This window comes from Vigna unguiculata, chromosome 7 (assembly GCF_037176805.1).
Source record: "Vigna unguiculata cultivar grain cowpea cultivar isolate G323 ecotype 2 chromosome 7, ASM3717680v1, whole genome shotgun sequence".
Classification (NCBI taxonomy): Eukaryota; Viridiplantae; Streptophyta; class Magnoliopsida; order Fabales; family Fabaceae; genus Vigna; species Vigna unguiculata.
The window spans coordinates 15,446,187-15,514,219 of record NC_140798.1 but is presented as its reverse complement, the minus strand read 5'-3'; the positions used below and the strand labels follow the sequence as shown (position 1 = coordinate 15,514,219).

At 38.5% G+C, this 68,033-nt stretch overlaps 3 protein-coding genes and 1 pseudogene across 3 annotated transcripts; 2 read left to right on the top strand and 2 right to left on the bottom strand.

Moving 5' to 3' along the window:
- Positions 1-9,616: 9,616 nt before the first annotated feature.
- Positions 9,617-10,057, bottom strand: LOC146884661 (uncharacterized). The gene has a single exon (XM_085675963.1). It carries the CDS (start codon positions 10,055-10,057, stop codon positions 9,617-9,619), a length of 441 nt encoding a protein of 146 aa, XP_085532089.1.
- A 6,321-nt stretch (positions 10,058-16,378) lies between these two features.
- Positions 16,379-24,825, top strand: ABCI19 (P-loop containing nucleoside triphosphate hydrolases superfamily protein). The gene is made up of 6 exons (XM_028078543.2): positions 16,379-16,764; positions 16,933-17,093; positions 23,184-23,235; positions 23,760-23,896; positions 23,974-24,060; positions 24,347-24,825. The coding sequence occupies exons 1-6, from the start codon at positions 16,572-16,574 to the stop codon at positions 24,608-24,610; spliced, it is 894 nt and encodes a 297-aa protein (XP_027934344.2). The 5' UTR covers positions 16,379-16,571; the 3' UTR covers positions 24,611-24,825.
- Positions 17,410-18,665, top strand: LOC146884660 (uncharacterized; annotated as a pseudogene).
- A 17,239-nt stretch (positions 24,826-42,064) lies between the features above and the next one.
- On the bottom strand, positions 42,065-43,075 carry LOC146884659 (uncharacterized). The gene has a single exon (XM_085675962.1). The coding sequence runs from the start codon at positions 43,073-43,075 to the stop codon at positions 42,065-42,067; it is 1,011 nt and encodes a 336-aa protein (XP_085532088.1).
- Positions 43,076-68,033: the final 24,958 nt, after the last annotated feature.

Genomic DNA, 68,033 nt, shown 5'->3' with positions numbered 1-68,033 from the left:
TTTTGTCCCTTAACTTTCAGTCAGAATTGGAATTAGTCTCTTATCGAACTTTGACCTAATTTAGCTCCCCAATTTTATAAATGCATGAATTTAGTTTTTTTAACCAAACTTTTTTAAGTTTATTTGACGTTTCAACCGCGTTTCAAGATACCATTTGAATTGTTTATACCATTTGACACATTTATTTTTCAATGTTAGCTGAGAAACGCGTTTCAAACATTAAATAAAATTAACAAAATTTGGTTAAAATAACTAAATCTACGTATTTCAAAAGATGACAGACAAAATTGATCCAAAGTTTCAAATCAGAATTAATTCCAATTTTCATTGAAAGTTAATGAACCAAAACATATTTAACTTTAATTTGAATGTTTAATTTATTTGTTTGCTAAATTATGTAACATGACGCTGTAATTTTCAATTACTATCTTTATAACAATGATTGTTAAAATATGTGAAAAGTTTGATTGAACTATAATAAAATAATGACTTGAGTCAATTCACTCTATTATTATTGTAACTGTCGCAACCGGGGTCATGATGAGACGACGAAAAAATTTATTTTAAAATAACAGAAGAGTTGCCACCATAATTTATTAAGAAAAAATATAGAAAAACCTTAAAAAGAAATAGTCTTCGAAACCAAGTTTGGGTTCGGGAGTCGATTACGTATCGGGAAGGTATTAGCACCCCACAACGTCTGTCCAAAGATGGTTCCCTTTAATTAAGTGTGCAAAATTAATGTAATTCTTAAAATATTATTTTTTCCCAAAAAAAAAATCAAACAAACAAACAAATACAAATTGGTAAAGAAAATATTGTTGAAAGTTTTAGTTGGGTCTGACAAGGATTGACCTTGCTTCTACGTATCTCCATTTGCAATGGAGAATCAATGTTACGTAGTTCTTAAAAAAACTATTTTGAAAAGATATTTAAAATATTTTAATTTTTTGGGAAGTGAACCTGACAAGGACTTGGCCTCGCTCCTACGTATTTCCATTCATAATAGAAAATCAGGGATCACGTAGTTCTAAATAAAAGACTATGAAAAAAGATGGAAAGGTTTGTAAGCATGCAGGGTTTGTAAATTTGCATATTTCTAGAGAAATTTTGTATGTTGTAAAAAAGCAATTATCAAGTAAGTATAAGACCCAACATGATAATTAAAAAAGTATAAAAAATATTATCAAACGAGTCTGGGACCCGACATGATAATCAAAGTTATGATGAAAATAATGATTATCAAGCGAGTATGAGACTCACCATGATAATTAAAGTTATGGAGAAGAATGATTATCAAACGAGTCTAAGACTCGACATGATAATTAAAGTTAGAAAAAAAATTATAAAAAGAAATGATTATCAAGCGAGTCCAAGACTTGACATGATAATTAAAACTATGAAAAAAAAAGTTATAAAAAGGAATAATTATCATGTTGAGTTAAAGTTATAAAAAACAATGATTATCAAGCAGGTCCGAGACTCGACATGATAATTAATATTATGAAAAATCTTGATTATCAAGCAAGTCCAAGACTTGACATGATAATTAATGTTATGAAAATAAATATAAAAAAAGAAAGATTATCAAGCAAATCTGGGACTCGACATGGTAATTAAAGTGAATGAAAAGAAGAAGAAAAAAGATTATCAAACAAGTTTGGGATTCAACATGATAATTAAAGTTATAAAAATCTTAACCATCAAATAAGACATAATAATTAAAATCATAAAATCTTGACCATGAAAACAGGTACGAGATTCAACATAATAAGCATTAGAATGATTATGAATGAAAGAGGAAAGAGAGAAAGAAAAAAATGAAAGAAAGAAAGAAAACATAGCACACGTACCTACCTACGTTTTTCAACTATTAATTAATATTATACCTATAAACACTTTCAGGACTCCTTAAGTGAAGATAAAGATTATCTAGCGAGCTTACACCTTTCTCATGCATTCATCAAGTTTTATATAAAAGGATGAGATGTCTTGTCATGCATTAATTATATTCATGTGCACTTTTGCCATTATATTCAAATAAAACATGCAATTACGTTGTGAATCAGATATATATTAGGAGTGCATGTCACATTCCGCAAATGCATCCATAACAATGTGAATGAAGAGTCAAGCCATGGCATAGAAAGACTAAGTCGTTATTTCCTTCAAATAAAAAACAGAAAAAAAAAAACCTATGCAGTGTAACAACACACCAAAATAAAGCAACCTATCTGTGGATCTTTCTACTAGTACGCAAGCGTTGAATTCTGTATATACAGAGAGTTAAAAGCATCCCAGAGATTATTAACATTAAACACAAAACACCGATATATGTATATACATACCAAGAAATAGGAACAATGATGATTGAAGCCCCTATTTCTTATTTATCGTCGTATGGATGAGATAAAGCAACGAGGTGGAAAGCAGTACTCAAACAAACTCAGAATAGAAACGCATATACATATGCCAGTGTTAGAATCTTACCTTCAATGATTAGAGATAGAAAAACAGTAGTTTTCTGTAACATTCTAGCCGGAAATTACTTATTAAAATAAATCAACATAAATTTAAATAAAATAACATCATTTATTCTCAACAATTTCTTAAAACGCGAAAAAAATTAAAACTTCAAACATCGCTTAAGTAGTAATTAAAACCGCAATGTTCAGTTATTACAAAACCAAATCATCCAAAATATAAATGTTACAAAAGAAAATCCATAATGAAATTTTTGTAAATTGTCTCATAGTGATCACCACTCTGTCTTTACACATTTGCATGCTCACCTGCATCAACATCTGCTCCCATGTAACGAGTTACATGATCATCGCCACACACACATAGATAGGATGAGCTCATTTAAATAAACCAAACAAATATCATAATAATATTACAATACATCATCTCCATATCATAACCCGGGTTAGTATTTTTTTTTTCTTTTTCTTTAGTTCTCCATTTCCAACACTTGCATTAGACGTCTATCATTTCTATACCCTTTAGGTGAGATCAATGATCGATCTTTGCTGCACGAGTATCTACTCGCCCCTTCGACTACAGGCCACCACCTGATAGTCCATACGTGGGAATAACTTTGCCACAGCATCTCACTGTGACACCAAGTGGAGGTCCCCAAAACAAACATAAGTTCGTAGTTGTTCCCAGACTACCAAAACTCTATCAGATGCACTGAAGAGGACAATCACCTGAAATCTCGTCGTACGAGCCACAACTCGCACACTCCACTAGACTTCCTAAACAACCAAGCTACAACCTAGAGTGGTCACGTGTTACCCCAATACGAGATGCACTCGTAACTGGGCCTCCAGTCAAGCCTCGCATCATGACCATCACCTAAAGTTGTGTAAAAACCTTTTCTCGTGCACCATCACTACACCAAAACCGCCTGACGCGCATCTCACGCCGCTAGGCGGAATCTGGTTCCAGACTGCCTGGCGGGCATCTCACATCGCCAGGCTCCAAGCGCCATCCAGGAATTCTACTGCACCGTCACCGCCTGGCGGACCTCAAGCCTGCCGCTAAGCACCACACACCATCAGGACTTCTGTTGCACCTTTTCTGCTTGGCGGAACCCACACTACCGCCAGGCGCCACACCAGTAGCAAAATTGCTACATGTTTTTGGCATATTAAATAGGTCCTAAGGGACCTCAAATCACATGTTTCCCAAAATCACATCACATTTACAATTATCCATTCATACTACGATGATTCAATCACAATGCACACATTTTAATCAAGTCAATAAGACAATTATTCTCATTTATACACACCATGTTTTCTTTCATGTACTGAATTGACCCCTATCTTATTCCACTCAATATAATCCAAATCTTATATCCATACTAATCAACAATTAGGTATATCATGCCATCAAGATTGTCAATAATGTATATATACTTTTGAACTACACAAGTATGGATGCTTATAATCTCAATCACTTCAAGACATCACTCTCCATAATCCATTCGTGAATATAAATCTGATAAGCACTTTTACACACTTTGCACCTATCATTTTCTCAGTTCTTAGCATACAATTTAATTAACTCTAATGCCCCTTCTACTTCACACTCCACATTACAATTCAACCCGCTAACCCTATCATGCATACTGATCACAATATATCATATACCACGACGCATTTAATTCACCCAATCAACCACTCCCATCATACGAACACACACAAAACAACTTTTCTGCTGGTCTGATGGGGCGCCTGACGGCAGCCTTAGCGTCGCCAGGCGGTGCGTGAAAAACTGGTTTCTACCCAGGTCTGTTTGCACCAATCGTGGCTTCCACACACCCTACTTATACTACCAATTCCAATTCGCATATTTAATCTAAAATATGAGTGGTTACATCACACGAGTCTATGTCAGTTTATTTCCATACCATTATCATACAAGCAATCCAATAAATCAAACCCAGCACAATATTTCATTATCTTAAGACCCCATAGACCCTAACCCCATATGGAATCCCAATTCATACCAATTTCACACATCATTCAATTCGCAGGCAGTTTTTCTTCTTTCAACGCAGCTATGCACACGTAAAAAATTAATTCCAACAACACAATTATCACAAAACTCACCACGAACCAGAAACAAGCCAAAACAAGTGGCGTCGCCTGGCGGGCCACGCATAGCCGCCAAGCGGTTCATGGAAAACCCAGAAAAATAGGCTTAAACACATGTGTTGCCTGGCGGATCATGAACTGCCGCCAGGCGATTTCTGGAAAAATCCAGAAACACGAAGAAAAACGAGAATGAACAGGTTCTACACTTCCATTATGATTTAGAACATATATTCATACGATAGCAGAATGAAAACAAACACTAAGAACTCCCCTAACCTGGATTCATTGCTTTTCACCTTTGGCTAGCTAGGGTTTCTATGCCCTTTCACATTCATGCCAAAAGTAACATTAGCAAAAAGAACTTAATTTGAATCTATCAAGGTTTGAATCCAAGACCATCCAATTGTCCAATTCAATGCATAACCACTCAACCATATCATGTTTCATGATGACTAATAAAATTTTATGATTATATTACCGTTCCACATTACCAAGCATATTATCAAAAATAATAATAATCATATTACACAAAATTGGCATACATAAGACTTGAACCCAAGTCTAATTGAATAATAAAATATTCTCAACCAATTGAACTAGTACTTTTTCACATCATGAAAGTTAGCATTTAATGCCAAAAAGATTTTCCCTGCAATCATTTATTTAAATTCTTATTTATTTAATTATTTAAAATTAGTGAGTCTTATATCTTCTTCTTTCGTTCTTTCTCAAATGTCGGTCCTCTCTCTCCGATTTTCCTAGAGCTGTATGCTTAGTGGCTTTCACCTAATTAGAAAGTGTATTTTTTTTAATTGGTGTGTGTGTTCTTTTAATCGTGGGTGAGAGAAACGGTTGGTGGAGATATACGTGGAGGGAGAGAGAGAGAGAGAAAAAAAAAAGATACGTTTCATGCTCTGGGTGAGATAAGAGTGGAAAAGAGACCCATATTTTCGGAGAGATGATATTGGAGGAGAAGATAATTATTATTTTCAAAAATACATTCTTTGAATTTTGTTTTAGTGATACCTATTAATGATAAAAAAAACATATTTTATTATTTGAAATATTTGATTAAAATATATATTATTTTATAGTTTCTAGTTAAGTTTGGTTATCTTTTACAAATTAAAGTTTATTTTATTAAACTGTTTTGATTTTTTTAAAAACGACTTTTCTATTTTCAAAAACGCTTTTTTTATTTTTATTCTTAATCTCAAAACTTATTTTCAATATAAAAGTATTTATTTATTTGTATTTTTTTTAATGTTTTCTATTCGTTTACTTTTTGTTTTTTTTTTAAGAAAAACCTTTAGTTAGTTTATTATATATTTAAATTAGTTTTCTAGGAAATAAGAAAATTATAATTATGATTATTAAAAGATAATTTTATTTACATTTTATTCTATTCATCTTATCTGGGTGCCAATAAGATACTGGACTTTTAATGCAGAGGCCAGTCGGATGCTGGAATTTAGCAGAAAATAAACATGTTGGTGCTAGTCGGATGCTGGGCTTTCAAAGGGGTGTCAGTCGGATGTTGGACTTTAATGCAAATGCTAGTCAGATGCTGGACTTTAGCTGAAAATAAACATGTTGGTGTCAGTCGGATGTTGGGCTTTCATAATGGGTGTTAGTCGGATGCTGGACTTTAATGCACATGCTAGTCGGATGTTGGACTTTAGTAAAAAATAAACATGTTGGTGCTAGTCGGATGCTGGACTTTCATAGTAGGTGTCAGTCGGATACTGGACTTTAGCAGAAAATAAATATGTTGGTGCTAGTTGGATCTTGGACTTTAATGCAAATGCTAGTCAGATGCTGGACTTTAGCAGAAAATAAAAATATTGGTGCTAGTCAGATGTTGGACTTTAGCAGAAAATAAATATGTTGCTTCTAGTAGGATGTTGGGCTTTTAATGTAGGTGCCAGTCAGATGTTGGGCTTTTAATGTAGGTGTCAGTAGGATGTTTGGCTTTTAAATGCAAGTGACAGTTAGATGCTGGACTTTAAAAGTTGGTGCCAGTCGGATGCTGGACTATAAAAGCTGGTGCAAGTCGGATGCTGGACTTTAAATACGAATGTCAATCGGATGATGAACTTTTAAAGCTGATGCCAGTTAGATGCTAGACTTTTAAAGTTGATGTCAATCGGATGCTACACTTTTAAAGTTGATGCTAGTCGGATGCTAATGAAGGATTGACCCCAACCAAGGATGAAGACACGGGCTTAAGAAGACTAAGCATGTTTAGAAAGGAAGTTCACTAATCCTTCATCCCTTTCATTTGTGTTTGTTATTTTTTATTCCCTAAGTTGACTTAATTGAATCAACTTTAGTTGACTTGTTGACCTTTGACTAGGTTTGACTTTTTGACTATAGTTGACTTGACTTAAGCCAACATGCTAATCTATGTTTATTTGCTTTGTAGGTTAATTAGGAGTAAGAAAGCAATGCTAGGTGGCGCATGGTGATTAGGGAGCATAAATGATGTGGAGGAGAGAGTAAAGCAAATGCATAAAACATAAAGTAAAAGGCATAAAACAAGTGTACATATGTACCTTTGATCTCCTTTGTTTTTAGCACACTTTAGCCACTTTTTGGAGACATATGAGACACATTCTTTGTCTCTTTTTGTACTAGAACGAAATTAGTCTTGCACACACCATCGTTAGCTCTTTTGTCTCTCCTTTTTGTAACCTTATTTGACCTAGTTTCTAGAAGCTAGGGTTATGTTTTTGTAGAGACATCTTTAGGTATCTTTTATTTGCTTAGAGGCCCCTAAACTCTTCTATATAAGGGGTGCTCATAGACATGTAAAAGGGTTGAACATTTTGAAGTAAAAACAATCTTGTGTCTCAACCATTTGTGAGAGTTTCCTCCCTAGGGAGTGAATACTTTTAAGCATTATCTTGCATAGCAAGTGGCGGCACACATCCACTCATCTTCAAGGTTGTCATGGCTTCTAGTCTAGCCTTGTAGTGGCGTGCTTCTCACATTTTTACCATTTCTTTCCTTTCCATTTTATGTTTTCTTCTTCCTTTAATTGTTCTTGGTTTTCTATGGTTTATGTGTTTTCCATTTTCTTTTCGTTTTGAATCAATCCATCATCTTCTTCTTTTGAGCTTTGTGAAAGAAACATTCACATCTAGATAGCTTGCAATCTTAATGTCTAGTGGGGATTTCACTTAGCTTTCTTAATCAACTCACACCATATTCAATAATCTTAAAAAGGAACAACATAATCCTTCATCAGATGCTAGACTTTAAATGCAGGTAAAACTGTATAAACCAACACAAGCTAGGCTTTAACTGATAGTGAAAGTATGAATGACAATAGAAGTTGAGTTTTAGCGAAAAGGTCAAAAAACTAAAGTTAATAAAGAAATAAACATGAATGACAATGTATATATATATATATATATATATATATATATATATATATATATATATATATAAGACATGTTATGCATGAATGCATGAAATGAAAGGAGAAAATTAAGATTCCCCTTTTCAAAAAAATAAAATAAAAAATAAAAATCTCAAATGATAATTTAATTGATGATATGTTAAGGAAAGCAATTACCCTAACATGCAATCCTTTTAGTTGTATCTTACTTTTACGACACCCTGTAGGACTCGATTCAACAAAAAGCTTGCAGAACTCAATCACTCTTTGAATGAAGCCTGGGGTTTTTTATTTTAAAAATGAAAATGAAATCCAAGGATCAAAGGTATGGTAAAAAAACAGGAAAAGAAGCATAAGCAGATTCTAGCAAATCTTGAAAATAAGTAATGCTCATATCTTTTCATAGACAAGCCCTTTAAGCATAATATCTCCTAACCACAACGGAATTGACAAGGAAAGGTTTCTCCATCTTGGCAAGAATCATGGCTCCTCCAAAAAAAGATTTCTTTACCACAAATGGCCCTTCATAATTTGGAGTCCACTTTCCTCTATGATCTTTTAAAACGGGCAAGATTTTCTTCAATTCCAAGTCGCCTTCGTGAAACTCTCGAGGAAAAACTCTTTTCTCAAAGGCCTTTTTCATTCTTCTTTGCTATAGTTGACCCTGACACATGGCATTTAGTCTTATCCCCTCGATGAGGTTTAACTGATTGAATCGAGCTTGAAGCCAATCTGCTTCTTCTAATTGTGTTTCCATCAACACTCTAAGGGAAGGGATTTCTATTTCAAAAGGAAGAACCGTCTCCATCCCATATACCAATGAGAATGGAGTTGCCCAAGTTGATGTTCGGACTGAAGTACGATATTCGTGCAAAGCAAAGGGGAGCATCTCATGCCAATCTTTGTAGGTTACCACCATCTTCTGTTTGATTTTCTTGATATTCTTATTTGCAGCCTCAACTGCTCCATTCATCTTTGGGCGGTAAGGTGAAGAATTATGATGTCGAATCTTGAAATCATCGCACAATTCTTTCATCAACTTATTGTTCAAATTGGTAGCATTATCAGTAATAATCTTGCTAGGAAGCCCATACCTACAAATCAACTCCTTCTTTATGAACTTTATAACCACATTCCTGGTTACATTGGCATAAGACGCTGCTTCAACCCATTTAGTGAAATAATCGACAACCACTAAAATAAAACGATGCCCATTTGAAGCCTTTGGCTCGATAGCCCCAATAACATCCATTCCCCACATTGAGAAAGGCCATGACGCTGTTAATACATTTAGTGATACTAGTGGTGCATTAATATTATCTGCATATGATTGGCACTTATGACACTTCCGAACATGGACACAATAGTCATTTTCCATTGTTAACCAAAAGTAGCCAGCCCTCAAGATCTTTCTAGCCATGTCATGTCCGCTCATATGAGTCCCAAAGGAACCTTCATGAATCTCTTTTAGTATTTGCGCTGCTTCCTTTGCATCAACACACCTCAAGAGTACCGTGTTGTGATTTCTTTTGTAAAGAACTTCCCCATTCAATAAGAAATTTGAGGCTAGCCTCCTCAACGTTCTTTTATCATTTTCAAAGGCAGCCTATGGATATTTATGATCTTTGAGATAATGTTTGATATCAAAATACCAAGGTTTGCCATCTAATTCTTCTTCAATGAAGTGGCAATATGCGGGTTGTTCATGGCTCTCAAACTTTATTAATGGCAAACTTTCTTCTTGATTTAACTCAAACATAGACGACAAAGTAGCCAGAGCATCGACCAACTGATTATCTTCTCTTGGAATATGATGAAATACAATACTGTTAAAATATTTGGCCAAGCCTTTAAGGTATGCTCGATAAAGAATCAACTTTTGATCTCTAGTTTCCCATTCTCCCCTTAATTGGTGGATTACTAATGCTAAGTCCCCGTATACTTCTAACACCTTGGCTTTGGATTCAATCGCTACTCGAACCCCCATAGCACAAACTTCATACTCTGCAACATTATTGGTGCAGCTAAAACACAACCTTGTTATCATCGTGATGAGTCATTATTTTCTTTCATTCCACTAGCCTTTGTGTACCCATTAGACAGTTGATTAGTGCTTAATTGTTCATCTTTAGAGTGTTTTTCATCTGTTGGGCTTTATTGGGCCACTGTTCCGAATTTGGACTAATTTCACATTATTTGGCCTAATTTTTCTTTTTAATTATTTTAGGTATTTGGGTGAAGCAATTTTGGAGCTTGGACGTCAATATTCAGTTGAAGAGAGTCGCCACATCATTTCCACGTCAGCAAAGTCAATGGGTCAACATTTGAGGCCCAGAGTGGTATTTTTGTAATTCTGCAGCTCATAATGGCAGTTTCATAATTCTGAGTGGCAGGGGTGATATGACCACGAAATTAGGTCTGCATGGGGGAGACCAGCTGCTCCTTCTTCTTCCACACTCTCTCAAACCTCCATTTTTGTTGTTATTAAGCTTTGGAAGGTGACCCATGGTGGCACAAGCGAATTTTTCACGTTTTCCATTGGTTTTTCACGTTTTATGAGCCTTGGAGCACATTGAAGTTGTATTAACGTTTTCTACCGTTTGGGTAACATTTATATTGAAGTATTCTCATTTTTTGTTGTTGTTTTCGTTGTTGCCCTTTTCTTTCCTTGCTCATTTTCGATTCCTGCACCAATTTAGGTTTTCTGCATCAATTTGCACTCATTTGGATGGTTGAATCAAAATTTATGTTTAAGCCTTATTCGGATTCCATGAGGAACTAAATTTGCGTGTTAATTCTTTACAGAGAATGGATTGAAACCTTGAGATTAGTGTTTTGTTCAGTGGAGTTATGTTAATCTCACAATTTTGAATTTGCGTTGGGTTTAAATGAAGAAACCGTTCTGTTTTTGCTTAATTTGCAGAGTGGAATCATTATGTGTTCATGCTTAGTGAACTGTAACAGATTCATGGTTGTGTGCTTTGCTTAATTGCACTTGAGTTCAAGTTTATTTGCGCTTAGTAATTAATTCGGGTCTCATTAGAGTTAATATAACAATTTTGAGTTGTAATCCGTGATTGGTGGATGTTCATTTGAAGCAAAGAATCAATGCTGTTTTTACATTGATTTTACACATTTGCATTGAAGTTTTCAATTGTGCGTTGCATCCGTAAATCTGCAAAACCCCCCCCTTTGTGTTATTGTTGTGTTCATCTGGAAATTTCGCTTTGAATGAAAATATTGGTCGTTGGGAGACGACTTGGTTCATTTTCATATACTGCATTTAATATGTTTTAATTTGGTGGGGTACGGTCTCTATCAGATCGGTATGTATTGCTTTTCTGGAGATATGAGTATTGCCCCAATTCCGTGTCCTAGTGAATTAGAAGCACCATAAAAAAACATCACCCATGCATTGCTATCCGAGTCACCTCCATCTCCACTAAGAAAAGCAAGAATATCTTCGTCAGGAAATTTAGGTCGCATGGGTTGGTAATCTGGAATGGGATGACAAGCCAAATGTTTTGATAAAGCACGACCTTTAATAGCTTTTTGGATTATATATACGATGTCGTATTCCGATAATAACATTTGCCACCGAGCTATTCTGCAGCTAAGAGCTGGTTTTTCAAAAATATACTTGATCGGGTCCATCTTGGAAACTAACCACGTGGTATGGCTTAACATATATTGCCTTAGCCGATAGGTGGTCCATGCTAACACATAACAAGTTCGCTCTAGTATAGTGTATCTTTGTTCGCAACTTGTGAATTTTTTGCTCAAGTAATAAATAACATGCTCTTTTTTTCTTACTTCGTCGTTTTGATACAAAACGCAGCCCATTGACTCTTGTAATATGGTCAAATATAATATGAGGGGCCTCCAAGCATGGGTGGGAGCAACACTAGAGGCTCTTGTAGATATTGTTTGGTCTTGTCAAACGCTGCTTGACAATCCTCATTCCATTTCATCTCCTGATTCTTGAGCAACAGCTTGAATAGTGGCTCACAGGTCGCGGTTAGTTGGGAGATAAACCTAGAAATGTAGTTTAATCTACCTAAGAAACCTCGAACCTCTTTTTCTGTTTGAGGGATCGACATTTCTAAAATTGCTCGTACCTTGTTTGGATCAACTTCTATTCCTTTTTGGCTGACAATAAATCCCAACAATTTCTCAGACTTTACACCAAAGGTGCACTTAGCAGGATTTAGCCTTAGCTTAAACTTTCTTAACCTCTCAAACAAATTTTGCAAATTAACAACATGTTCTTCTTCTGTCTTAGATTTGGCGATCATATCATCTACATAAACTTCAATCTCTTTATGCATCATACCGTGGAACAAAGTCACCATGGCTCTTTGATAAGTTGCCCTGCATTCTTTAAACCAAATGACATCACCTTGTAGCAGAATGTTCCCCACAGGGTAATGAAAGTGGTTTTCTCCATGTCTTCAGGCGCCATCTTAATTTGATTATATCCTGAAAAGTTGTCCATAAAAGATAAAAGTGCAAATTTAGCTGTATTGTCAACCAGAGTATCAATATGTGGTAGGGAAAATTATCTTTAGGGCTAGCCCGATTTAGATCTCAATAATCCACAGACATTCGAACTTTCCCATCTTTCTTTGGAACTGGAACAACATTAGCCACCCATTGATAATCAAAGTTATGATGAAAATAATGATTATCAAGCGAGTCCGAGACTCGACATGATAATTAAAGTTATGGAGAATAATGATTATCAAACGAGTCCGAGACTCGACATGATAATTAAAGCTATAAAAAAAATTATAAAAAAGAATGATTATCAAGCGAGTCCAAGACTCGACATGATAGTTAAAACAATGAAAAAAAATTATAAAAAGGAATAATTATCATGTTGAGTTAAAGTTATAAAAAACAATGATTATCAAGCGAGTCCGACAATCGACATGATAATTAATAATATGAAAATAAATATAAAAAAAAGAAAGATTATCAAGCGAGTCCGAGACTCGACATGATAATTAAAATGAATGAAAAGAAAAAAAAAAAATATCAAGTAAGTCCGAAACTCGATATAGTAATTAAAGTTATAAAAATCTTAAACATCAAATAAGACATGATAATTAAAATCATAAAATCTTGACCATGAAAACAAGTACGAGATTCAACGTAATAAGCATTAGAATGATTATGAATGAAAGAGAAAAGAGAGAAAGAAAAGAAAGAAAGAAAGGAAACATAGCACACGTACCTACGTTTTTCAACTATTAATTAATATTATACCTATAATCACTTTTAGGACACCTTAAGTGACGATAAAGATTATCTAGCGGGTCTTACGCCTTTCTCATGCATTCATCAAGTTTTATATAAAAGGATGAGATGTCTTGTCATGCATTAATTATAGTCATGTGCACTTTTACCATTGTGTTCAAATAAAACATGCAATTACGTTGTGAATCAGATATATATTAGGAGTGCATGTCACATTCCGCAAATGCATCCATAGCAATGTGAAAGAAGAGTCAAGCCATGGCATAGAAAGAATATGTAGTTATTTCCTTCAAATAAAAAACAGAAAAAAGACCTATGTAGAGAATGTAACACACCAAAATAAAGCAGCCTATTTGTGTATCCTTCTATTGGTACGCAAGCGTTGAATTTCGTATATACAGAGAGTTAAAAGCATCCCAGAGATTATTAACATTAAACATAAAACACCAATATATGTATATACATACTGAGAAACAGGAACAATGATGATTGAAGCCCCTATTTCTTATTTATCGTCGTATGGATGAGATAAAGCAACGAGGCGGAAAGCAGTACCCAAACAAACTCAAAACAGAAACACAGATACATATGCCAGTGTTGGAATCTTATCTTCAACGATAAGAAGAAGATACGTTGCATGCTGTCGGTAAGATAAGAGTGAAAAAGAGACCCATATTTTTAGAGAGAGAATATTGGAGAAGATAATTATTATTTTGGTAAACAATTCCATTTTCAAACGAGCGTAAACTTATTTTCAAAAATACATTCTTTTAATTTTGTTTTAGTGATACATAATAATGATAGAAAAAACATATTTTATTATTTCAAATATTTGATTAGAATATATATTATTTTATAATTTCTAGTACTGTTAAGTTTGGTTATCTTTTACAAATTCAAGTTTATTTTATTAAATTGTTTTGATTTTTTTAAGAACGACTTTTCTATTTTCAAGAAAACTTTTTTGTTATTCTTATTCTTAATTTCAAAACTTATTTTCAATGTAAAAGTATTTACTTAATTATATTTTTTTAATCTTTTCTATTGGTTTACTTTTTGTTTTTTAAAATAATTTTAGTTAGTTTATTATATATTTAAATTAGTTTTTTAAAAAATAAAAAAATTATAATTATAATTATTAAAAGTTAATTTTGTTTATATTTTATTCTATTCATCTTATCCGGATGAAATTGGATTTAACCATAATTAATATATAAAATAAATTAAAAAAATAAAACACTTTTAAATGAGTCAACCGCTAAAACATCATTTCATAATAAATCAAGACAAATTATAAAATTTTTACTAAAAAAAATGAGTTAACAAACATATCTTTCTCCCAATGACCAAACTGAATAATTTCAACAAAGGTATTAAAAGTACACATAATTTGTTTTACTTTTAAATAATCACACCTGTAATTTGTTAACCTTTGTTCAAATGAGATGCATGTACAGGGGACCTGAGTATTGAAACACGCGCTCCACAAAGCTTCGACTCCATTATTAATCAAAACACGGATTTTCACTACAAACCACTCACAGATGTTTTACCTCTCAACACAATTCAACAATCCAATAATTGGGGAAATCCACACACCAATAGGGCAACAATGCCAGAACTCAAAACTCACCGCATTGCAAACCCATCCGTTCTCCAAAATTTAAAAACAAACAATAAAAGCCCTAGAGGGCAACCCTATATTCAGTGTGGAAAGAAAATCGGTGATGAAAAAAAAAAAAAACACAGAGGACCCAACATAAGGACACACAGGATGATTTGATAAATACTACTCCACAACCTAGGGTTACAGAAGAAACATCTACTATTGATGGCACGAGTGTGAAGAGAGGAACACGAAAAGGGAACCAACTAATCCTAGTGCGAGGCAATGATTGACTATAGGAGTAAAACGTCTACGTTTGAGAGATAACAACCGGAAACCTTATCGCAGAATGCAAATAAAGAGAAAAAGAAAACAGAGAAGTTGGTTTGGTTTAGGTTGGGAGTTGGAGAATGAATGAGAAAAAGTGAAAGAGAATGGGAGAAAGAGAGAGAGTGTGTGTTAGAAATAGGAACTAGAGTTTTGTTTCTGTGTAAGGAGATGTGTTTGTGTGAAATTGTGAGAAGGCGAGAGAGACAATGTACTGTTAGTTTTGGATACTCTGAAGCAAAGGTATGAGTAATGACTATGAATCTCTCTCCTTCAGTTTTTCTTCAAACACGGTTATAATGACAAAATCAGAATAATATTTTTTCGTGACTATTTTCTCTCCATGTGTTTTATTTTTGTTCCCTTTCCTTTCTCAGCCTCTCAAATTTTTTTATATTGTTATTACAATTTTTGAAAAAACAAAATGTTAAATGAGTTTTTTTTTTGTCATATTTGATTACTTTTTAATTTTATTATATTTGTGATATTTTTTTCACTGTTGATTATTGACCATAGACATTAGTATGCGTGGCACCCTAATGTGGCGGTTCACGTTTGTAATCCAATATTTTACATGGTTTGTGAAAAGATATTTAAGGTGATACTATTTAGATAAGATTATAGTTTTTTTTTTTCTCAAATTAATTGTGATTACAGTTTAATTTGTTTATATGTCAAGTAAATGGGAATTGTTTAAAGGAAATAATTTGAGTGGGTTGGGTATGAAAACCAAACAGATTAATACTTTTGAAATTTAAATCTAGATGGGAAATCTGTTATTTGTTATTTTGTTAACATATCTGTGAACAAAATTGGGTTTAGCGGAAGAGATTATTCTCCCACACAAAAACTAAATTCTGATCAATCATAGTTAGTGTGAACATCCTTGCATGTGTTTGCAAAATAATATAAATTAAATATTTTTTATGTAAATTTTAATTTAAAGTTTTTTATGTTATTTTGCTTTAAATAAAAAAATTCAAAACATTTTTAATAATTTCAATAAAATATAGTTTTTAAATTAATTTTATTATTAAAAAATCAAAGCCTTTTATTTGAAAGTAAATTAAAACTTTTTTTGAAATTTAATTAGAAATTTTGTTAAGTAACTTGGTCAATAATGGTAGATATAGATATAGTGTAATATAAATGCAATTGTCCATTATGAACGAGTGAGGGAGGGATTGATACCAACTTAGACCAACAGAGACACTTGTTGGAATGGATGAAATATCGATGTTTAATTATGCACCGAAAAGGGGTGGGTGGAAGTGGCGACGTGGGTGTGGTCTGTTCACACGTTTGGTTGGTTCAACAACCGCAGGCACTGATTACGTGTATGTTTCCTAGCTAACTAACGCAAGAGAATATGAATAGCTCTCTCTTCAATGGCCGGGTACTTGCTCATAGATCCACAACAATGGCGGCAGAAGATTCCCCTGGAATTCGCGTCCGAGGGATGCAATTTTCCTATGAAACGCAGCAACCGCCGCTCTTCCTCGACTTTAACCTCAACATCGAACCTGGATCGCGGTGCCTACTCGTCGGTGCCAATGGATCAGGTAACCTAACTTCGTATTTATTATTATTATTATTATTATTATTATTATTATTATTATTATTATTATTATTATTATTATTATTATTATTATTATGGTTATTGTTATTATTATTATTATGGTTAATGTCATGCGTGCAAGAATTTCAGTTCGTTAAGTGCCTATGTGCAGGTAAGACGACTTTGCTAAAGATTCTAGCGGGGAAGCATATGGTTGGAGGAAGAGATGTTGTACGCGTGTTGAATGGTTCTGCTTTTCATGACACTCAACTCGTTTGCAGTGGAGATCTCGCTTATTTGGGTGGATCCTGGAGCAAAAACGTTGGCTCCGCTGTGAGTTTTGTTTTGTTTTTTTTTTTTTTCTTTTTATTATCATTAAATACATTGTTTCTCTTCATGATTTCTCCATGTGGTTATGGAGACTTTTCATTTTTCGTGCATTTACAGTTTGTTGATCACTATTTGTTTCACTTATAGAAATAGTCATCTTTGAGAATAATTGTTAGTTTGTTTGTTTCTTTTAAATGTTTCGAATAAATCTCCTGTTTTGTAGGAGAATTCATCTTTAATTAGTTGCATGATCTTCTCCTTTATATCTGCATATCTGTAACTGCCAGATTCCCTATGTAAAGGCTTATATAAGCCTCGCGTTTCAATCAAATAAATCATTCTCTCAGAAGTAATTAACTGTTTAGCATACCTTCACTTAACAATTACTTAACTGTTTAGCATACCTTGACTTAACAATTACTTAACAATTGGTATAAGAGCTCTAAGGGGCCGTGAGGGGCCTGAATCAGAGTGTGCACCAGCGAAAACAGTGTGAGAGAGTGAAGAGTGATATTAATGTGAGAAAAGTGTGCGAGTTCAGATTACAAAAGATGTCTGAAAAGTTTGTGCAACCAGCCATACCAAGGTTTGATGGCCATTATGATTTTTGGGCCATGACAATGGAAAATTTCCTACTAAGCAAAGAATTATGGTCCCTCGTAGAGGAGGGGATTCCAAAGCTTGGGACTGCGCCAACAGAAGCCCACACGAAAAACGTGTCTGAAGCCAGCCTTAACATCTGAAGGTGAAGAACTATTTGTTTCAAGCAATTGATAGGGAGATTCTTGAAACTATATTGGACAAGAGCACATCACAGGCCTTATGGAAATCCATGCAACAAAAATATTAGGGATTCACGAGAGTTAAGCGTGCTTAGCTTCAAGCTTTATGCCGAGAGTTCGAGCTACTGGGAATGAAAGAAGGTGAGAAAGTGATACCTGTGTGGGACGCACACGGCATTGTCAATAAGTTGAAGTACAACGGTGAAGAGATAAACACAAGCATGGTGGTCAGAAAAATTCACAGATCATTGACTCCAAAATTTAACTACGTTTTGTGTTCAATTGAGGAATCCAACGATATGAGTATCCTCAGTCTAGATGAACTTCATGGCAGCCTACTTGTCCATGAGCAAAGGATGCAAGACGTTCAACCTGATGAGCAGGTGCTGAAAGTTGCTCATGATGATAAACCCGTTGCTGGTCGAGGCCGCTGCAGAAGTAGTCATGGCAATGGAAGGGGATGTGGAAGATATACACCAAACAAAACATTCATCGAGTGCTTTCACTGTCATAAGTTAGGACACTATCAATATGATGTGTCCTGAGTTTGAAAAAAAGGTTCATTATGCGTCATTTGAAGAAGCAGCAGAGGCAGAGGAAGAACTTCTGCTGGTCGCTTATGAAGGAACACAAACAATTCAGAAATAGGACTGGTTTCTAGATTCTGGTTGCAGCAATTACTTGACTGGAAACAAATTGTGGTTCACAGAAATGCAAGAAGAAGGAATCAATAAAACAGTCCAGCTTGGCAATGACTCAACTTTGGCGGTCACTGCAAAAGGGAGTGTTCGGGTTGAGATTAATGGCACATCTCATGTTATATCAGATGTTTATTATGTACCTGAACTTAAGACTAATCTCTTAAGTCTAGGACAACTACAAGAGAAGGGTTTGTCTATTCTAATTCAAAACGGCATGTGTAAAGTGTTTCATTCAAAGCGAGGTCTCATCTTAAGAGACCAACATGAAGGGAAATCGAATGTTTCATTTAACAGCTTCACTGCACTCCCACTGCCTACAAACTGCAGAAATCTTAGAAACAGAAATACACTTATGGCATAAGCGATTTGGACACCTTAATTTCAAAGGTCTTTGTACACTTGCAAGTAAGCAAATGGTGACTGGTCTACCATCCTTAAAACCACCTAAAGAAATCTGCACTACGTGCCTGGTGGGAAAACAACACAGAGACACCTTCTCCAAGCATAGCACGTGGCGAGCCTCCTCAGAACTCCAGCTAATCCATGCTGACGTTTGTGGTCCCATATCACCTCCCTCTCATTAGCAACAAAAGGTACATGTTAAGCTTTATTGATGATCTCACGTAAAGTTTGGGTCTATTTCCTACATGAGAAATCTGAAGCACTTCCTACTTTCAAAAGCTTCAAAATCTGCATGGAGAAGGAAGCTGGTGCCTTCGTCACCTGCCTCAAAACTAATAGAGGTGGAGAATTTACCTCCAAGGAGTTTGCTGATTTCTGCACTCAGCAAGTATATCCATACAGTTGATAGCTGCCTACACTCCACAACAAAATGGAGTCGTTGTACGGAAAAACCGTACCATTATTAATTAATGCAGTGCGTGCTGTCCTACATGAAAAATAGGTTCCAAAACCTTATTGGCCCAAAGCAGTACGGTGATGTGTGCATGTTCAAAATAGAAGCCCTACATCCGCTATAGATCATCGAACACCAGAAGAGGTATGGAGTGGATCAAAACCGTGTGTCAATTATTTTTGAACGCTCGGATGTATTGTACATGCTCATGTTCCAAATCAGAAATAGAAGAAAGCTAGATGATAAAAATCAGAAATGTGTTCTCTTGGGGTAAACGATGAATCTAAAGTTTATAAATTGTTTAATCCCATTACAAAAAAGGTTATAATAAGCAAGGATTTTGTATTCGAGGAAGAGAAAAAGCTGGAACTGGCAACATGATTCTGAGAAAGATAAGACAAATGCTTTGGACTGGGAAGACAAAATGATTGACGACGATGAACGGGAACATGCACCACAAGAAGCAATAATCAGCACGCATCAGAACCAACTCCGGAACATATTGAATATGCAATTTCAGGAAGGCAACCAGGATCCGAAGACCTCCGACATGGATGACTGACTATGAAACAAATCTGCTAGTGGAAGAGGATGACGGGTTGCTGGCAATGATGATGACTGAATCTGCAGATCCTTACACCTTTGAAGAGGCGTGGACGAGTCAATAGTGGAGAGAAGCAATGAAAACTGAAATGGAAGCTATTGAGAAAAATATTACATGGCAGCTTGTAGATCTAGGGGTTATGCCCATTGGTATTAAATGGGTTTTTAAAACCAAATTCAATGAAAATGATCAAGTAGAAAAGTACAAAGCTAGATTGGTGGCCAAAGGTTATTCACAAAGGTATGGAATTGATTATACTGATGTTTTTGCACCGATTGCTAGGCTTGATACAGTGAGATTGTTGTTAGCACAAGTTACTCAAAGTGCATGGGATGTATTTCAACTTGATGTAAAGAGTGCATTCTTGCATGGTGATCTTCAAGATGAGGTATATGTTCAACAACCAACAAGTTTCATCTAGAAAGGTAGAGAAACTCAAGTTTATCAACTTCAAAAAGCTCTATGTGGACTCAAGCAGGCTCCACGAGCCTGGTACAACAAAATTGAAGCCTATTTTGCCAAAGAACAATTTACCCGATGCTCTAGTGAACACACCTTGTTCACAAAAACAAGTCAAGGTAATATTTTAATAGTCAGTCTTTATGTTGATGATTTGCTCGTTATTGGAAACAACAAACACTTTTGTGAAGAATTTAAAAGCTCGATGAAGATGGAATTTGATATGACTGGTCTCGGCAAGATGAGACACTTTCTTGGAATAGAAGTTGTACAAAGCAGGAGGAATTTTTATCTATCAAAGATGATATGCTTGAGAGATATTTGCTCGATTCAATATGACGTAAAGCAATTCGGTTTGGAATCTTATTGTACCAGAAACAACACTATCTAGAGATGAGGAAGGGGCTCCAGTAGATGCCACAAAGTTCAAACGAGCAATTGGTAGTCTCATGTATCTCACAGTTACTCGACCAAATTTAATGTATGGGGTAAGTCTAATCAGTAGATATATGGCATATCCAAAGGAATCTCAAAGGGACTATGATGACTTTGGTGAAGCTCCTTGAAAGCATTGCATGGTGGAAGGAGGCTTCATGGAAGCCATGGACGCGGAAGCATAGTGTTTAGGAAGAGTATTGGTGGAGGAATGGATGGTGAAGGGAAAGCTTTAGGAGGTTCGGCCAACCTAAAGGAGAAGGGCTAGAGAAGGGTTCTAGATGAACACTCTAGCTATCGACTCTCAAAGGCAAAATTCATAGAGTAATCTCAACATTATAACTTTGCTAAATTTCAAGAGTAGTCATTACAATGCAAGGAGCCACTCATTTATATTAGAGCAAGGTCTCCTAAATGACATGCTAATTCTCGGCCAAATGAGATGCAAATGAGAGAAGCCATGTGAAGTTCATGCATCTAGATCTACTAGATCTATGATCCGTGATTTGTGGATCTATTGCCATGAAGAAGATAAAGAAATCATGAAAATTGGCAACAAGTCCATGGAGAGGAGGTCGGTCGAGCAATTCAAACTTTGAGTACTTCAAGTGTGGCAAGTATGACCATTATGCAAATGATTGTTACTCAGACAAGTGTTTAGTTGTGGTAAGGTCGGGCATTTTGCCAAAGATTGTAAGTCTGAGAGTAGAAAAGAAGAGACGATCAACCTCATAGAAGAAGATAAACAAGAAGCGTCGTTGTTGATGATGGTGCGTAGCTCGGGGGTCGAGCACAAGCAAGTGGAGAACTTGGCAAGAAGATCAAGTAGCATGGAGAATTCAGTAAGAAGGCTGGGAATAGTTGATTACTCGACAAGATAATTGAGTAGGTTGTAGAGGTTGGTAAGATGTGCAGATAGTCCAGACAACGCAGTGGAGCATATGAAAAGCTCGAGTAGCTTGATGGAGCAAGTGAACATCTTGGAAAGTTCGGTAAGGAGCCTAGGTAGCTCAATGGAACATTCAGATAGCTCAGAAATTGAAGAAGAGCTTGTAATCCAAATGTTAGAGATTGCAAAAAATGATTTGCAACAAAGAGTTGAAAAGGAAGTTAAAGGGAATGCAATTTTACAAGTAAGCTTAGAGAGAATAAAGCAGGCTTTGCAGAAGCGATGCTTGGAACTTGAAGAAGATGTCTCAAAATTGCAAGAATAGTTGCAAGCTGAGAAGGATCTGAGAGTTGTATTGGAGGTGTAAGATGAGAAATGGCGAGTTGAAAAGGATGAGGAGATTGATGTGATTGAGCGCAACAATATGTGGGCATGGTCTGATATTTCAAAAGGAGGTTAGTCTATTGACAAGAACTCAATTAATGACAAGTCGGCCACAAAAAAAAATGGGAACCCAATGAGTAACAAGTCGGCTAGAGAGTAGAACAAGTCTGCCACCGAAAATGCTAAAATTGGCAGAGTGAACAAGTTGGCTATAGTGAAAGCAAAGTAAAAGTCGACCACAGACAACGTGAAAGCAAAGTCAATCATGAAGAAAGTGAAGAACCCGACTATTCATGAAAAGAGCAAACACAATGTGAGAGAAGTTATTGCATGTGGGAAGCCGGGATGAAGAAAAAAGGAACTGAGATGAAGGATAAGAGAAGCATTTAAGTTTACGGGGAAGTGTTGTGGGTTTAGGAATGAATTAGCCGTTGGAGTATAAATAGTAGTTAATGAGTTAGCTTATGTGGGTAGTTAATGAGTTAGCCATTGTGGGTATTTAATGTACTAGCCTTATGGGTAGTTACTAGCTGTTTATAGTCATTGTGAGTATAACGTATAAAACAATGAGTCTATAATTGTGAATTATATGAATAACAATAACAACAACAAGAAGTGAATCAAGTTTTTTCACAAGTGAGAGTTGTTGTCTACATAGATTAGTTGCATAGCGTTTGTGTTCTCTTTGGCCAGAACTAATAACTACAGTTAGATTTCTCAAGTTGGTTCATAATGTGGGCTTTTGGTCCTAAGAGCCTAATGTTCATGAATTACAACACAGTAACCCACTTCATGGCCCCAGTACTCTAATAGTTTTCTTTTCACACAATTGTTGTTACTGATTTTTCTTTGTATAACATTGGGTGGTGCGTTTACAGAATAATTGAACCTAAATCTCTACCGTAACCCCAATTAATAACCTGCTTTTTGTATGCTTTGATTAATTTGATTTCAAGCTTTGATGTAGTTGCTAACATATTCAGGGAGAAATTCCGCTTCAAGGAGACTTCTCTGCGGAACATATGATCTTTGGAGGTGGGTTTTTGGATGGAGTTGTCTATATTGCAAAAATCATTTAAATCTCCATTTATTTATTTGTGAATATCAAGAGAAAAGCTAATCATCATCTCATGTCTGCATCTGGCTTTTGTAATGTTGCATTAGAGTTTCTACACGATAATTAGCAATTCAAATATAAATTTTATTTGGTCCTGATGTATGATAGAGCTATTGTTAGGAAATTAAAGGTGTATGTTAGAAGAGAATATGCAGTTAGTTGGTTTGTTGGGGATGATAGTCTTTGTATTAGGGATACTATAAGGGGGGAGTGTCTGGTTGAGGGGTACGTGAATTGTTGGATAGTTTTGTGTAAAGATACTGACATCTTGTGTGAAGAGAACCTTTTTTCCCTTGGTCACTTTCGGATTGTTTGTGAAATAATACGAGAAGTTTTGCAGAGTGGTGTTTGCGTTCTTAGTGCTGTGAGTGTGAAAAGAGTGCGTGAACAGGTTTCTTTCATCCAGAAACCTAACTGCTATGGCGTTCTCTACTTTTCTCAGTTGAGGGTGCTGACCCAGATAGGAGAGACAAGTTAATTGAGCTGCTTGATATCGATCTGCAGTGGCGAATGCACAAGGTATCTGATGGGCAGCGGCGTCGAGTGCAAATCTGTCTTGGTCTTCTTTATCCATATAAGGTATTATTTTGTCTATGTACTTCAACAGGTAAAATCAAACCGAATTATATAACTGGAACCCTTGATTGACACTTCAGGTTCTCTTGCTTGATGAGGTCACTGTTGATCTGGATGTTGTGACTCGGATGGATTTGTTGGAATTCTTTAGGGAAGAATGTGAACAGGTATTTGCATACTCTGTCTGTGTACCTGCTGAAACACACTAGATATGCAAATGAAAAAAGTAACAAGGATGGCCGCAATGTGGCATTAGATAAGGGCTGGCTCTTATTGGAATGGTAATCATATTAAAATATAACGATATGAATTTGATCTTCAATTCCTACAAGGGAGGGACGAAGTATAGTGGATAAATTATTACCTCTTAAAGAAAGGCGATAAATGGCCATTTTGCAAAAGCTGGAAGCTTAGGTTAAAAAACGATGCTTATATTATTTTCTCATTTTGTAGAGAGAAGCTACAATCGTATATGCAACTCATATTTTTGATGGACTAGAGGCATGGGCAACTCATTTGGCATACATACAAGATGGTGAACTGAGAATAGCAGAAAAGATATCAGATGTCAATGAGTTGAAATCTTCCACTAATCTGCTGTCTGTTGTTGAGGCCTGGCTCCGTGCTGAAACAAAGGTTGTAAAGAAGAAACCTGTCCAGAAGACTTTTGCTAGTTCTCCTTTCTTTTCATCCAGACACATGGCGTATTATCGATAGTCTCTTTTACATAAGTTCCTTATAAAAATATTCTAAGTAATTCCTTCTTTTAAGCTTGTTGGTTGCTCATATTTTCAACATTTGTCCTGCTTGGAGTATCTATACTTATAAACTAGCCTGAATCGTAGTTTTTTTAATATTTGTAGTCCATTGTCACACCATAAATGAACTATACTTATTAATAAGGCTAAATACCATGATCCGTTATTTTTTAAGCTGTTACCGGCTTTATTTAGTAATTCTTTATACCAATTGTCTGTCACAGGTTTTGTCAGAAGTTTAAGAGGAAATATGATATGATTAGGATGGCCTCAAGAGGAGGTCCAAGCTTAAGTGTGTCTTCTCATGAGAAGATGAATTTTAGAAAGATCGTCAGAATAAGTTTGGGTGGATTTGAGTGGACGAATGTATGTTTCTTTGAGTGGATTTAGAAGGTAAAGTGAATGAAGTTGAAAATAAATTTTGTGGGAATTAGTGAGTGATTGGAATGATGTGATAAATTAATTTTTTTAATAGATAAAATTTAAAGAATACTAAAAATCCTTGAAGATATAAGTAAAATTAAGGTTAAATTACTATTTTGATCATTGTTTTTTGTTAAGAAGTATCAAATTGATTATCAAGTTTTTTTGTTTTAATTTGGTTATGATTTTTGAAAGAAAAGTGATTCAGTTTGGTCTTTGTAGTTAATTTGATTGAATAGTGTCAAAATTAATGTTATGTGTCAATTTATAGCTTTTTAGATTTTAATTTTAATTTTTTATTTTTTTTACACATATCACTTCATAATTGTGTTATGTGTCAAAAAATCTCAATTTACTCTTTATATTTATTTTTATTTTCAATTTAATTCTATATTTTCTTTAAATAAAATAATATTATCCTTCTTTAAATTATTTTCTTTAAATAAAATAATATTATCCTTCTTTAAATTATTTTCAATTTATGAACAATAATAATTATTATATATTTTATTGTATTTTTAAAAATATTTTAGTTATTATTAAATATTATATATATATATTATTAATTATTATACATATATTATTATATATTAATGATAATAATTATTTTATATAAATTTTTATTACTAATTGTTATATACATATATTATTATTAATAATTGTTATATATATATATATATATTATTTATAAAAGAATATTTTATCCATTCAAAATTTTGTAGTTTAGATAGATGGGATTAGGAGGTTATCTTGCAAATTTACATCCTAATTCTCTTCCAAATTGGTGCATGTAAACATGAATCATATTTCAAGTTCATCGTAACAAATTTGTGGAAACATAACCATCAACGATAAATCTTTGCAGTTTAAGTAGGATGGGATTAGGAGGTTATCCTACAAAGTCACATCTTAATTTTCTTCGAAATCAGTGCATGTAAACACAAATCATATCCCAAATTCGTTAAAGCAAATTTGTGGAAACATAACTATCAACGGAAGCGAACACAACATAAGAATTTTATTGGATGAGCTCAAAATATTAAAAATAATATTTAGAACATTTGTAGTTTATATATTTATTTTTCGGAGTAAACTACGAAACCTGTAGGGTCATTATGTAGTTGCTATATTTTAGGCTGTATAAATTTATTTCTTTTTGTTTATTCATGTTTATTGTCATCGATCTTCAATGGTAGTTTTAAGGTATTTTAGTGTAGCTTCTTTTATATGAAACAAAAGCTAAGCAAGTATAAAACTAAGGAAAGCTACCATTAAAGCTGAAGACCAGATTTATGATAATGGTGGAGAGTAATACACTTGTATTATTTAAATATATCAAAAACTAAATGATGGTCTTATAATTACCATAAAAAAATTTGGAGTGGCAAAGTTTTTTATTTATAAGTGTTACTATAATTAAAAATAACATTTTTATTTATATTATTGAACTTTACCCCAGTCACTTCTATGATTGAGAAATTTTCAAAGAAGTATCCATCTCAAGGATAATCTTTTTAAAGGACAAAAGAAAGCTATAATTCCTCCAACATTTTTTATTTTATTATATATATATATATATATATTTTAAAAATATGTTTATATATTATTTTATTATTTATATTATTTTTTAAAATTTGAAAATCACGTTTTCATCATTTGCTATTATTTTTTGTTTTTTTATTTGGTTTCTTTCTCTTCCTTACTTTCATCTTTTTCTCACATCTACTTTCTATTTCAATTTTCACCTTCAATCTTTCATCATCACCTTCAATCCCTTCTTTTTCAAATCAATATGTTTTCCTTTATATGTGACTTTTTTATGTTATAGGCAAATCTTTATCCATTAGAGATCATAAAATCATGATCTAATTATTGATCAAACTCTTCTTTATCTGGATAAGGTTATTTTAGGCTTTAAAGTTGTGTAAGAAATGAATAGTACTAAGAATCTACTTTAAGGTAAAGGAAACTAATCATTTAAAAAATTTTAATTTTCTTAAAATATGAGTTTTGGTTTTGAGATTTAATTTTGGATATTCACAATTTTATCTTTTCCTAAATAGGTGAGAGAGGTGATAAATTTACATCAGAAAAATTATGATAAAGAGTAAATAAATTGATTCTTTTTTCAAAAGGAAGACTTGTGACGAAGATGAAAATAATATATCTATGTTAACTAAACTTGAGAAATTTCATGAGAATCCAAGAATTGAAGAAAATGAAAAAATAACTCTTATAGTTACATATAATGAATTTGAAAATTCTTTAGAACATGATTCAGGGAAGCGTCCTCAAATTTGATAATACCCACCAAATCAAATTGATGAGGTACGAATGACTTATTTAAAACGAGATCCTTTTGAAATGTGTCTACAAAATTATCCATTTCGATTCAATTATTGAATAATTGAAGTTATTGAAAAAGCATAGAGCAATACTCTCACTAAAGATAACTTGTTTTTTGAATATATTATTGTTGATTACTTTATGTTTCACTTTCACACACATATATATATATATATATATATATATATATATATATATATATATATATATATATAATTTAATTCTCCTGAAATTTTTGTTGAAGTTCCATCACCAATTCATCTACCCTTTGCCCTTGCAAATTCCAAATTCTATAATAATCCTACCCCATTTCTTCTTCTCTCACGCATTACTTTCTCTTCTCCAGTGCAGTGGTCACTCAATTTTGTGTGGTTGGTGTAACATCCCGATAGGATATTACTTAAAATAAATAATAAACAATAATTTATATACTAAAACCTCATTTATTAAAGTAACTATTTCCCAAAAACCACGAGAAATTTCAAAACTTTAAAACATTAATAATCCAATATTCTAAAACCGTAAAAAAAACTGTAATCAAATTACATATAAATTAAAAAAAAATAGTTATAAAATCCCCTCATGTGCTGAGCCCATTCTCCGCCACTAAGCGTCTTCTGGCTCACCTGTAACATCATCTGCTCCCGGATAATAAATTACCCGATCATCACTACACACAAACAGATAGGGTGAGCTATGCACATAAATATAAATAAATATGAAATTAAATCCCCAGCCCATTCATAAGTATGCATTTGTTTATTTTCAAAATACCCTCCTTTCCACACTCATAACCAATATGAGTTCATGCATGTACTCTAACTCCGGGATTTCATGTGCTTCCACGACCCTTCTCGCTCGTGGTCCAACCTACAAGCCTATCCCGCTTATAGTCCTGCTTCACGGACTCTCACGCCTGTTCATCCGAACTCCTCGCTCGGACCCGGACACGTATACCCACCTTTCCTACTATGAACTCCCTCACTCATAGCATTCCCAAGTTGAGCATGAAATGAACTCCCTCGCTCATTCATCCCAACAAGGGTACCTCCGGTGAACTAAACAGTTCACGTTCCGCATGCGGTCCATCCATCACGAACTCCTCGCTCGTGACTCATTCCAAGCAATCCTAAAATCCTATGGACTTAGTCCTTCAAGTCCAACCACATCACACACACGCATATAATACCACTGATTTAAGAATTAACAATCAACCAATCCCAAACAACACCCACAATCATAGAATACATAGCACACTCGTTTAAGCCAAGTACCTTCGCCCAAACTAGTCCACCAGCCTCGCTTAAGCTAGCCCACCTCGCCTGAGCGAGCGTGAAACAGTGGATGTATCACTTCATCTCGCTTAGGCGAGCTCTTCTTGCCTGAGTGAGACCTTATATCGCTCAACACACAAAGCTCCTCGCTTGGATGAGGATTAAACAAAGAAACACACCAAGTCTCATTGTGACCTCGCTTAGGCGAGCCATTCTCGCCTAAGCGAGCATACCTGTCGCTCAACATCCCAAAACCTCTCGCTTGGGTGAGAAGTCGCGCTCAAAATGTCCAGGTTTCCTCGCGACCCTGTCCCTGGTCGCCTAGGCGAGAAACGCGAACTAAAACCAAAAACAAGACTCTGCAACTCTCGCTTAGGCGAGATGGACCTGCTTGGGCGAAAATTGCAGAGTTTCATGCCCAACTCCAAGCATAAACAGTACCAACAATTCATATCCACAAGCACATCCTATAAACATGGTATAATCACATTTAAATCACCAAAAACTAAAAGGTTTGGCCATACTTGACCAATACAGTACCAAAACCCTCATTCCCAAAACAAAAATGCAGGGTTTTGCAACTTAAAACCACCAATCCAATTCTTTCTCATGATCACACATTCACGAATTCAAAACACTCAATTTACAACTGAAAAGAAAATGCACAGAACCATAATACATATCATGAAAAGTAAGCGCACAATGGACAACTCCCATAACCTGGAATTCTTGATTAAAAAATTGAGGAAGGATAAAGTTCCTTTGTTCACCCAGCCTTGCCTCAAACTTCCTCCTAACTCAGCCTCTTGCCCTTTCACATTCATTCCCACAACTTCATTTAGTAAAAATAAGGTCTATTTTACCTCTAACAAGGTTTGAACCCGTGACCCACCACTCATAAGGCCCAAGCACAACCATTATACCAATGCATATTTAGTGATAATTATCCAAGTTCTATTTTTATACTATTATTCAATAGGCACAAATATATTATTGAAATAATAACAAAACAAATAACACACAAATGACATACATAGGACTTGAACCCAAGTCCTCTCACACAAACAAAGTAATCTCAACCAATTAAGCTAGTACTTTTCCATGTCATACAATTAACATTTAATGCCTTTAAAGTTTCCCACCACCCGCATTTATTACTCAATTAATTATTTAATTAATTAATTTCCACAGGTCTTACATTCCTCCCACTTTAAAAGAATTTTCGTCCTCGAAAATGAGACTTACAAGAAAACAGATGGGGGTATGACGTCCTCATGGCGTCCTCCATCTCCCACGCATCTCCTGCGTCGTCTCATCCCAGAGTACCTTCACCGTCTTTAGCTCTTTGCCCCTCAGTTGCTTGACCTGAGTATCCAGTATGCGAACCGATCCAACTGGCACAGTCAGATCCTCGTGCACTTGCACCTCATTTGACTCCAACACATGATCTGGACTTGCAATGTATTTCCTCAAATGTGAGACGTGGAACACATTATGCAAGTTGGCTAGGTGAGGTGGTAGAGCAATCTCATACGCCACTGTTCCTATCTTGCGTGTAATCTGATAAGGTCCTATAAATCTCGGAGTCAACTTCTTTGATTTAAGAACCCTTCCGATACCCGTGGTTGGAGTAACCCAAAGAAATACATGGTCTGCTTCATCAAACTCCAGTGGTCGTCTCGTCTTATCAGCATAGGACTTTTGCCTACTATGAGTGGCTCGCACCTGTTCTTGAATTAGTTTGACCTTACTAGTCGTTTGCTGTAGAAATTCAGGACCAAGCACAAAGGCTTCACCATCCTGATACCAGCACAATGGAGTTCTACACCTTCTTCCATACAATATTTCATAGGGCACCATGCCAATACTAGAGTGGTAATTGTTATTGTATGTGAACTCCACCAAAGGTAGCACATAATTCCAGTTTCCCATGTGATCTAGCACACAAGACCTCAATAAGTCTTTTAGAGATTGTATGGTTCGCTCAGACTGTCCATCCGTTTGAGGATGATAAGATGAGGTCATTCTCAACTGTGTACCCAAGGCCGCCTGCAATGATTGCCAAAATCGTGATGTGAATCTAGGATCCCGGTCTGACACTATACTTTCGGGTACTCCATGCAATCTCACCACTTCTTGCACATACAACTCTGCTAACCTGTTGTTAAGACTTTGGCAAGTGTACCAAGTCGTGCAAGTAGTAACCGATAAGATCGGGATATCGTTTCCCAAGAGACTCGTGTATACTAAATAATTGTGTAATTAGTGACTAATTTAAACTAATGAATAAATTCATAATTTGGGTTTTTGTATGCAAGAAAGTAAATATTTCATAAACAAGTAAAATTGAACTTGGATATTTGAAGACTCTAGAAAATGGTAAAGACTAGAAATGCAATGGATTGATATTGTTGTAGTTAGACTTCACCTACTTCACTCTCATGTATATTAAGCAATAAAACTCTTCTCCATTAATTACTAATGTCAAGCCACAAGTCTACTCAAACCCTAATCCCTTAGTTGAATGAGCCTAGGTTTCCTTATTTAGAGCCAATTCCTTGAATCCCTAAATAAACAAACCCACTTTACAAATTAGGGTTTAAGACAACTAATGGGTCAAGTTCCATTCCTAGATACAAGTTCCATTAGGTATCTTGTTCCAATTCTAGGTTTCAAGAGATATTTTCCAATACCTAATGACCCAAATATCATGCAATGAATAGTCAAAACAAAGCAAGCTTTAAGCACATAAACAAAGATACTAGCAATCAATGGAAGAAGCATTTATATATTCAAATCATTCAAAAATACATGAAAGTTCAGTGGCTACATCTAACCCCTACAAAAAAGGGTTTAGCTCTCCATTGTCATGGAGAGCTCAAGCTTACAAAATGGAAATGGAAGAGGGAGGAGATACAAAGAGGAAGATGGAGTTGTTCCCACAAGCTCTAGCAGACCCTCAAGCCTTCCAAGACGTGTTACTCGAGCTCCAAAGTGTCCAAGATCCGTTTCCCCTCGCGAAAACAGAAGAAAAAGGACCACTTGACACATCAGTGAAAACTGGCGCCTAGCGGAAGCCTCTCACCGCCAGGCGCTAGCGAACAAACAGTGAGCAAATCTTCCTGCTACCGCCTGGCGCCTGGCGCTGACGGTATCTACCGCCTGGCGCTGCCTTTGTGTCGCTAGGCGTTTCCTGTTGACATTTTTGCACTTCTCCTTGCTGTTCCGGGTTACTCATTTGTCTGGACTCTTGGAACAAAGCTTCGAATCTATAAATAGACACAAAAAATGGGGATTAGTGGTATATTTAGATCAATGTAACCCAAAATGTATTTATTTACAAAAGTAAGATAAATTTGAGGATTGAATAGGTTAAAAGCTTTGGAAGAGATAATTTTGCTAAGAAAATGTAGCTTGGATAATGGTAAAAATTAACATTATCAACTCCCCCAAACTTAAAACCTTGCTTGTCCTCAAGCAAAAAGGTAACTTGGCCTAGATGAACAACACAATTGCAATGATCTAGCAACTCAAGAAAATATATGTCAATTGTGCTTGCTCTTATTTGAAAGATTGGTTGGCACATGTGTTTCATTAGCAAGGCAAGCTAAAGATATGGTGCTCACAAAACAAAAGCTTCACAAGTGCATGCAAAAGTTTATAAGGGATCAACAATCATGGCAAAATGTTTCCTTGATCAATGGGAACCACTTCTCACAAGAATAAGTGTTTCACTCAAGCCCACTGGTGTATGGATATAAACAACATTCTCTCCACCATCACAATGTCACACAATTCAACTTTGCTTTTTGTTCAAAATGGCTAAAACTTTCACAAGCATGCTATCATCACAAGGGCTTTTATGGCTTGTATCATGGCTAGGCTAAGAAGGAAATTTGTTTTTTTTAGGATAGCAAAAGTACCTTGAGCTAAGAGAGCAAGTATTCAAATCATGAAAGTATTTTTCTCCCTTCTCTATTGAACAAATGAAACCAATTCCCAACTTGCTTGCACCAATTTTCTTTTCTTCTTTTTTTTTTGAATGAATTGAACCATAAACTTTACAAATCTTCTCATGCTCCCTTGTATCAACAATAATTCCCCCAAACTTGAACCATACTTCACTATGCTTAAGGTTCAAGGAAGACGGCTCAAAGAAGACTCAAAGGGTTTGCACAAGAAATCAACTTGAAAAGGATTGGCTCAATTATGTAACAGGAAAAAGAAAGATGACCTTGATCATCTGTAGCATGCAAGTAAATGATTAGCAAATGAACTCAAGCAAAGTCAATTATGAGTCTACAGTGATAGCATTCACACAAATCAACTCTAGGGCACAACCCTCTCACAGGGTACTTTAGGTTCCACAATTGTCAATATATGCCAAAATCATTGATCACAATTAAAATCAAGCATCACTATATCAAAATGAGAACAACCACAAGCTCATGCTCACAAGCCAATTCAACATCATTTCATAACAAACACAAAAGATGATCATGAAAAGCACTAATTCAATGCAAGAGATTAGTTCACCAACCAAGCTACAAAGTTCAACACTAAGCTACAAAATTCAACACTATCAAAAGAAAGTTAAAACTGAAATCTAAAAGCATAAATTAAATCAGGACTATCAGCAAAACGAGTCCTGCAAAATATGATTCGCTCCCTCCAAGCTTAGGCGTCATCCTCGCCCTCTTCGTCTAGCTCCTCCTCATCATCATCATCTCCAGCAGTTGAGGCTCCACCTCCCTCAGTAGCAGTGGCCTGGGCCCCAAGCCAAGCAATAGTGGCAGCAAACTCCTCAACTGATGGGGTGTGTAGCTCTGGAATCGTTAGGGAGATGCTCCTAAGCATGTCTGCATTGGCCATCCCCAATCGGTATAAAGCTTGCATCTAGCGTTCTAGGAGCTCAAGGTGATCGAGCTGGGCCTCCAAAGCCTACAACCGCATGTCAATGGTGGAAGTTGCCTCGAGCTCGAGCTCTGGCTCAGGCTTTGGCTGTGGCTGATGGCACCTCCTGGGTTTGGGAGCAACTGAGCAGAACTTCTGAAAATATGAAAAGTAAGCACAACTGGCACTCCACATCATCAGCCAGCTGGGTGCCCAAAAAGTCATTGATCGTGTCAACATCAAAGGGCACCCTTTTCCCCCACACACACAACTGAGAAAGGTGGGAGTTGCTGAGGTGGTAACCTTGGCATTAGTATAAAATTCTTTCACCAAGGTTACACTAAAAGTGCTAGGGTAGTTACCCAGCCTTTCCCAACCGCCTTTGATCAACTCCAGCTGAAATTCATTGACCTCCCCAGGCTTTAAAATCACTTTCGTCTCTGTAACAAATTTTCGTTGCATGACCACTTGGAAGCGGTCATCATTATCCTTTTTGAGGAAGTAGTGAGAGTAAATTCTCTCCTTTTGCTTCTGCCCTTTTGAAGGGTTGCCAATGGCGGTCTTCATTCTTTTGGGATTGCAAGAGGATGCCATCTACAAAATAAGCATTGGTACAAAGAGGCAATTTAAATTAGCATTGGAGTGACAGATTCAATAAAAAATAGAGTTAATTGCATCTAAAGACTAAACTAGAACAACAAAATATCAAGTCATTCAGATGCAAAAACCATTGCAGCATTGGTGCCTCACAACCCAATCAACAATCACATGAAAATCAAAGAAAGAGGCAAAAATAGGGGCCACCGCCTGGACCCTCTAAAACGCGCGACAGGCGCCAGCTTGCAGCAGTGGCTCTGCAAGGCGCCACCGCCTGGCGGTAAAATAGGCCAAAATGGCCACCGCCAGGCAGCATAAAACAGGGCAGCCATTGATGTTGGGAAAACTAGGCACAGACAACAAGGAAACAACACGATGGCAGCCCAATAACAATAAGCACGAGATTATAACACAAAAGCAACAGTAACAACGAATATATCAAAGTAAAGTAAACCCTAAACTAGTGCATCAACAATGGAGTAAATCAAATATGCTAGAACGAAAATACTACAAGAAAGAAGTTTACTTGAGTTGAATGCAAGAGAGAATGTTGCAAGAAGTGAGATTGGAGAGTGTGTAAGAGGAGCTGGTGCGTGGTAAGGGTTGGAGTTGCGCTTCGCCTGGCGAGAGTGTGGCGGCAGTGTGAGTGAGACTGATGAAGGCACGAGATTAGGTTCAGATTGGGGGTTAAGGTTTTGAAATTAGGAAAGGAATTGGGAAATAGAGTTAGGGATTTGAGAGAAGAGAGAATAGGGGACCAACGGCGCCAGGCGAGAGTGGGATTTAGGGTAAGGGAGTGCAGCAGGATTGTGAGGGAGTGGGCCAGCTCAAAACACATTTAAAATGGCCCAATTAGTGCTGTGCAGCGCTATCGCCTAGCGGTAGGTCACGAGTCGCCAGGCGGCGTATCAGTAAAATTGCAAATTTTGTGTTTTTCTAGTGTGGCGCCAGGCGGGATCGAAGTATCCGCCAGGCAGTTGGCTCTAGAGTGCTCCCAGTGGTCAATTGTTTTTTTGGCGCCAGGAATATAGAAGGGTGCCGCCAGGCAGTTGGACTCTGGAATGCTCCCAGGGGCTGAATTCACTACGGGTGTCAGGCGGGAGCGAGTACGCCGCCAGGCGGCTTAGCTGCAGTGTTGGAAATTGTGTTTTTGGGCTGATGGATGGGTTGGCTTTGACTCAAATATGCTCCCACCAACCTTTCACTCTTGCAAACATCTTTTTCAAACTTTTTCAACTTCAAACCAAGCATTCACACTCAAGCAAAACATTCAATTCACCAAACACATGCACAACTTAACTTAAGATATGAATTTACTACACAAGCTACGCTACTACTATTCTCACAAACAACCAATTTCAAAATGCTACAACTAGCACATGCTAAAACCATCCTAAAACTAAACATGCTTAACAACATTCTAGGCTATGCTTCCACAAATTCACATATGCAAATTTAACACAAAGTTCAACATCTCAACAAACACAACAATCTATGCTAACACATTTCACACATGCATAAAAACACAAAGCTATATTATAAACGGAAATTAAAAGCTAAAATGAGTTTAGAGCATTGGGTTGCCTCCCAGGAAGCGCTTGTTTAACGTCATGAGCCTGACGGGTAAAGCGCTTAAGCTTGGTTGGTGCTTTTGGGGTGCTCCTTCCCAACCTCACACCTATACAACTGCAATTGAGCATTAGTCACCAATTTAGTCCTTCTAGAATAAGGAGCTTCAATTTCAATCCTTCCATCAACTTTGATGTCTCTAATAACCCATAGCCTTGCACAACTTGACTTGAATCTTCTAGGAGAAATCTTCAAATGTTCCTTTCTCATCAGAATTGGTTGGCTGAGTCTAAGCCCATTAGTCCCCATCAAAGAGTGGTGGTGAACTAGAACATCATTTTTCTCTTCCCTCTCTTCATTCACTTTTGCGGAGAAACACTTTGAGCACTTTCCAAGCAACTTAGAAGCTTGCCACGGTCTACTAGTCACAGATAAGACTTCATTGATGGCCTTAAGACTAGTTTCTTCATCATTCGATTCTTGCACAACTTCAAAAACGTTGAAATTCACTTCCTCATCTTGGTCCTTCAATCTCAGCGTTCCCTCATCCACATTGATGACAACCTTTATTGTCTTCTTGAATGGCCTCCCAAGAATGAGTGGTACCCCTTCATCTTTCTCCATTTCCATCACCACAAAATCAATCGGGAACTTGAGCTTATCTATCTGCACCACCACATTTTCCACCACGTCATAAGGGTATTTGACGGAGTTGTCTGCTAGTTGCAAGGTCATCCTTGTAGGCTTTGCCTCAAGACCACCAATCTTTTTAAGCATAGATAAGGGCATCAAATTAATGCTAGCCCCCATGTCAAGAAGAGCTTTCCCCATATCTTGATTTCCAATGGTGCAGGGGATGGTGAAGCTACCCGGATCCTTAAATTTTGGAGGAAGATTTTTCTGAATAATGGCACTACAATTCCCTTTCACTTCAATGGTTTCCTCTTCTATGTATTTCTTCTTTTTGCCAAGGAATTCCTTCATGAACTTTTCATAAGAGGGTATTTGTTGTAGTGCTTTAGAAAATGGGATCTTGATCTCAAGTTGCTTGAATATGTCTTTGAACCGAGCTAATTGTTTCTCTTTCTCTTTTCTTGAAGGATTTTGAGGATAGGGAAGGGGTTTCACAACAACTCTCTCTTTTTGTCTTTTCTCTTTATCTTGCTCTTCACTTTTATTCTTTTCTTCTTCCAACACAATCTCTTCATCAACTTCCTCCTCTTGTATCTTTTCTTCATTCTTTCTCTTTTCTCTAGCCTCCACCTTTTCTTTAGAACCTAGCCCAACCTCCTTTCCACTTCTAGTGAAGATGGCCTTACATTGCTCTTTGGGGTTGGCTTCGGTGTTGGCGGAAAAAGTCGTTGATCAACCAATTGCTTGACTAATTGCCCCACTTGCAGCTCCAAGTTTTTTATTGATGCATCAGTGTTCTTTTGATTTTGAATTGACATTTGCAAGATCTGTTGCATCATGTCCTCAAGCTTTGAGGTTCTGTCAGTCAGAAAGGGATGTTGGTAAGTTTGTTGATGTGGTGGCCTATTGGAAGGTCCTGCTTGGCCCATGTTTTGGTGAGGTTTCCATCCTTGATTATAGTTCCCTGGTCAGCCTTGATTGCCCCATATAACTAACTTCCTCTTGAGATGTGCTTGGCATAGCACATTGCCCATTGGTATGGTTTCCTCAACATAACTCACAACTTTGCACTTGTTCGAGTTGAGCTATAGAGGCATTTTGAAGCTCTTGAGGAAGTTGTGAGAATTTCTTCATTAGGGTCTCCAACTGCTGAGTCATAATCTTGTTTTGAGCCAATAGAGCATCTTGAGATTGAAGCTCTAGAATACCCTTCTTTTGAGAATGGACTCTCTTAATATAGGCTTCATTATCATTAGTTGCCATGTTCTCTATTAACTCATACGCTTCCTCTAGCGTCTTCCACTTGATACTCCCACCGACAGAGGCATCTAACATCAGCTTTGACTAGATTTAAGCCCTGCCAAGAAAAGAGTGAGCTGTGTAGGTTGATCAAACCCATGAGTGGGAGTTTTCCTCAGCAGTCCCTTGAATCTATCCCATGCTTGGCCTAAAGACGCGTCCATATCTTGTTGAAATGCTGAGATTTCCTGTTTTCCCTTATTAACCTTGGACTGGGGAAAATATTTGCTCAAGAACTTTGCAACCACGTCATCCCAGTTGGTGAGGCTATTTTCAGGAAAGGAATTCAGCCAGGCTTTTGTGGGTCCTGCTAATGAGAATGGGAAGAGACTCAAGCGTATGGCTTCATCGGGAACTTGATGGATCTTCACAATATTGCATATCTCCAAGAATGTGGCCAGATGAGTGTAGGGGTTCTCATGAGACAGGCCGTTGAACTGATTACTCTGCACCAGATGAGTAAAAGTTGGCTTCATCTCCATGTTGGTGGCATTGACGGTTGGCCTAGCAATACTATTGAAGTTAATATGGCCTATGAACGCTGCATAGTCTTCCAAAGTGCGTCTTTCACGACCTCTACCATCCCCATTAGGATTTTCAGCCATTTCTTCTGGAAAAGAGTCAAGATTCTAAGAAGTAGACGGAAGAGTGTCTGAAGTAGAAGAGTGATGGGAAACTTGTTGTGTTTGAGCTCGTTGTCTCCTTGTGGCACTGTTGTTTCTACGAGCAGTTTTCTCTATCTGAGGATCGACAAGGAGTGGTTCTGAAGATACAGTCCTCCTGGGACGGATCCTACCCTACATAAACTATAGAGCAACAACAAAAGTAACCTCGAACGACAAGTTAGCCCAAATAATGTGAATGTATAAGTAAACCAAAAATAGTAAATATGAACAAAAGAATCTAAGTCTAAAGAAGTCAAAATCACACAATAGTCTAGTATTAGAACAGGTCCCCGACAACGACGCAAAACTTGTTAAGACTTTGGCAAGTGTACCAAGTCGCACAAGTAGTAACCGGTAAGATCGGGATATCGTTTCCTAAGAGACTCGTGTATACTAAATAATTGTGTAATTAGTGACTAATTTAAACTAATGAATAAATTCATAATTTGGATTTTTGTATGCAAGAAAGTAAATATTTCATAAACAAGTAAAATTGAACTTGGATATTTGAAGACTCTAGAAAATGGTATAGACTATAAATGCAATGAATTGATATTGTTGGAGTTAGACTTCATGTACTTCACAATTATGCATAAAACTCTCCATTAATTACTAATGTCAACGCACAAGTCTACTCAAACCCTAATCCCTTAGTTGAATGAGCCTAAGTTTCCTTATTTAGAACCAATTCCTTGAATCCCTAAATAAACAAACCCGCTTTACAAATTAGGGTTTAAAACAACTAATGGGTCAAATTGCATTCCTAGATACAAGTTCCATTAGGTATCTTGTTCCAATTCTAGGTTTCAAGAGATATTTTCCAATACCTAATGACCCAAATATCATGCAATGAATAGTCAAAACAAAGCAAGCTTTAAGCACATAAACAAAGATCCTAGCAATCAATGGAAGAAGCATTTATATATTCAAATCATTCAAAAATACATGAAAGTTCAGTGGCTACATCTAACCCCCTACAAAAAAGGGTTTAGCTCTCCATTGTCATGGAGAGCTCAAGCTTACAAAATGGAAATGATAGAGGTAGGAGATACAAAGAGGAAGATGGATTTGTTCCCACAAGCTCTAGCAGACCTCCAAGCCTTCCAAGACGTGTTACTCGAGCTCCAAAGTGTCCAAGATCCGTTTTCCCTCGCGAAAACAGAAGAAAAAGGGCCACTTGACACATCAGCAAAAACTGGCGCCTAGCGGAAGCCTCTTACCGCCATGCGCTAGCGCACAAACAATGAGCAAATCTTCCCGCTACTGCCTGGCAATGTCAAAGTGTCGTCAGGCGGTGACCAGTAGTGGCACCTAGCTGGCGGTAGTCTGGCGCCTGGCGCTGACGGTATCTACCGCCTGGCGCTGCCTTTGTGTCGCTAGGCGTTTCCTGTTGACATTTTTGCAGTTCTCCTTGCTGTTCCAGGTTACTCATTTGTCTGGACTCTTGGAAAAAAGCTTTCAATATATAAATAGACACAAAAAATGGGGATTAATGGTATATTTAGATCAATGTAACCCAAAATGTATTTATTTATAAAAGTATGATAAATTTGAGGATTAAGTTGGTTAAAAGCTTTGGAAGAGATGATTTTGCTAAGAAAATGTAGCTTGGATAATGGTAAAAATTAACATTATCACCTGTCCATAGACCACTTCTGATTCATAGGCAAGAAATGTGCACATTTTGTCAGTCAGTCTACTATCACCCAGACTGAATCATGATCCTTTGTCGACCTCGGAAGATGTGTCACAAAATTCATAGAGATACTGTCCCACTTCCATTGAGGTACGTCTAGTGGTTGCAGTGTACCTCCCGACCTTTGATGTTCAATTTTGACCTTTGGACATACCAAAAACTGAGCAACAAAGTCTGCTACGTCCGCCTTCATGCCATTCCACCAAAAGGACTCCTTTAAATCCTTATACATCTTAGTCATACCTGAATGTATGCTAAGACGACTATAATGGCCCTCCTTCAAAATCTACCTTCTGAATAAAGGTTCTCCAGGCACACACACTCTACCTTTAAAGCGTAGAATGTCGTTTGCTCCCATCTGATAGTCCTTCCCCTTCTTTGTACCCAACCACCCTACAAACTATTGTAATTCCAAATCGTGTCCTTGAGCCACACGAATTTCATTCAAAAATTCATTGGTGACTTTGAACAAGCTGCACTGTATGGAGTCTTGCCCAAACTGCATCCCGAGATTCATATCTCTGAGTTTCTCAATCAACTCTAACTCCTTTATCATCATACAAGACATGTGCATCTTCTTCCGGCTTAGAGCGTCGGCTACAACATTTTTCTTGCCCGGGTGATAAAGCAATTCAAAGTCATAGTCCTTCAGATACTCCATCCACCTGCGCTGCTTCATATTCAGCTCCTTTTGATCAAACAAGTATTCAGACTCTTGTGATCGCTAAACATTGGGAATTGGGAGCCGTACAGATAGTGCCTCCAAGACTTAAGAGTGAACACAATGGCTGCTAGCTCCAAGTCACGAGTCGGGTAATTTTTCTCATGTACCTTTAATTGCCGTGAGGCATACGCCACTGGCCTCCCTTCTTGCATCAATACTCACCCCAAACCTAGGTAAGAGGCGTCACAATACACTTCAAACTTATTCTCAATATTAGGAATTACTAAAACTAGAGCGGTAGTCAAACATCTTTTCATTTCCTCAAAACATTCCTCACACTTCTCCGTCCATGAGAACGGCTGATCCTTCCTCGTGAGTTGTGTCAAAGGATTTACCTTCTTTGAAAACCCCTCCACAAACCTTCAGTAATAACCTGCCAAGCCCAAGAAGCTCTTCACCTTTGTTACGGTCTTAGGCCTTTCCCACTTCAGCACTATTTCTATTTTGGCTAGATCCACTGCGATACCTTTAGCTAATATTACATGCCCGAGGAATTGCACTTCCTCAAGCCAAAACTCGCACTTGGATAACTTGTCATACAATTGATGTTCTCTAAGCACATCAAATACCACCCTCAAATGATCAACATGATCTTCCTGATTCCTCGAGTAGATAAGAATGTCATAAATGAAGACGATAACAAACTTATCCAACCAGGGTCAGAAAATCTTATTCATGTAGTCCATGAATACCGCCGGTGCATTCGTCACTCCAAATGGCATCACCACGTATTCATAGTGACCATATCTGGACCTGAATGTCGTCTTTTGCACATATTCTGGTTTGACCAGAATCTGGTGATACCCCGACCTCAAATCTATTTTGGAGAACACCCCTACACCCTTCAACGGATCCAGCAGGTCGTTGATCCTTGGCACTGGATACTTGTTCTTAATTGTCAGCTTATTTATCTATCTATAATCCACGCAAAGTCGCGAACTCCCGTCCTTCTTTTTCACCAATAAGACTGGAGCTCCCCAGGATGACGCGCTCGGTCAGATGAATTGCTTCTCCATTAGCTCCTCAATTTGCTTCTTGAGTTTTGGGAGCTTTGTTGGTGCCATTCTGTATGGAGCCATAGGCATTGGACCTGCACTAGGAATGAGATCAATGGTGAAGTCAATGTCTCGACTCGGCGGCAATCCTGGCACTTCATCTGGAAATACATCCGCATACTCGCTAGCTACAGGTATGGATTGGATCATTTCTGTAACACTTTTCTTCTCTGGCTTTGCCATCACCATGAAACACATGGCCCCTTCTTGCAATACTTTCACAGCTTCTCGAGTTGGGATCAACCCAATCCTTCATGTTCTGGGAATACCAAATTGCGCCGTCCACAATCAATTATGATGTGATTGTTAGACAACCAGTCCATTCCCAATATCACATCCAGTCCCTCCAAGGGCAAGCACACCAAGTTCACCTTGAATCTGCGACCTGCCACTGCCATTGAACACCCAACACATACTGAACTGGTAGCTACTTGACCCGAGGAAGAAGTTGAAACAAGCAACTCACACCCCAAGTCACGTTTCTCCAGACTCAATCTCCCCATACATGCATTAGAGATAAACGAATGTGTTGCGCCAGAATAAAATAACACCATTACATCATGACCCAAAAGTAAACAAGGTTGTAATACTAGATTACCTGACTGAGTAGCCTCAGTAGATGTCATGGCAAAGACCCTCCCAACTGCTCTAGCTCTCTCCACTCTAGAGGCTGGTGGTTTCTTTGTGGCACTGGCCTTCTTCTCAGGGCATTGATTAGCGAAATGCCCGGGCTGATTGCAAATGAAGCATTTGTGACTGCTCCCCTGTTCGTCAGGTGAACTCTTCAATTGCGGATAATTCCTCTTCAAGTGCGCTCCCCCACATTGGAAGCACTTAAAATCTCCTAAGGTGGTAGGAGGACGGCTGTAAGGCTTCTTCATCTGTCGAGCCTCCACGACATTCCTCTGATGTCGGACAACGGGACCAGGGCCCTTCTCTAAGTGCTCAACACTCTGGGCTTGCTCCACCAAGACTGGGAATCTTCTCTCCCTCAAAGGTGTCACCACCTTCTTCAACTCATGTTTGAGTCCTCGCTCAAACTTAAGGCACCTCCATTCCTCGCTAATGTCTTGCGAGTAGTACCTCGCTAGATGCTCAAACTTATTAACATATTCTTGCACTGTCATATCCCCTTGCTGCAATGCAAGAAATTCAGCCTCTCGATCTTGTCTCGCCGTATCAGGGAAATACTTCTCTAGGAAACGAGTCCTGAAGTTGGTCCAGTCAACCTGTTCCTCCCGGGTTTGCATTTGCTACTGCATCTCCGCCCACCAATACTATGCGTCGTCATTCAGCAAGTAAGTAGCAAACATGAGCTTCTGCTCATCCACACAGTTCATTACTTTGAAGATTTTCTCACATTTGCGGAGCCAATCACCCGCTTCATCGGGAGAGGCTTTGCTAGTGAACTCAGCTGGCTTGTGACGTAAGAAATCCTCCACAGTTGGCACCCTAACTTGTTCAATCGCCATTCTAGGCTGCGCTGCTACAGATGGCTGCATCGCATCCACCATCCGGTGAATAGCCTCTGTGATGTCATCAGCACCAGTCCCACTCCTTCTCCTCCTGTTAGCAGTCATAACCTGAATACGCCACATGTCAACTATTAAAATCATTTCACTGAGTTAAACAAAGCCACTCATATCTTGCCAACATGCAACTAAATCACACACACAATCAAACGATATGCTCACTCCCCAAAAGCCCCAAATTATTTTTAAAACATTTTCAAAACTTTTGCTCTAATACCATATGTAACATCCCGGTAGGATATTACTTAAAATAAATAATAAACAACAATTTATATACTAAAACCTGATTTATTAAAGTAACTATTTCCTAAAAACCACGGGAAATTTAAAATCTTTAAAACATTAATAATCCAATATTCTAAAACCGTAAAAAAATTGTAATCAAATTACATATAAATTAAACAAAAAATAGTTATAAAATCCCCTCGTGCACTGAGCCCACTCACCGCCACTAAGCGTCTCCTGGCTCACCTGTAACATTATCTGCTCCCGAATAATAAATTACCCGATCATTGCCACACACAAACAGATAGGGTGAGCTATGCACACAAATATAAATAAATATTAAATTAAATCCCCAGCCCATTCATAAGTATGCATTTGTTTATTTTCAAAATACCCTCCTTTCCACACTCATAACCAATATGAGTTCATGCATGTACTCTAACTCCGGGATTTCATGTGCTTCCATGACCCTCCTCGCTCGTGGTCCAACCTATAAGCCTATCCCGCTTGTAGTCCTGCTTCACGGACTCTCACGCCCGTTCATTCGAACTGTCGCTCGGACCCGGACACGCATACCCACCTTTCCTACTATGAACTCCCTCGCTCATAGCATTCCCAAGTTGAGCATGAAATGAACTCTCTCGCTCATTCATCCCAACAAGGGTACCTCCGGTGAACTAAATAGTTCACATTCCGCATGCGGTCCACCAATCACGAACTCCTCGCTCGTGACTCATTCCAAGCACATCCCAAAATCCTATGGACTTAGTCCTTCAAGTCCAACCACATCACACACACGCATATAATACCACTAATTTATGAATTAACTATCAACCAATCCCAAACAGCACCCACAATCATAGAATACACAGCACACTCGCTTAAGCCAAGTACCTTCGCCCAGGCTAGTCCACCAGCCTCGCTAAAGCTAGCCCACCTCGCCTGAGCGAGCGTGAAACAGTGGATGTATCACTTTATCTTACTTAAGCGAGCTCTTCTCGCCTGAGCGAGACCTTAAGTTGCTCAACACACAAAGCTCCTCGCTTGGACGAGGATTCAACAAAGAAACACACCAAGTCTCATCGCGACCTCGCTTAGGCGAGCCATTCTCGCCTAAGCGAGCATACCTGTCGCTCAACATCCCAAAACCTCTCGCCTAGGTGAGAAGTCGCGCTAAAAAAGTCTAGGTTTCCTCGCGACCTCGCCTGGGCGAGTGTCTCTCGCCTGGCGAGAGACCAAGTCACTCAACCCTATCCCTGGTCGCTTAGGCGAGAAACGCGAACCAAAACCAAAAACAAGACTTTGCAACTCTCGCTTAGGCGAGATGAACCTGCTTGGGCGAAAATTGCAGAGGTTCTCCTCTGATCACATGCGAAAAACAGCCAAACCATGCCCAACTCCAAGCATAAACAATACCAACAATTCATATCCATAAGCATATCCTATAAACATGGTATAATCACATTTGAATCACCAAAAACTAAGAGGTTTGGCCATACTTGACCAATACAGTACCAAAACCCTCCTTCATAAAACAAAAATGCACAAAGGGTTTTGCAACTTAAAACCACCAATCCAATTGTTTCTCATGATCACACATTCACGAATTCACAACACTCAATTTACAACTGAAAAAAAAATGCACAGAACCATAATACATATCATGAAAAGTAAGTGCACAAAGAGGAAGGATAAAGTTTCAATGGTTTTTTAGCCCCTTTTGTCTACCCCTTCTGCTGGGTTTACCTTTGCCCTTTCACATTCACTCCCACAACTTCATTTAGCAAAAATAAAGTCTATTTTACCTCTAACAAGGTTTGAACCCGTGACCCACCACTCATAAGGCCCAAGCACAAACATTATGCCAACACATATTTAGTGATAATTATCAAAGTTCTATGCTTATACTATTATTCAATAGGCACAAATATATTATTAAAATAATAACAAAACAAATAACACACAAATGGCATACATAGGACTAGAACCCAAGTCCTCTCACACAAACAAAGTACTCTCAACCAATTGAGCTAGTACTTTTCCACATCATACAATTAACATTTAATGCCTTCAAAGTTTCCCACCACCCGCATTTATTACTTATCTAATTATTTAATTAATTAATTTCCACGGGTCTTACAATTGGAAGACTAAACTTGGAGGTATGAGGTATGTACAATGGTATGGAGAGGATTTGTGTATTGTTTTTTTTTTCTCTGATCTGTGTGTGAAAGATGTATAATATCTTCATTTTACCCTTTATTAAAAAATATTGAAAATCCTAAAATGTTAATTTTACATTTCCTTTCTTTTCTCGTGTCATGAAATGCCCCTGCACCTTCTCCTTCTTGCTTCATTTTCTTCTTTTACATAAAATGGTGCAGGATTAAAGGCGAAATCTCCACTTGAAGTGTGACAGAAGATGAAAGGTTGAAGGAGAAAAGGAAATTTGGAGAACAATAACCATGGAGAAGAATGTTCCGAAATACCCATTTTGGAAGTTTTTTTTTAATAACTCAAACAACTTCTTTCCCATGGTTATTCTTTTTCAAATTTCTTTTCTCTTTTAATCTTTCACCTCCCATCACAAGTCGAGTAGGGATTTTGTCTTCAATCCTAGACAAATGTGTAAAAGAAAAAAAAAGAAGTAAAAGGGAGGAAGGTGAAGGGCATTTCGTGGCACAAGGAAGAAAAGGATATGTAAAATTAGGGTTTTAGGATTTTTTATGTTTCTTAATATAGGGTAAAATGAAATATTGTTACTTATGGAGGTGTTGGAAGAAAAAGGTGACGGAGGAGCTCTGATGGAGGAGCTTCTTCCAAGCTATATGAAGGGAAGATGGTGGTGAGGGAGCTATGGAAAATAGGTGGTGGGTGTCTCGGTTTTATGATGTTTGGAGTGGTGAGATGGTGGTTCCTCCTCCATGCTATATGATTCAAGCAAGAGGAGAGACTATGGTGGTGTTTAATGTATTCTCAAGAGAGGTTGGGCTAACTCAAAAGGAGGGTGGTTAGAGGAGACCACATGGGATGCTCTAACCTTTTGGTGACCTAAATGAGTAGTATGACACAATTTTTGCACCATAAATTACACAATTCATATGTGAAAATACATGGGGCAAACACCTTTATTTATAGAGTAAAACGTCTCTAAAGTAGACCAAAAATCCTAAAAATGTTACCTTGCACCAAATCCTAAAAATACCATCTTGGTGAAGGAGAGCATGACATGTGACACTCTAACTCTTAGAAAAACTCTACATTCCTATAGTGTCATGTGGAAAGCCATTTAGTAAAAGTTCTCTATTAAGAAAGTGACACAATTTTTGCAGCATAACATTACTCAATTCATAGGTGAAAATACATGGGGCAGACACCTCTATTTATAGAGTAAGGTGTCTCCAAGTATACAAAAACCCTAAAAATTCTACCTTGCACCAAATCCTAAAAATTCCATCTTGGTGAAGGAGAGCATGACATGTGGCACTCTATTTTTTAGAGAAACTCTCCATTCCTAGAGTGCCATGTGGAAAGCCTCTTTAGCAAAAGTTCTCCACTAGAAAAGTGACACATGACCACTACCTTTGTAAGAAAACTGATAGCCTCGTCCTCAAGCTAGGTTAGGCCAAAGCTTGGAATGGTGACTATGGTAGATGGTGGATTCGGTGAAGCTTAGTGTTGAGAGAAAATGACTCTCGGTTTGGGTGATTTAATTATGGGATGAAGGTGGTTTGTGGAGCTCTTAGAGAGGTTAGACAAACTCTAGAGAAAGGGGTGCTAGAGGGACCTTTGAGATGCTCTAGCAAGTGACTAATAGAAGATGTATGGCTCAAAAATAATATGGGCAACATAACATTATCATTCTCAAAGTGCCAAATACATGGGGGGACAACTCTATTTATAAAGTAATGTGTCTCCAAAATGGTCCAAACCTGATGAATATCACCCTAACAGGCTTTCAATAGCTTGGGCCATTGGCTAGGCCATTCCTTTTTAATTTCTTTTAATCTTCTTTTATTTTTTAATTAAATAAGTGGATTCTAATTAGGCTTGTTTTGCTAATTGTAGCTTTTCTCCAAGCTGTCCAATTGATATTGGGCCTGCAGCCCAATTCGTCACCACACCTATGCTGGCCATCAACCACGTGATTCAGAATGCTTTCATCCAAATTGGGCCTGAATATAATGAAGCAGCCCATATGGATGGCCAAGGAATCTAACAAAGTGCAGCCAACTACACATCTCACGCATCTTCACTTCACGTGTGCACACTTAACGACATCACCACTCTATGTTGGGCCGAGACTTGTGCTAAATCTCCAACAGCCCAATTTTGGATTCTCGCACATTCTACAATTTGCTTTGCATCACGCGTGGACCACACTTCTTTCTTCTGCCCGTAAGCGTTTGTTGCCAACAGAGCTGTTCCTTTCTTTAATTAGGGTTGCCTCTATCACGCGTGATTTTCCTGAACAACGGCCTATCTTCACATCTCATCATCACGCCTCACACAAGCCACACATTTGTGTCACATTTTTCTCCTAAAACGCCTCTTGCACGCTGTTGTTAGGGTTTCAGCAACAACCCTCACATTTTACCTTACACGAAACCCTTATGCTTCATGCGTGCTGGTTTCTGATTCACGTTCTCCATCTTTAGCACCGTTAGGGTTTCCTCTTGCCGTTAGGTTTGTGTTAGACGACATCCATCCTTCTCTTGTTTACTGTTCCGGCTGCCTTCACCTATGAAAGGAAGGCCACTCTTTGTAAAATTCAGCTTTGATGAGTGAGGGTGATAAATTTCCCCTTTTATCTCAGCTCAACCCTAACCCTAGATTAGGTTTTTAACCTCGTCGGGTTACCCTTTCAGTGAGAGTTCCCCACTAGAACTCAGTCTTTCGCTGCTTATTTGGTGGAATTTCCACCGAACGTTTGACGATTCACGGCCTTGTGAGGAGTTTTCGCCAAAGATTCGCTGAGGCTCGCTCATCATGTGGTAATCAGAGCTCTGGTTTCGAGCTTGGAGCGAGGAGGTCTTCAAAGATAAGTTTCTTCACTTATCTCTGATTCTTATATCGAATCTGTTTGATTTCTGTTTTGTACGAAGTTGTTTGAGTTCATCTTTGTTGCTCTTCGAGAATCTGTGTGTTGTTGGTTGTTTTCACTGAAATTTATTCAAATTTGTTTATTCTTGAATCAATACTGATGATATCATGTCTTAAGCTGCCTAATCTGCCGTTCAAATGCATGTCTTAGGTTTACTTTCGTTTTTTTACTTAGCTTTAATTTTTTTCGAATCATGTTTTGTCTTAGGTCATGTTAGTTGCTTTGTATGTTGCTGATTCCATAGATGTGTGCCTAATTTTGTTCTGTTGATCTGTGTTGCACGTCTATTTTGTCATTGCTGTGTATCACATGCGTTGTTTCCTGTGTTTTGTGGAGTTCACATATTGCTAGTAGATCAATAGCAATTTTTTTGCAATGTATTTTTCACTATTTCATGTCTAATTCGTGCTGAGTTCTTGCATTGTTTTTCCAATTGTTTTCCAGTTCTGTTCCAGTTTCAGTTGTGATGTTTTTCACTGATAGTAGTTGATTCTGTTATTCCTTTGTGCTTTGTTTGATTCTGTTCTTGCTCTGGAAATTCATCTGGTGGCCAAGGATTGCTGTGACTAAAGCATTTCATGCGTATTCCATCACAGTCTAATCTGATTTGTGTTTCTCTTTGTGCTGCGCCCTGTTTCTGTTTTATAACATCATTGTCTACTAAATCTGGCGTTTGCTGCTTTATCATGTTGGTTTGTGTTGCTACCACTAGGTGATTTCGTTATGAACTCAATTGAATGTTGCTATCTGGTTCACTACTTTGACTGTGTCTTCTATTTGCTATATCACACTTTTGTTAATCTGTGATTAGCTTAGATATCTTTTCCTAACATTTCATTCACGGTCTCTGCTGTAGTGGTTGTTTCATTTTTTGAATCAAGATTTTCAGGTGCATCTTTGCCTATACTCATGATTGGCTAAGTCATGCTTCTTATTGCAGTTTTCCATATTCTGATTTTGTTACCCGTTGTGGTGTATCTGTTATGCAGAGTGGAACCTTGACCATTATGTTTTGGCTGATTTGCTATGTGCAGTCACTGTTTGCATCACTTCCAGTTCTGTTGTTGCTTATTTTGGCTGTGTTTATTGGCTAAACTGAACTGCACTTTGTTTCTTCCGTGTTGGTTTAGTTTCTCCTTATTTCTAACCATCTGCATATGTTTACTTGACCATGTGTACTTGCTTCTGTTGGAACTTGTGTTGTCTAGATTGATATCTCATCATTGATGAATAGTTGCATATCACTTTTACTTTTGCTATATACCACTGTAACAATTTCATTGAGTTTGTCATTCAATCCTTCACTTGATGTTGTCCAATTCTTCCATTTGAGCTTTTCTTGATTTTATGCTTTGTTATTCTTATGTGGCAGACCGTGAGTGATCTTGTTTCAGTTGGCATAAAACTCACTGATTTGGCAACTTTGTAGGTGATTACCTTTCTCTTGAAGGTAGAGCTGTAGGATGAATTGTGGGAAAAGGTATTGAGATAGCATTCCGAGAGGACTTGTGGAGTGAGCTGGGACTTAAAGAAGGAGTGCAAACACATGAGAGCACCCATTTTGTGGCTGGACCGAGAGTAAATAGAGAGCAAACTGGTCCAATTCTAGTTGCAGATTTGTTTTTCCCATTTCTATTTGTTTTGATATCATGGAACTTTGTGGTGTAATTTTCTTGTTTTAGTTTCTGTTCATTTGCTTTGGAATGGGAAAATGCATTATTGCAATTCCATTCCTTAGTTGTTTGTAATAGCTTTTTAAACGTGTAGTGTGAGGTTATCAAGGGGTTCCAAGTGCCACTTGATTCTTCACTTAGGAAAACTTCTCGTCTAGTTTATGTTTTCCTATTTTTTGTTTTCTTGTTCTTTATGCTTTCCATGTCCAGGTTATGTGTGTGTTATGCATGCTGAAATTTATGTTTTACGTCTCTCTGATATCTAGGTGCAAATCTTTCAAAACTTAGTTGACCTTTCTTTGGTCATAGGATTTCACACACTTTGAAAGTCCTTTTTCACAATTAAAATCTGTTTTGTTGGGAAATTTTATTGAGAATTTTTATGAAAGAAATTTAGAGATTTCTGGCTAGGAAAGGTTAGGTTTCTAAGCTTGTCCATGAGACTCACCTCCCTTTCCTGGGAACATCTCTATAAATCTTTTCCATTATTTTCTCTTTAGAAATTCCTAAAGTTTCTTTGTGAAAAAAAAATTGTTTGATAAGTGTTTTTGGCAAGATGAGTTTTCATTCGTATAGAGGATTGCATTTAGGTAGTCATAGTGAGGATAAAATACATCATACGCATGAGAGTACATTCCCTTTCTTTGGTGAGGACATAAGTGCATTATCATACATATCTTGGGAGAGGGAAATAGATTATTTGGTGCATTCTTTCCATCTTAGACATAGTAAATACTACTTTCTTACTTTATGCATTTCTAGTTTTGTAGGACATGCAAGGGAGTGGTGGGATTATAGGCAGTCTAGACTGGAAAAAGGAAGAAAATCTCCCATTCAAAATTGGAGTGAGTTGAGAGCATGCATGAGAAGAACATTCATACCACCTTCCTTTGATTTTGATCGTGAGATAGAGAAAAAGAAGATTGAAATAGCAAGGAGGAAGGAGGAAAAACTCACAATACTTCTAAGAGAGATGAAGGAGTTGGAAGAAAAAGAAAGAATAAGAATTTAGAGAAGAGAGCAGAAAGAAAGAGAGAAATTTGAACAAGAATTGAGAGAAGAAGAGGAACAACTAAAAAAAGAGAAAGAGAAAAAAGAGTTAAAAGAGAAGAAAAAAAAAAGAGAATGAGAGAAAAGACATAGAGGAAAGGGAGAAAATAACACAAGAGAGTAATCTTGAAATACAATCACAGGTGGAAGAGTTAAAGACCATTTCAAATGCAAAAAGGGACCTCATTGTTAAGGATTTGGTGTTAAATCTTTTACCAATCCCTTCCATTAGGTTCCAATTTTCAAACGAAGTTCTTCCATCTTTAAACTCTATTCACTTTGACATTAAATCTTTTGTTTTGTTTCTTTCTCAACCATTTTGTTCTCAATCTCATTCCCTTATTTCATCATCCTCAACATCCTATGTACCAACACACTTTGACTCTAAAATTCATTTCAAAAATCATCTTAGTCAAAGTGTAAAACATTCTTTTTGTGAAGTGGGCCTAATACCATTTTTTTCAATCTTTAAGAGCTCATTTTCACACACTTCCCAATCACTTATACTGCATGGTCATTATGATTTTAATACAATTTTATTTGATGACTATTGCAGATATATTTTTGATCCTGGAGGAATTCATCTTTAATTGCTGTGGGCCTTAAAAAAACCTCTTGATCTGAGGACAGATCCGTTTCAAGAGGGAGGGGATGATGAATATCACCCTAAGAGGCTTTCAATAGCTTGGGTCATTGGCTAGGCCATTCCTTTTTAATTTCTTTTAATCTTTTTTTATTTTTTAATTAAATAAGTGGATTCTAATTAGGCTTGTTTTGCTAATTGTAGCTTTTCTCCAAGTTGTCCAATTGATATTGGGCCTGCAGCCCAATTCGTCACCACACCTATGTTGGCCATCAACCACGTGATTCAGAATGCTTTCATCCAAATTGGGCATGAATATAATGAAGCAGCCCATATGCGTGGCCAAGGAATCTAACAAAGTGCAGCCAACTACATATCTCACGCATCTTCACTTCACGCGTGCACACTTAACGACATCACCAATCTATGTTGGGCCGAGACTTGTGCTAAATCTCCAACAGCCCAATTTTGGATTCTCGCACATTCTACAATTTGCTTTGCATCACGCGTGGACCACACTTCTTTCTTTTGCCTGCAAGCGTTTGTTGCCAATAGAGCTGTTCCTTTCTTTAGTTAGGGTTGCCTCCATCACGCATGATTTTCCTGAACAGCGGCCCATCTTCACATTTCATCATCACGCCTCACGCAAGCCACACATTTGTGTCACATTTTTCTCCTAAAACGCCTATTGCACGCTGTTGTTAGGGTTTCAGCAACAACCCTCACGTTTTACCTCACACGAAACCCTTCTGCTTCATGCGTGCTGGTTTCTGATTCACGTTCTCCATCTTTAGCACCGTTAGGGTTTCCTTTTGCCGTTAGGTTTGTGTTAGACGGCATCCATCCTTCTCTTGTTTACTATTTTGGCTGCCTTCACCTATAAAAGGAAGGCCACTCTTTGTAAAATTCAGCTTTGATGAGTGAGAGTGATAAATTTCCCCTTTCGTCTTAGCTCAACCCTAACCCTAGATTAGGTTTTTAACCTCGTCGGGTTACCCTTTCAGTGAGAGTTCCCCACTGAAACTCAGTCTTCCGCTGCTTGTTTGGTGGAATTTCCACCGAACGTTTGACGATTCACGACTTTGCGAGGAGTTTCCGCCAAAGATTCGCTGAGGCTCGCTCGTCAAAACCCTAAAATCCTAACATGAACCAAAACCCTAAAAGTGATATCTTGGTGGAGGAGAGTTTGACATGTGGCAATCCTCACTCTCACAAAACAAACCACTCATGTGTTGTCATGTGGAAAGCTACTTTATGAAAAGCTTCTCCAATAGGACAATGACACATGACCAATAACTTTGTAAGAGAACTCTTCATTAAAGAGCTTGCCATGTAGCACATGTGGGATACTCTTCCTAAGCTAGCTTGATTAACATAATTAAACATCAAAGAGTTGCTTAAGCTAGGCGCATATGATGCTCTCTACTTAAGCCATTTTTTTTAAAACCCTACACTACATGACCCTTAATACAAGGCCTTCAAATGAAAACCTACACTACATGACCCTTAATACAAGGTCTAAAAATGCTCCATTATGGCCCAAGTGAAAAGGAGTTTAGCTTCACCTTGACTAGATGTTGCTAACTCTTCTTGAATTTGCTTAGCCACGCTTCTTGTGATTGAACCTTAGCTAAGGGTGTGCCATCAAAAACTCTCCATTAAGAGCATGCCATGTGGCCACAATGTCTATCCACCAAACTAGGGTTACAAAATTAATTACCTAAGATTAGCTTAAGCTAGGCACAAACATTGCCCTACAACTTGAGGAAGATTTTTCAAAATCCCTATATTACTTGCCCTTAATATAAGAACTAAAAGAAATCCTACACTACATGACCCTTAATACAAGGTCTAAATATTCCTAATCTACTAGAGATACTCCAAAATGGCCTAATAGATAGAGCTTTGCTTCACATTGCATAGATAACTCAAACTCTTCTTGAAAGAGCTTACCCATGGCTAGGGGGTATGTCATCAAGCTCCTTCCAAGCTATATGACTCAAGCCAAGATTGAGACCTCCTAGGATGGTGGTGAGAAAGCTAATGAAAAGGGTGATGGGTGTCTTGATTTTATGGTGTTTAGGGGTGGTGAGATGATGTCTCCTCCTCCAAGCTATATGAATCAAGCAAGGGGAGAGGTTGTGGTGGTGTTTAATGTATTCTAAAGAGTGGTTGGGTCAACTCAAGAGGACGGTGACTAGAGGAGACTACATGGGATGCTCTAACCTTTTGGTGACCAAAATGAGTAGTATGACACAATTTTTGCAGCATAACATTACTCAATTCATAGGTGAAAATACATGGGACAGACACCTCTATTTATAAAGTAAAATGTCTCTAAAGTAGACCAAAAACCCTAAAAATGTTACCTTGCACCAAATCCTAAAAATACCATCTTGGTGAAGGAGAGCATGACATGTGGCACTCTAACTCTTAGAAAAAATCTACATTCCTATAGTGCCATGTGCAAAGCCATTTAGTAAAAGTTCTCTATTAAGAAAGTGACACATGACCACTACCTTTGTAAAAAAACTCTCCACTAAGAGCTTTCCATGCGGGCACTATGTCTCTCCACCAAGCTAGGGTTACAAAATTAATCACCTAAGATTAGCTTAAGCTAGGCGCAAACATTGTCTTATAGCTTAAGCAAGATTGTTCAAAAACCCTAGTCTACATGGCCCTTAATACAAGGCCTAAAAGAAATCCTACACTACATGACCCTTAATACAAGGTTTAAATATTCCGTACTAAAGATACTCCAAAATGGCCTAATAGATAGAGATTTGTTTCACCTTGCATATATGACTCCAACTCTTCTTGAAAGTGTTTGGCCATGGCTAGGGGGTTTGCCATCATCCCTTCCCTCTTCCGAAGGATTTGTCCTCAAATCTTCAAGTTTTCTTATGAACATCCCCCATCCTTTTGGAGAGTTTGACTTTATTTCTAGGGTCAAATATCCTTCTGCAAAAAACAAGAGTCAAAGTAAGTGTTATTAGAATAATCATCCCAAACATTTAGCTCTCAAGGATTATGCACCTTTAATCAAATGAATGATTAAGGCATTGAAGTTAGGGAGCCTTTCTCCTTAAACTCTTGTTTGCCTTGTGTTGAATCCATGTGTTTCTAGAGTGACTTCCTTTTCCAACACAAGGTCTTATTTGGTATTGTCTTTACATTCTACTAGAGGAAGAGGGAAAGAAAACCTCTTTTGAATCTTCACACAAGCCTTTGGTCCTTAACATGAGTACTCTTTTGTTAGGGCACTTATTGAACTTGTGTGTACTACTTTGACACTTTGAACAATTGATCTCACTTTTGTGTGTGCAAGTGTCATCTCTTTCTTTTTCTCTCTTATTTCTCATTTTCACTTGGTCTTCTTCCACTTGAGAAGGTGTGAGAGGATGAAGCAAAAACTTGTTATCCTTGTAGGTGAAAGTTATCTCATTGGTAGGACCATAGTGTATGATTTCTCTTTCAAAAAGTTAAGGCCTTCCCAACAAGATGTGACAAGCTTCCATAGGTACTATGTCACATAGCTCACTATCCTCGAATTTTCTATGAAAAACTTAACTTCCACATGTTGATTAACTACTATGTCCTCATCATTATTAATTCATTGAAGTTTGTAAGGTTGTGGATGAGACGAGATAGTTAATGCTAACTTTTCAACTAGCATTGTGCTACAACAATTGCAACATGAGTCACTATCTATAATGAGAAAACATATGTTTTCTAAAAGTTTACATCTTGACTGAAAAATGTTCTCTCTTTGGGTTAGTTCTTGGTGACTAAGTTGATTGTGGAAAGTTATTCTTATTATAAGAAGATCCATATTTCATGGGTAGTGATGAGTTCATATTTATGCCTTCATTTAATGTTTAATTCTGGGTAATTAATTAAATTTGTGTGCTTAAAGAATGGTTTAATTGACTGTACCGTACCTGGCCAACTTAACCATATAAATAACAACAAACAACCCCCACATATATGCCGGAAACAGCTAAAGTACACGCCTCAGGCCGGGATAGACCTAAGCCAGCCTAAACTCATAACAAAGGTTGCTAATGGAGCGGCCAACCTAGAACAGTACACGGACAAAGACGCCATAGGCCAACCTAGGACAGTACACGGACAAAGATGCCATAGGCCAACCTAGGACACTACATGGACAAAGATGCCATAAGCCAACTAGAGAAGTAACCAGATCAGACCATTCCAAAAGACTTAGCAGAATCAAAACCCCCTAATATCCAATGAGCCCACAATAATCGAACTAAGGGCCTGGGCCAGGGTCCAGGCCCACCTACAGCCCAAACTAGGGCCCAGCCCATGACGTGGCCAAACATAATTAATACTCTATAAATACGCGTGAACCCCAGTAATTAAAGGTACGCATTCATTACTCCATTAATCACCTAATTTGACTTTTTGAGAGCTTTAGTTGACTTGAGCTTCAGAGTCCCTTCTACAGGTAACCCCTACTGGGTCCAAGCAGACATGTACCAACCGGGAAGAGGCCAACTGAGGAGATAGCAGACTGCATAGGTAAGGTGACACTCGTGCCTAACTTATCTTATTTGTTCTCTGCAAGAACAATTGGCGCCCACCGTGGGGCACGAGACAACACCTTAGTACCCGTTTTTCTCTAAAGATGGTTTCAACCCGCAGTAGAGCTGGAGTTAACAAGCAGGCAGATGTTGGTCCCTCAGTACCTGCTAACGTCACCCTTGACCTAGCCGCCATCCTAGACGGCCAGGCCAAAATGCAACAAGAGCTGGCAGATCTGAAGAAACGCAGCGCTGATGAGATGGATGCGCTACGACAAGAGAATTCTCGCCTTAGGCGAAAGATCGAAGCTGATCCCACCCTAAAAGGAAAAGCCAAGGAGGCGTCTGAGGCTGCAAGGTCCCCAGCCTTCCAGCCCACAGAAGAAGAAAGTGAATGCAACCCCACCCCTCACACCTTCACCACCACCCAACAAACACTCATTCCCTCCACCCATCCCACTCACTTCCCCTCCACCCAATCAGGACACACCGCAGTCCCTACCCCTGCTACTACCCTCCCTACCACCCAGGTCCCCTACAACATACCCACCACCCTACACACTACCCATTTCCCACCTTACAACCCACATTACCTTCCGACAACCCACATCCCCCCTCACAACTTCACCTCCACCTTTCCCACTCTTGTTCACCATCCCATCCCCCCCATCCGCTACCACCCCAACAACCCAGACGTCGCCACCCCTTCACCGACTTCATCGCCAACACCCCCCTTCCCACCTAGTGGGAACCCTTCACACTAGACCCCTACACCGGTGAAACCGACCCTGACGAACATCTTAAAATCTACATCACCCATGTCGCCCTCTACACGTCCCAAGACGCAGTCTTTTGCAAAGCCTTCCCCACCACCCTCAAGGGCCCCGCTCTTGAATGGTTCACAACCCTTCCACCCTATTCCATCGACAACTTCGACGCTCTTTCCCATATGTTCCCAACCCATTTCGCTGGCAGCCGACCACATCAAAGCACTACGGTCTCCCTCTTGGGCATCTGGCAAGAACAAGGTGAACCACTCAGAGCATTCATCGATCGTTTCAGCAAAGCAGCCCTTCGTACCCCACACCTCCACCAGGAAATGATCCTCCAATGTATGGCACTCACCCTACAACTCGGCCCCTTTGCCAACAATGTCTACCTCCACCCACCTACCTCTATGCATGAGCTCAAGTTAAGTGCAGCCGACTATGTTCGCATGGAAGAAATGCAAACCCTCCACACCAAATTCTGTAATGACTATGCCACCACCTCCGCCAACCCCACCCCACAACACCCTCGCCCCGACACCTGCCCACGCGAGCCCCGCCAACCCCATTTTACTAGATATGCTCTCCTTACTGTAGCTCAATCCCGCCTCCTTGATGAGGCCCTACAAGCTGACCTCATTTCGCCACCACGTAAGACAACCACTCCCCCTAATGCTGATATGACCAAGTATTGCCGCTACCACCGCAACCATGGCCGCACTACAAAAGACTACAAAGCACTCTAGGATAAAATAGAAGAACTAGTCTGTGCTGGTCACTTTCGCCGCTTCATCCGTAGAGATGATCATCCCTCTCGATCCTGTCACCCCCATCGATCTGACCATAGACGCCCTCCACACGGCTCTCACCACGACAGACGCCCCGCCCAACCCGCTAACCAGGATCCCCAACCGGCCCGTACCGACATCACCCCCGCCGATCCTCCCCTACGTGGCACTATCAACACCATCTCTGGTGGCTTCGCTAGTGGAGGATCCACCTTTTTTGCCAGAAAGAAACACCTCTGCCATATTCAATCCATCAACCACATTACCCACTCCCATCACAGACGCCGCATGCCTCCCATCATCTTCATAGACGACGACTTTCACGGTCTCGACCACCAACAAGATGACCCCATGGTCATCACTATTGAAATCGAAAACTATGCCGTTAAGAAAGTCCTTGTTGACTAGGGCAGCTCTGTCGACATCCTCTACTGGACCACCTATCAAAAACTCCAGCTCCCCGACACTGCCATGGTTCTATATGACGAACCAATCTATGGCTTCTCTAGCGAACAAGTTTCCACTGCGGCTACATTGACCTTCACACCGTGTTTCGTGATGGAACCCAAACCAAAACCATTTCCATCTGCTTCCTTATCGTTGACGCGCCCACATCCTACAATGTCTTCCTTGGCCGCCCTTCGCTCAACACCCTCGGCGTTGTCGTCTCTACCCCTCATCTGGCCATGAAGTTTCCTTCCCCTTTGATGAGTGCGTATTTTTGCCCTCATTTAATGTTTAATTATGGGTATTTAATTGAATTTTTGTGCTTAAAGATTGATTTAATTGGGATTTCCTATAATTGGGTTTATTGAACATGAGATACAAAAACATGTTAAAAATAGCTTTTTAGTTGCATAAATGTTCTTTGGATATTTTGAGGTGTGTTAGTGCAGCTGTAGCTGTGTTGAACTCATGGAGGTGTGGAAATAAATTGATTAAAGCTTCATGACACCTTAAAGATAAATTCAAGAATAAGAAATTATCAAAAGCACAAAAATCCAAGCCAAGCATTGCATGAAGACGGCAAGAAAAGCTTGAAAAAGTGAATAAGTTTGGCTAAACCAAGAAGAGAGGAACAAAAAAAATTGGACCTTGCAGTTTTCTTTATCTTTATGATAGAAGATAATTTGGGAAAAATATATCTTTAGATATTTTATTTGATATTTTTAAATAATTATCTTATTTAATTATATCATAAAATATTGAAAGATAATAACTACCAAATCTTTTTAAATATGACAAGATCTTCTTGAATCTTTTTAGTTCCACAACAAACAAATATATCTTGAAGATATTGAATTATTTAGAACATAATTTAAGGAGATTGCAAAGGGTTGATTTGGAAAATTTATACAAATACTAATTGGTGATAATTTATCATATATCTTTAATTAATTAATTAATTTAATTATATTAGATATTGATATTATCAACCAATTATATTTGTCAAATAATCTATATCTCTCCAAATATTTTTAAATATTTATCTTTATCTTTATTTTAAAAGATATTTGAGAAATTTTAGCAACAGAAAAGCCTAGTCCAATTCCTATATAAAGAGACCTAGGGAGAAGCAGAAAGGACAAGCTCGGGACTTCGGAGTTTTGGAACCCTTAGGGGTGCCTAATTTCGTTTCCTTTCTCTCTCTTTTCTTCTCTCTATTCTTCTTTTGTATTCCATGGATTGCTAAACTTCTTGGGTTGATTCCATTGTAATTTCATTATGGATTTTGAGGTTAGAATGAATTAATTTCTTTGTTCTTTTTATTACTGTTGAGGTTTTCATTCATCTATGTCTTTTATCTTTAAATCACGTAAGAAGTAATGATTTTAAATCTATATGCATGTTGGTCATTTGAATCCAAGGGTTTTTAAATTTAATTGAGACTTTACTTTGATTTTATTTAGAAACTTTCATGTGATTAAATGAGTTTTTACCAATAATTGAGACTTTACTTTGGTTAAAGGTATTTACTCTAACTACAATTAATTGAGACTTTACTTTGATTAATTAAGCTTTTTATTTGGTGAGGAGATAAAATAATAGACATGATTATGCATAGTAAATTTGATTGAGACTGTACTTTGGTTGAATTTACTGTGGATAATCTAAAAGTTCTCACTTTTAATTGAGACTGTACTTTGGTTAAAAGTGAGAACGCCAACAAATTAATTGAGACTTTACATTGATTAATTTATAAATCTATAACAATAATTAATTGAGCAATAATCTTTAGATAACCGATGATGAATCTATTTTGAAAAGGCAATGGAATCAATTTGTTTTCCTTACTATTGTTTCTATCTTATTTTATCTTTTTATCTTAATCCTCTCCTATATTTTATTATTTTATTTGACTAACTGTTTTGTATAGATTTTATAAGAACTAACTTGTTAAAAATCAATTCCGTGTTCGTTGGGAGACGACTTTGGGTTACTTTACCCTTTCTATTATGTTGACTACTATCTTAGCAATACTGAAGTTGCTATAGTTTAGTAGTATTAATTTGAACGTGTCAACGACAGCGTTATCACCCTTCTAGCGACATCCTTACCGTCCATTGCGACCAACGACTGGCACGCGAATGCTACATGGCCAGCCTACGCCCACAACTCCCAATCCAGCAAACCAACCACATTGAGCGACCACCTGGCTCCGGCATTGCTCTATCAGGCGAAGATCTAGACCCCAGAGTGGGCCGGGATGTTCGTCTCGAACCTGTTGAAGAAACCTCCCCTCTAGAACTTCCAAATGGCCACTCCATCAACTTAGGCACCGGTTTGAACTCTGACGGGCGTGCCATCATCACACCTATCCTTGTTAGCAACACAGACCTTTTCGCTTGGTCAGCCGCTGACTTACCTGGGGTAGACCCTCTAGTAGCATCCCACAAGCTATCCATCTACAAAGAAGCCCGCTACATCTCCCAAAAAAAATGCAAACTCGGCAAAGAACGACGCCTAGCAGCTAAGGCCGAGGCCGATAAGTTACTGAGCGCAGGATTCATCGAAAAAGCTCAATACACCACTTGGCTTTCTAATGTAGTTCTGATGAAGAAAGCCAATGGCAAATGGCGGATGTGCGTCGACTACACAGACCTAAACAAGGCCTGTCCTCGAGATGCCTACCCCTTACCCAATATCGACCGACTTGTTGATGGCACGGCAGGGAATAAGGTACTTAGTTTCTTGGATGCATATTCTGGATATAACCAAATCCCTGTGGCCGCTTCTGACATGAACAAGACCTCCTTCATCACGGATGACGCCAACTACTTTTACAGAGTTATGCCCTTTGGTCTTAAGAACGCTGGAGCAACCTACCAGCGCCTGATGGACAAAGTTTTCAGCCATCTAATGGGACAATGTATCGAAGTATACGTTGACGACATGGTTTTCAAGTCTCCAAGCCACCACCAACACGCCCAGGATCTCTCAGCGGTCTTCTCTGCATTACGCCAATACAACCTTCGCCTTAACCCCGACAAGTGTGTATTCGGCGTCGACCGCAGTAAATTTCTCGGATTCATGTTAACCCAATGCGGTATAGAGGCCAATCCTGAAAAGTGCAAGGCAATTATCGAAATGTGCAATCCCACCACCGTCAAAGAGGTCCAACGCCTAATAGGTCGCCTTACAGCCATTTCCCGCTTCCTGCCCAAACTGGCTGAACAAACCCAACCCATAGTCCAACTCCTCAAGAAATTCACTCGGTTCACGTGGACGGACAACTGTGAACAAATCTTTCAGAAACTAAAATCCACCCTCACCTCACCATCTATCCTCTACAAGTCGGACACTCGTTAACCCCTGCTAGTGTACATCACAGCCACCAAACACACCGTCAAAGCCGCGCTTGTCCAAGATATAGAGGGCACACAGCATCCTGTCTACTTTGTTAGTAGAACACTACAAGATCCTGAAACCAGGTATCAAATGGTGGAGAAGTTGGCCCTGTCCTTGGTCCACGCAACTCGCCGCCTACGCCCATACTTCCAAAACCACAATATCACCGTCAAAACCGACTACCCAATCCAAAAAATATTACAAAAACCAGACCTAGCAGGACGGATATCATCTTGGGCCGTCGAGCTATCGGAATTCAACATTCGCTACAAACCCCATGGCCCCATTAAAGCCCAATGCCTCCTCGATTTTGTTAATGACCTCCAGCAAACACCCACAGAGGACCAGTGGACGCTTCATGTAGATGGTTCCTCGAATCCGAAAGGTGTCGGTGTTGGCATCGTGTTAGAAGGGCCCAAGGATATCCTCATTGAAAAATCCCACCACTTCGCCTTTAAAACATCCAACAATCAAGCCGGGTACGAAGCCATACTCGCCGGCCTTTCCATTGCCCGCGAAGTTGGCGTCAAAACCCTAACGTGCAAAACCGAATCCAAGCTTATTGTGGGCCACCTAAATGACGAATTCCAAATTAAGGACCCCACCCTCTTGCAATATTACCATCTGGTCCACGCAGTCATCCAATCCGCTTTTGAGCAAGTCCGCATAGAACACATTCCCAGGACCGACAACATTAGAGCCGGCATCCTATCCAAATTAGCCAACACCAAATTAAAAAGCCGCCACCGATCCCTATTACAGCAAACATTATCTACACCTTTTATCACAAATACCTGCCACAACTAACCCACTCCCCAGCCAACAATACCACCCCTCCCCAAACCCACAACTGGACCACCCCCTATATCCAATATCTCCAAACCGACAACCCCCACAAGATGCTGACAAAACTTGGTTGGCTAAGGCCGCCAGGTATACCATGATAGGCGATGACCTCTACAAACGCGGGTACGGCCAACCGCTTCTTAAATGTGTCACTGTAGAACAAGCGCAGTATATCATTAAAGAGTTACATGAAGGCATTTGCGGCTACCATTCCGGCGCACGTACTATGGCCACTAGAATCCTTTGAGCCGGCTACTTCTGGCCGACTATAGAAGCACACTGCTAGGACTATGTCAGAACGTGCAAACCATGCCAAAAACATGGCAACCTCATCCACCAGAAACAAGAACAACTCCATTCCATACTATCACCATGGCCCTTTGCTAAATGGGGAATGGATATCCTCGGCCCCTTCTCCCACGGCAAGGGGCAGGTGAAATTCCTGATAGTAACCATTGATTATTTCACCAAATGGATAGAAGCCAAACCAATGACCACTATCACAGCCCAGCAAGTCCAGCAGTTCGTATGGAAAGATATTATATGCAGATATGGTGTGCCACATACCATCATCACCGATAATGGCCGACAATTTATAGATAAGGAGCTAGCCAAGTTCTACACCGGTCTAGGCATCAAACACATAACAAGTTCCGTAGAGCACCCACAAACAAATGGACAGGCAGAGGCGACCAACAAAGTGATCCTAGTAGAACTGTGCAAAAGATTAGATAGTGCCAAAGGCCGATGGCCCAAAGAACGGGTAAAAGTGCTATGGGCTTACCGGTGCACCCCTTAGTCATCAACAAACGAATCTCCATTCAGCCTAGTTTACGGTGTAGACGCCATGATACTGGTCAAAATTGACGAACCATCCCTGCGCCGAGAACTATACGACCCAACCCGCAACCATCAAAACATGGCCACTCATCTAGACCTCCTACCCGAACTCAGAGAAAAAGCCCAGATACGCAACTTAGCCGCCAAACAAAGAGTTGTCAGAAAGTATAACGCAAACCTATGTCCACAATCATTCGTAAGCGGAGACTTAGTATGGAGAATTGCCAGCAGTGCAAGAAAGAAGGATGACAAGTTCTCCGCCAATTGGGATGGCCCATACCGCATATGTGAAGATGTAGGAGGAGGAGCATATCGCTTGGAGCATTTATCTGGGGAGGAAATACCCAATACGTGGAATGTGTCCCACCTTAAGTTTTACTTCAGTTAAACATGTATTGTATCACATAAAAACACTTGTAACCCTGGGTGTACTCTTTTTCCTCACCTGGTCTTTTTTCCCTAAGGAGGGTTTTGGCCAGGGAGGTTTTAACGAGGCACCCCAGATTTAATGAATAATACAAAGGGTTCCCAACTTTATGACTACTTTTTATTTAACTTCTCATTATTCGTTTAAGTTCCCCACCCTTACCACAAGTAAGCGGCCTGGGTCGAACACCCTTAACTCGCTAGTTAATTCGTTTAAGTTCCCCACCCTTACCACAAGTAAGCGGCCTGGGTGGAACACCCTTAACTCGTTGGTTAATTCGTTTAAGTTCCCCACCCTTACCAAAAGTAAGCAATCTGGGTCGAACACCCGTAACTCGTTGGTTAATTCGTTTAAGTTCCCCACCCTTACCAAAAGTAAGCGGCCTGGGTCGAACACCCTTAATTCGTTGGTTAATTCGTTTAATTCCCCACCCTTACCACAAGTAAACGGCCTGGGTCGAACACCCTTAACATACCATAGCGTACGCAAACATTCCATACATACACAAATATAAAAAGCAATTAACCCGCAAGTAACCGGCATTCATAGCAAACATCAAAATATAGCAATATACGAGTTATTACAGACTTAGAATCATTAACCAAATTGGAAATATTAAATTAAAAATCCTAAGTTGCCTTCTGCTCGACGTCCTCTGCCACCACCTCGTTACCACCTGCATCAGCATCAACCGCCTTCTTCTCCCCATTCCCTTCTGGGCTAGATTTCGCCTCATCTATAACCTAACCCCATCAACAACATCCTTATTCACATCAAACCTAACGTCATTAGCATCAACATTCTCATGAAAAAATGACGCTTGCCGAACACCCTTCTGAAAGCCATTGATATGTTCTTGTATTATGCAGCTCTTCAAGTCCTTTAGTTCACCCTCCAGCCCATCATGTTTTTCCTTGATATCATCATAGTCGGCCTCGAGATCTGCAATTCAACCCTTCAGCCTTTCCTTAGAATCAAGGCAGCGCACCTTCCAAGTAGCAAGTGTCTTCCTCTCCAATTCCCAGTCCTCCTTATCCTTCTTCCAAGCCTATTTTTCTTCAGCATGGTTGTCCACCTTATCCTGCAACTCTTCCACCTTAGTCTGGTTTCCTTCCTTCAACTCCCTCTCATATAAAGATCCCACACGTCGACTAAGTAGCAAGGTCTTACTACTAAACTCCACCATAGCCTTCACCAAAGCTTCCGGCTCCATATTATCAATGGAATCCATCAGCGACTCCGACACGTTAATCTCAATATCCTTCCGAACGGTAGTCTCCAGAAGCTCAATCAACCTAGCTTCTGGCCCCTTCACCCCACTTGCCGAGCCTGCTCCCATCACAACAGCTCGCACTTTCTTCACGTCTTTACCTTTGCCTGGCCTAGTCGGCAACTCTACTTTCCTTTTGGTACCACCATGCACGTGGACATCTACCAGTGAATCTTGCAGATTGGGGACCTCAGTGTTCCCTGCAGCTCTAGCCTTCACTACCTTTTCCTTGCGCAAGGTTTGAAAAAGTGTCAAGTTTTTCTTGCCTAGTTGCGCCATATGCCCTGAAGTACACAACACACAAATCGTCAGAATACTCGAACGTATAACAATGCTCAAAGTTACAAAAAAATACCTTCAATATCTATAATTGGGTGAACCGAATTATACACCCTAACTAAGCCCTTAGTGGGCATCTTATCGCTAAATTGCATCAAAGTATCCACCACATCCTTCCCATCACCGACAGATCCTCCCTCGATATCACCTTATATCTCCAAGGGTTGCCGGTCCAGAAGAATGGAAATTTAGTGTTACCATCAGTTGTGTAGAAGTGTGACCGACCAGCCGATTTCACTACAACCTTGAAGAATCCATCTTTAAAATGCTTGAACGATTGAGTGAAAGCGTCTAATCTGTTGAGACCAGGCTGGCTGATTAACGACAACCATGTTATCGGACTCTTTGGCCTCGTAACAAAAAAGTATAGGAACGCTCGAGGAAACGGTTCCAAGTACAGCGCCATGCACAATAATCAGAAAGCTTGTAAGTACGCCCAGCTGTTCGGATGAAGCTGAGTAGGGGTGACGTTCAATAATCGCAGCACTCTCATGGTGAATTCGTCAAACGGTAGCCGGATGTTCAGTTGTGAGAAATGGCACATATACATATAAAAGAATTCTTCGGTTGATCCTTCTCGACCATGGCACACACATTCCACAGCGGTCACCCGTTTCGGAGCAACTATGTCCCTCTGCACCCCCTTTTCGAAAATAGGCGTGCAGTTCAACCACGACCTTAACAAACGCGACCACCGGAACAATGATCGTTGTGTCCGCACGTCTGCTGCCACCCATTCGTATTTGGTCTTTGTCGGCCAATTGCTCTCCACCAACTCCTCGGGCGGATCTTCCCTGACTTCAACCACCCTCTCCATTGGAATTCTCCCTATACTACCCATCTTTTCCTTATCACTGGTATCATCTCGACTACTTCCACTATCCCTAGACCGCTCACTACCCGAATCTGACAACGAAACCCTATCGCTACTACTAGACATACCTGATTCTTTTAGAAAAGATGACGAAGGAGGAAAGGAAGATATCGGACAGCTCTAAAACGCACGCGAACAGATTTTTTGCAAATGAGACAAAGTGAATGGACTGCCAACATTATCTTCATTTATACACACGAATCTCATCATAACCCTTTCCCACAAAAAACAATACTCATTTCAATCATCACAAAGTATCAAAATGGCGGTGCCAAACCTCCCTAAATCAGACTTCTAACACCCTTTCACCTGCCACAAACCCTTTCACCTACCACAAACCCTTTCATCTGCCATAAACCCCTTCACCTGCCTGAAACTCCTTCATATCTTTTAGCCTTAACACTATTCATCACATTTAAAGGTTGGGGGACTGGTGTATACACCTAGCCGGTCACGACTAGTACATCAGCACATATCATCCTTCACCAACATACTATATCGGCAAAGGCTGAGGGACTGGTGTACCGTACCTGGCCAACCTAACCATATAAATAACAACAAACAACCCCCACATATATGCCAGAACTCATAGACCTAAGCCAGTCTAAACTCATAACAAAGGTTGCTAATGAAGCGGCCAACCTAGAACAGTACACGGACAAAGACGCCATAGGCCAACCTAGGATAGTACACGGACAAAGACGCCATAGGCCAACCTAGGACAGTACACGAACAAAGACGCTATAAGCCAACTAGAGAAGTAACCAGATCAGACCATTCCAAAAGACTTAGCGAAATCAAAACCCCCTAATATCCAATGAGCCCACAATAATCGAACTAAGGGCTTGGGCCAGGGTCCAGGCCCACCTACAGCCCAAACTAGGGCCCAGCCCATGACGTGGCCAAACATAATTAATACTCCATAAATATGCGTGGACCCCAGTAATTAAAGGTACGCATTTATTACTCCATTAATTACCTGATTTGACTTTTTGAGAGCTTTAGCTGACTTGAGCTCCGGAGTCCTTTCTGCAGGTAACCCCTCCTAGGTCCAAACAAACATGTACCAACCGGGAAGAGGCCAACTGAGGAGATAGCGGACTACATAGGTAAGGTTACACTCGTGCCTAACTTATCTTGTTTGTTCTCTACAGAAACGTTGACAATTCTAATAATTAAGCTATTTTGGTTTGTGTGATAAAAATGTCTTAAAAAGTGATTTTTAGTTGTATAAATTATTTTTGGATATTTTAACATTTGTTGATGCAACTGAAATTAGGATTAAACTCATTTAAGGTGGAAAACATAAATTGATTGAAGTTATAAACCACCTTTAAATAAGGCTCGACAATTCGGAGTTTAGGAACCACCTTTAAATTTTAGGATTTTTTTTTTGTTTTTGAAATAGTAATGTAGAAAGAATAATGGAGCATAGTTTCAAAAACAACTCTTTTTCGTTTATTGCTTTGTTGTTATTTTTTAGAAAGAAATTAT

Bases quoted from the DNA above. Each gene is read 5' to 3' on its own strand.
- ABCI19 (XM_028078543.2), top strand. From the start codon at position 16,572: ATGAATAGCTCTCTCTTCAATGGCCGGGTACTTGCTCATAGATCCACA. The intron at 16,765-16,932 runs GTAACCTAACTT...GCCTATGTGCAG, and splicing joins CGTCGGTGCCAATGGATCAG to GTAAGACGACTTTGCTAAAG. The intron at 24,061-24,346 runs GTATTTGCATAC...CTCATTTTGTAG, and splicing joins TTAGGGAAGAATGTGAACAG to AGAGAAGCTACAATCGTATA.
- LOC146884659 (XM_085675962.1), bottom strand. From the start codon at position 43,075: ATGCAAACCCGGGAGGAACAGGTTGACTGGACCAACTTCAGGACTCGT.
- LOC146884661 (XM_085675963.1), bottom strand. From the start codon at position 10,057: ATGATAACAAGGTTGTGTTTTAGCTGCACCAATAATGTTGCAGAGTAT.